At 44.0% G+C, this 59,709-nt stretch overlaps 1 protein-coding gene and 1 pseudogene across 5 annotated transcripts; one reads left to right on the forward strand and one right to left on the reverse strand.

The window, feature by feature from the left end:
- Positions 1–11,643: 11,643 nt before the first annotated feature.
- On the reverse strand, positions 11,644–55,020 carry LOC122544017 (uncharacterized). 5 transcript variants are annotated; one of them, XM_087983665.1, is made up of 3 exons: positions 20,904–21,042; positions 15,238–16,193; positions 11,644–14,069 (listed from the first exon to the last, which is right to left on the reverse strand). In XM_087983665.1, exon 3 carries the CDS (start codon positions 13,963–13,965, stop codon positions 13,348–13,350), a length of 618 nt encoding a protein of 205 aa, XP_087839791.1. In that variant the 5' UTR covers positions 13,966–14,069; positions 15,238–16,193; positions 20,904–21,042; the 3' UTR covers positions 11,644–13,347. The 5 variants fall into 5 exon arrangements, with proteins under 5 accessions (XP_087839791.1, XP_087839792.1, XP_087839793.1 ...); XM_087983666.1 differs by lacking the exons at positions 15,238–16,193; positions 20,904–21,042 and adding an exon at positions 35,074–35,292; XM_087983667.1 differs by lacking the exons at positions 15,238–16,193; positions 20,904–21,042 and adding an exon at positions 20,711–20,873.
- Positions 36,928–40,487, forward strand: LOC122543905 (uncharacterized; annotated as a pseudogene).
- Positions 55,021–59,709: the final 4,689 nt, after the last annotated feature.

Raw genomic sequence — 59,709 nt, forward strand, 5'->3', positions numbered from 1 at the left:
CTAGGAGATTTATCCACCTTCATGCACTCTAATATGTCCAACACGTCCCTCTAGTGTGATATGGACCGTCCCCAAGATGTGACCACTAACTTCCCGTCAAGTTCCCAAATCTTCATGTCTTTCTGCATGGTCAACACAGAAGAGAAATATCTATTGAAGACCTTGCCCATCACCTGCACTTCCACGCATTCATGTCCACTTTAGTCCTTGAAGAATCCTATTCTCCCTCTAGTTATTCTTTTCCCTTTAAAATATTGAAATTTGGATTCACCATTATCTTCTCAGCTTTTTCTGTTTCTTCTGCTTTCGATCATAGCATAAACTGTTTCATTTCATTTTCATATTCAAGCTGTTTTAATTCTTTTGCTCTGTGTTCTGCTGCAATTATCTCTCTCTTTTGCTTTTGCCTCTCTTTCTTTGCCCATTTCCACTGCCTCTCATTCAACCTGCTTCAGTGGCAACTGAATTTTAGCAATTTTCAATGATTCCAATTGCATTCCTGTCAATTGTAATTACTGAAGCATTGCTAGAATTGTCTTCCCTTTCCTCACAGACCAGGTGATTGCAAATACAGCTTGTCTGCCGACTCCAAAAGATTTGCCTTCCTCACCTTCTGTAAATCACTGAAGTGACTTCTTCCACACCCAGGAATCTCTTAGCCATCAAAAGACGCAATATTACACATGGCACATTTATTTAAATCAATTAAATGCAACACCTGAAAAGAGAACATCAATGCTCTCCACTCACTGTCTCTGAGTTCATTGATCCTAAACTCAACCTGGAAATAGAGATTTTGATCCCAGACAATATTGTCCAATTTTGTTATGGACCAGATCAGACACTTGTTCCCCACATCCCCTACCCCACACAAAGTAGATAGACTAGACCCGAACACTTACAGTCACTGAAAGGCAAGTGTAAGGCTCTGCGTTCCTGTTATAAGACCACTAGCCTTTAAGCAAAGCTCATTTTATTCTTACAACATAGTTAAAATACAAATGGAAAGCAGAATTGGCATAACTTCAACTCTATTGAAGTACTTAACAAGATAATATATGCTGATCATCAACTGCTCCAACATAGGCAGCAACCATTGGGGATTGGTTTAGCTTAGTTGGCTGGATTGTTGGTTTATAGAGCAGGGTGAGTTCAATTCCCATCGCTGGTTTGAGGTTACTGTGAAGGACTATTCTTCCCTCACCTGAAGTCTGGTGGCCCTGAGGTTAAATCACCACCAGTTGCTTCTCTCTAATGAAAGAGCAGCCCCTATTGTCTGGTGAGACTATGGTGACACAGCTACCGGCAGCATTCTATTGTGTTTCAGTTTTGATATAATAAGGTGGGATTCGAGGTTCATCCTCATTTTCCCTGTGAACTGGCTGTACGGTGGGGTTTGGGGGTCTGACTTTGCTGCCCCTTTCCCCTGTAAATTGCTGCTTTTTGTAAACTGCTATTCATTGTTAACTGTTCAGTCATAATTTGTACTGGTTAATAAAAAAAGGACAGTTTTATTCTCACACGCTGTTTATCGCCAGTCCAGAAGAAAGAAACAATCTACCCCTTTTGATTTTTTTAAGTGGAAGCCTCACTGTCTAAAACTTAAATGTAGCAGCCAGGAACTCAAGCTTTTAACTCATCGTCCAGATTGTTGACTTGCTCACTGAGCTGGTAGGCTTGCTCACAGACGTTTCATCATCATTCTAGGTAACATCATCGGTGAGCCTCTGCTGAACCATTGGCATGCTGTCCTGCTTGCTATGTATGTGTCTGGGTCTGCTGGGCTGGGTGGCATCCTTTTCAGTTTTGGTGCCATTTCTGTTCATTTGTGGTTGGTGTATGGGGTCCATCTCTACATGTTTGTTGATGGAATTCTGGATTGAATACCAGACTCCTAAGAATTCCTGTGCATGTCTCAAGCTGGCTTGTCCCAGGATGGATACATTGCCCCAGTTGAATTTTGATTGTTCATGTGTATGGATACAAATGAAAACTGGTCATGTTGTTTGGTGGCTAGTTAGTGTTTGTGTACCCCGGTGGCTAATTCCCTTCCTGCTTGCCCTATATAGCGTTTCTGGCAATCTTCACATGGTATTCTGTATATAACATTAGTTCTGCTAGTTGTGGGTATGGGATCATTTGTACTTGTTAGCAGCTATCGTAGTGTGGTAGTTAGTTTGTGGCCTACCATAATACCCGGGGTTGGAATAGCCTGGTGGTCATTTCTGATGTGTCTTTAATGTCTGGCAGTGTGGCCAGTTTGTCTGGACGTGTTGTCGCTTCCCATTGTGGACTGTCAGGTAAGCATCAATGGACTATGCTTTTTGGGCACCCGTTGTTTCTGAGAATGTTGTGTAAGTGTTCTTTTTTGGCTTTGCACAGCTCCGGGGTGCTGCAGTGTGTCCCGGCTCGCTTGAACAATGTTCTGATGCAGCTCCATTTGTGGGTTTTGGGATGGTTGCTGTTGTAGTTGAGTACTTCCTGAAGAAGGGCTTATGCCCGAAACGTCGATTCTCCTGTTCCCTGGATGCTGCCTGACCTGCTGCGCTTTTCCAGCAACACATTTCCAGCTCTGATCTCCAGCATCTGCAGACCTCACTTTCTCCTACTTGGTCTGTATAGGTGGCCTTCCTGTATACGCTGGCCTGGAGCTTCCCATTGGTCTTGCATTCAACCATTACGTCTAGGAATGGAAGCCAGTTGTAATTCTCTTCTTCCTTGGTGAACTTCATGCTGGTAAGGATGTTGCTTATGAGTTGATGGGTTTCCTTTAGCTGCCCGCGTTTGATAATGACAAAGATGTCATCCATATAGCTGATCCACAGTTTAGGCTGGATAATGGGCAGAGGTGTCTGTTCTAGTCTGTGCATGACAGCTTCTGCTATTAGTCCTGATATTGGAGATCCCGTGAGTATGCCGTTGATTTGTTCATATACCTGGACAACGTATCCATCCTAAAACAAGCCAGATAGCGACATGCACTGGAATTCCTGGAAGCCTAGCACTCAACACGGAATGCCATGAACAAACATGTAGAGTTGGACCTCATACACCAACCACAAAGGAACAGAACCAACAACAAAACCAGAAATGATGCCATCCAGCCCAGCAGACCCAGACATCTAAATACCAAACAGGACAGCACACCAACACTTCACTGGAGACTCACTGATGATGTTATCACAATGGTGACTAAACATCTGAGAACAAACCTACCAGCTCAGCGAGCAAGTCAACAATCTCAATCTTTTGTTTCAGTAAAAGTCAAACACCCAGGGAGAACTCAGAAGCTGTTTACCAACTTTCCGTCTGAAGGAGACATTCTGTTACCACTGTGGCAAAACCTCTCTGCAAGAGAAGCAGCACAGGACAGATTGCTCTTAAAGGCACATTACCGTCACACTTTCCCCATCACCCTTGGAGAGCGCTAGCTGGTAAGTTCACTGGTAAAGCATCAGAATTACGATGCAGCCATACGGCTGCAGCAGGGTTAAGGAACAGGTTCGAACAAATCACTGTTTACAATGTAGGCCAAAAGATAGTGCAGACACTCATTCAAAAACTGTTCAAAGTTTTTACTTTCCAGGAGGGTGCTGAAGGAGATGACGGAGAGGTTTTGATGGAGAGTTCCAGAACACGATGCCTCGTGAAATATATTCGCACATCCCTGCTATCCTCCTCTCAATCCTTTTCTGCAACTTAATGAGGTTACTTCTGGGCAACATCCTCATTTCATGGTCCCAGGTATATTCTATAAACTGCAAAGTCCTCAGCCCAAAAAAATGCTGTTTTCCTGTTTTCACTTGAGAGCCCAGCTTCAGTGGGAATTCCCAGGAAATTCCAGCTTCATCTGACCTTTGTCCGACAACTGCTTCCTCACATCACCTGAAACAACTTTGTGCTCATTTCCTTGTTGTTTTGGTCTTCCCAGGGAGGACAGTATGTTGCTGTGCACCATCTAATCCCTTAATCACTCAAATAGGAAGGACCAAGACCATCAAAACTCACACAAATCCAAGACTACAAGAGCATTGGCAATAGACGTGATGGACTGAATGGCCTCATTTCATGCCTTAAGCATTCTTTGACTCTCATCTGTTCTATTACTTCTAGAAGCTTAGGAACAGACCAATATGCCATTCAACCCCTTAAGCATGTTCCACTAGTCAATGAGATCATGGCTGATCTGTAATCTAAATACACCTGCCATTGGCCCATTTCCCTTAATACCATTCTTTAATGAAGAAAATCTAGCTCAGATTTAAAACTAATAACAGACCTAGCACCAGTTGTGGACAAGAATGCCAAACATACACACCCTTTGTCTATAGAAGTGCGTGCTAGCATCTCTTATGAATGGCCCTAATTCTCAGACTATACACCTAATTCTAAAATCCCCAAACAGTGGAAATAGTTTCTTTATCTACCTTGTCTTTTGCTGTTAACATCTTGAAACTTCGATCTGATCACCCTTAACCTTCCAAATTCTCGAGAAATTATGCCTAATTTGTATAATTCCTCCTCATAACTTAGGAGAAAGTGAGGACTGCAGATGCTGGAGACCGGAGTTGAAAAGTGTGGTGCTGGAAAAGCGCAGCAGGCCAGGCAGCATCCGAGGAGCAGAAGAATCGACGTTTCGGGCATAAGCCCTTCTTCAGGAATGAGGGCTTATGGAGAAGGGCTTATGCCTGAAACGTCGATTCTCCTGCTCCTCGGATGCTGCCTGGCCTGCTGCACTTTTCCAGCACCACACTCCTCATAACTTAGCCCATGAAGGTATCATTCTTGTAAATTAACCTTGCACTCCCTTCAACGCCAATATATCCTTCCTATGGTGTGGTCCCCAGAACTGCTCACAGTACCCCAAGTGTGATCGAAGCAGAGTTTTGTATAACTGCAGTACAACTTATGCATTGTTGTATTCCTGTCCCAAGATATAAAGGCCACCATTCAATAGTTTTCTTGATTATTTTCTGACATTTTAAAGATCTACACATCTGAACCCACCAGTCTCTTTGGACATCCACTATATTTAACTTCATAAGATCTAAAAAGTTACCTGATATATCCGTTTTCACTCCAAATGGATAACCTCACACTCACCTACATTAAACTTCATCGGCCATATTTTTGTCCATTCACTTCCCTTTGTAAGTTTATGGTATTATTGACAGTGAATACAATGGCAACTAACTTTGTGTCACCAGCAAATTTGGATACGTGACTTTCAATACAAATATCTCAGTCGTTAATAAATAATGTGCATAACTAAGGAACTTTACACAGATCCTTGTAGGACACCTCTGGTCACATTGCTCCAACTTGAGTACCTACCTATTATTTCTACTTTCTATCGCCTAATGCTCAAACAATTCCCCAGCCATGTCAGCAGTTGGCTTCAGTTCGATAGGCTTCGATCTCAGAGAACAGTCTTGAGCATGGATTCTTTTCAAATGCTACTAGAAATCCATATATAGATATTCCATTGTCCACTGTTTTCGTCACCTCTGCAAAAAATGAGGTTTGTCAGCTATGACCGACCTTTTAGAATTAGATTTTATTGTCACCTGCCTTGAATCCATGCTAGCTCTCCCTGATAAACTGAAAAATTAATGTGTTCAGTTACCCCTTCCTTAATTATAGACTCCGACAATTTCCCCATCACAGATGATGGCTACCTTGTCTGCACTTGACCAGTTTTCCTCTTTCACACTTCTTAAAAAGATGGAGTGGCATGTGCAATTCTCCAATCCAGAAGGACATCTCCTGTATCGAGGGAAGTCTGAAAGATTATAGTTGTGGCCTCTGCAATGTGCTTCCCCTGGATGGAAATTGCCAGGTCCGGTTGATCGGTCACTCTTTGATTCCATTAATGTTCTCATTATCGATGTTTTTATTCAGTCCCTGTTCCCGAGCCACCATTCATTTCTTTGGGTCTTCCTCCTTTTCTACTGGAAATGCTGAAGCAAAGTAACTACTCAACATACCTGCCATTTCCTAATATTCATTCCCCACTTTTAATACTGAGTGGGCCAACAATATTGAGTAGGGCGACACGGTTTTCTTTAATTCATTGTTTGCCCCCCCCCCCCCCCCCCGCTTACGTCACTCATTTCCCTAAGACTGATCCCACAACTTCTGTTTATCCGGCCTTGTCCGTGACAAATGCCTATCTCTGGCCCCATAAGGTCGTTTGACGTCATCCCATCCTTTGCTTACCATTATCTACTCCCTCCATCTGCGCAGCCCCTCACAGCATCTTATCACTAAGCCCTTTTAATTGGGGTTTGTTCCTGTGTCTCTGTACAAGTGGGAAACCTACTGTTTATACAGGCCTCTCTTCACAGCATTTTATCTAGTGCCTGTATTTCTACCATTGTTTTGTAATCACGTCTCATGCTGACATACCATTTTTTTAACGGATTATATACTTCCTCTATGTAGTCCCCATTCTTGTTAACTCAGCTCTTAGCTGAGAAACAATCACAAATTAATGTGAATTCATTTACTCTGTATCAGAACTTATAATTGCAGAATTAACATTAATTCACCTATATCCCACAATGGGCATAACTGCAACCCTACCAAAACTCTCAGGGAGCTCAAAGCTGTTTACCCACTATTTCTGAAGGAGACATTTCTGTGGAAACATCTCTTTGCAAGAGCACATCACAAATATCTCTTGAAGGCACAGTACCATCATAATATATCACTGTAAACTTTTTCTTATTGAATTAGATGTCCCTGGCAAATTTCCGTCCATGATCCCTTTTAACAGCTCTAATGAGCTGCATTGTGGCCCTTTGGCAGTCTGTCTATCTTTCTCATTCAGCAGCACTTGTGCCGGCTTTGCATTGTTGGAAGCCTTTTCTTTTAGTTTTATGCTGCTCCATATCTCTTTAATTGTCCACGGCTTTCTTTTCTGGGATGTGGAGCGTTTTTCTCTGGGGGTGTAAGATGGCTTTGCACTAAATGCTTCTTTAAACGTTGTACACTGTTCTTTGAAACAAAAAAGCAAAAGAACCGCAGATGCCGGAAAACAGAAACAAAAACATAAATTACTGGAATAAAGTAAACAGATTTGGCAATTTCTGTGGAAAGAAATCAGAGTTAACATTCCGGGTCCAGTGACCCTTCTTCAGAACTGATGGTAGTTGGTTTTAATGCAGTCAATAGGGTGGTGAGAGGTAACAAGGTGTAAATGATAGGTGGAGATAGAGCCCAAAGAGAGAGAAGGAGAGTTGGACAGACAAAGGAATGGTTCACTGTCAGCCTGGGAGAATGGATAGCTGCTCAATGGGGACAATTCGTGGCTAATAGTGGGTTGTGGGTAATAGCAGACCATGTGATATCAAGGTCTGGTGTGTGGGGTTGGGGGAAGGACATGGGAGATGGTGCTTCAAGCCCTAAAACTGTTGAACTCAATATTGAGTCCAGAAGGCTTTAGAGTTCCCAAGCAGAAAATGAGGTGTTGTTCTTCCAGCTTGCACTGAGCTTCACTGGAGCAAGGCTGAGACAGAGATGTTGGCCAGGGAACAGGGTGAGGTGTTGAAGTGGCAGGCAACTGGAAGCTCAGGGTTTTTTTTTTGTGGGCAGAACATAGGTATTCTGCAAGGCGGGCACCCGGTCTACGTTTTATTTCCCCAGTGTAGAGGAGACCACATTGTGAGCAGCGAATTTAGTAAATGGTATTGGGAGAAGTACAGGTAAAGCACTGTTTCACCTGGAAGGCGTGTTTGAGGCCTTGGATATTGAGGAAGGAGGGAGGAAATAAATGGACAGGTGTTACACCTTCTGTAGTTGCAGAGGAAGGTGCTGTGTGGCTCTCAGATGGAGTGTTGGGAGTGAAGGAGGAGTGGGCTGGAGGAAATAATCCTTGAGGAAGGCTGACAAGGGATGGGAGGGGAATATGTATCTAGGGGCATCCCACTAGAGGTGACAGAAACAATGACCAATAATCCTCTGGATGTGGATGCTGGTGGGGTGGTAGGTGAGGACAAGGGGGAGAGGAGTTGAGGGCTGAATTGCAGGAGATAGGTCAGACCCAGCTGAGGGCCCTGTCAACTACAACGCTGGGGAATCCTTATTTAAGTATAATGGTGGACATTTTGGAGCCTCCCGTTGTCAAAGTTAAAAATCACACAACACCAGGTTATAGTCCAACAGGTTTAATTTCAGAGCGCCGTTCCTTCATCAGGTGGTTGTGGAGTTCACAATTGTAAGACACAGAATTTATAGCAAAAGTTTACAGTGTGATGTAACTGAAATTATACATTGAAAAATACCTTGATTGTTTGTTAAGTCTCTCATCTGTTAGGATGACCATGATAGTTTCGCTTCTTTCATATGTAAATCACAAAACTCTTCTTAAAAGTTACATTCTCAGGTTAAATGTAACAATTGGTGTCAGCCCAGATAAGATGTTGAAGGTGTTAGCCCCCTGTGTTTTGTTGTCTGTGCCATAATGTTTAGACTGATTCTAATCTAAAAAATGAGTTAACAGAGTCTTACATGGATATATGCAGTTTTGAGCAAAGTACAATGTAATTCTGCAAGTACAAATTCACCCCACAAATGTGTATGTGTGCATGTGGGTTTTTTTTGTGTGTATGTCTGTAGTGGGGAGTTGTGAGTGTCTGTGAGAGAGCATGTATATGTGTGTGTGTGCATGAGTGTAAAGGGGACTAAGTCTGTGAGAGGGTGCATATGTGAGTATGGGGAGTGTGTTGTCTGTAGGAGTGCGTATGCGTGTGTCTGGGGTGGGGGGTTGTGTGTTTGTGAGAGAGTGTATATGTGTGTGAGTGTGAAGTGATTTAAGTTTGTGAGAGGGTGCATGTTTGTGTGTGTATAGTGTAATGGGGGTCACCTATGGTGTGACATGAACCAAAGGTCCCGGTTGAGGCCCTCCCTATTGTTACCGAACTTAGCTATCAGCCTCTGCTCGACCACTTTTTGTTGCTGCCTGTCCCGAAGTCCACCTTGGAGGATGGTCACCCGAAGGTCCGAGGTTGAATGTACTGGACCACTGAAGTGTTCCCCAACTGGGAGGGAACACTCCTGTCTGTTGATAGCTGTGCAGTGCCCATTCATCTGTTGCTGTAGCCTCTGCTTGGTTTCACCAATGTACCATGCCTCAGGGCATCCTTGCCTACAGCATATGAGATAGACATCGTTGGCTGAGTCGCATGGGTACCTGCCACGTATATGGTGGGAAGTGTCCCCATGTGTAATGGTGGTATCCATGTCCACAGTCTGACACATCTTGCAGCGCACGTTAGAGAACAGGAAGAAGGCCAGAGGGAGGGGTCCAGGTTGAGGGACAGTGTTGGAGCTGGGAGAAGGGATCTGTGGGATGAGGGGAGGACTGTTGTTTGAAGAAATGAGGTGAAGGAAAAAAAGTTCAACGTCATGTTGTGCCCGAAATTTGTTAAGGTGCGGTTGCAGAGGGATAACACAGACCTTTGCTGCATACAGAATGTTCAGCATCAGAGACCAGAAGGGCAGAAAGGATATACAATAAGTGGTGGGGTTGGGAGCTAGGTGGGAATCAGAGGGAAGGTTCCAGATTATTCCAGTTCTGGGTATCCTTGTACATGAGATGCAGAAAACTAGTATGCAGGTTTCACAGGTAATAAGAGGGCAAATAGAATCTTGGTTAACGATTTTGGAGAAGATTTGTAGCTCAGGTTGATGTAAAGTATGTAGGTTAGCTTGCTGAGCTTGAAGGTTTGTTTTCAGATGTTTCGTCACCATGACTAGGTAACACCATCAGTGAGAGTCTCCAGAGAAGCACTGGTGGTATGTCCTGCCTCTCTATTTATTGGGCTTGGTTTCTTAAGGATCCATTAGATACTACCAGCAAAACTAACGTCATTTACAAGATACCATGCAAGAACTGTAAAATAAAACACTACATTGGACAAACTAGCAGGAAACCTGCCACCAGGATACATGAACACCAAACGAGAATTCCTAGACGCATGGCATTATAACCAGAATTCCATCAATAGACACATCGACTTAGATCCCATCTACCTTCCCTTGAAAAAATAACCAGAAATGACATCACCTACTTTAAGAAACTAAGCCCCATAAATAGAGAGGCGGGACACACGGCTGATGGTCTGATGTTCTAAATAGTGAAGCAATGTTTCATTTCTCCACTTTCTATGTTCCTGTCTGATCTGTGTTTGCTATAATGGTATAGCAATTGAGCAGCTATTGGGACAATGATAAGATTAGTTAAATATTCATTTTAAATCTGGGTTGCATCAAACAGAGAACAGAACAGCACAGGAACAGACCTTTCGGCTTACCATGTCCACGTCAACCATGACGCCATTCTAAATTAACCCCATTTGCCTGCACTATGTCTGTATCCCTTTATTTCCAGCCTGCGTGTGTGTCTATATGCCTCTTAAACATTGCTATCATATCTACCTCCACCATCTCCTACGGCAGCACGCTCCAGGCACTTACCATTCTCTGTGTAAAAAACCAGCCTCGCAAATCTCCTTCAAACATTACCCCTCTCATCTTAAACCGATACGTCTGGTTATTTAACCCTGGGAAAAAGGACTCCAACTATCCAGCCTAAACATCCTTCTCAAGTCATCATTTTTGCAGTTCTCCCCTCAGCTCTAACAAAATAATCCAAATTTGTTTAACCTTTCCCTGTTAGCCCCTACACTCTAATCCAGGCAATGCACTGGTCAAAATAAAAACCGAAAGAACTGTGGATGCTGTAAGTCAGAGTGAAATTGCTGGAAAAGCTCAGCAGCTCTGACAGCACCTGCGCAGGGAAATCAGAGTTAACGTTTCCGGTCTGGTGACACTTCCTCAGAATGTACTGGTCAATCTTTTTGCTTCCATGCTGTACGATTCTATGAAGCTATAACTCACCCTGTATTGCCAGCGTAAACTGCACTGAACGCTGAGCTCACTGGTGATCTGATAGAAATGCACTGGAAAGTAACAGGGAACGAAGGGAACACTTATTTCAAATAATTTCACCCATCTGAAATCCCAACCAAATATTTACATTCTTGTTAAAAAGTGCTGTAATTTTATAATTCCTGATGGCAAATAAATTTTCAGATTATTTCTGTTCGACCACTCTCTCCCCTGGTGGCAAACAGCAAGTTGCATTGACACCTGATAACCGTTTCACACATGCTACTCATTACAAAAGCTGCTTTTCGTGGATTATTTTCTTCAACTACCAGTAAAACGACAGCATTTGAACTTCCTTGTCATCAATGGATTTGATTTCCCGGCCATCGGAAGAATACACAGGAAGAATACTGCAGACATTGACACCTCTGTTGCAGCTCTGAGGGAGCACTGCATTATCAGAGGGAACATCTTTCAAATGCGAACTTCTACAAACGGGTCAAAAATAGAACATAGGCCAGTACAGCACATTGTGTTGTGCCGAATATGATGCCAAATTAAACTGATCCCTTCTGCTTGCTCTTGGTCCATATCCCTCCATTGCTTGTATATTTATGTGAAAGTCCCTTAAAGACATCTATTGTATCTGCCTCCAACACCATCCCTGGCAGTGTGTTCCAGATACAGGCCATTCAGCACACCAACTACCCAAACAGCATCCCACCCAGATTTACCCTCTCCCCCATCCTACGCCCATACCCCACATTTACTATGGCTGATCCATCTAGCCTGCACATCTCTTTTTACTATGGGGCAATTTAACACAACCAACCACCTAACTGACACATCTTTCAACTGTTGGAGGAAACCCACACAGACACGGGGAGAATGTGCAATCTTCACACAGTCGCCCAAGGCTGGAAATGAATGCAGTGAGACAGTGCTATTCACGGTGCCACCATGCCACCCTATGAGCTGCCATCCTCAGCTCAATGTAACTAACCCACATGGTCTTTCCATGCATGTAGTATAAGAAGTTCTTACTTATTCCTAATTTCCTTCCTGAACGTAATGACCGGATGCCAGTAGAATCCCTCTTTTATGATCTTGGGCTGTCCATATTACAGAAAGATATATTTACAACAGAGATAGTGTAAAAGAGTGATATCTGCAATAAGGAGACTGTTCTTTGAATGAGATTGAGGAGACTCTGTATTCTCTGTTCCTGAAAAGAATGAGGTAATTTCAGAAAAAAAACTTGAATATTCTTTTATGGAATGAGTTGCCAGAAGAAATGGTGGAGACTGGTACAATTACAATCATTTAAAATGCATCCGGACGGGTATATGAATGGGAAGGGTTGAGGGTGATGTGGGCCAAGGGCTGGCAATTGGGACGAGTTTAGGTTGGGATACCTGGTTGGCATTGATGAATTGGACCGAAGGGTCTGTTTGAGTGCTGTACATCGCTACGGTTCTAGGTCACCACAGGCGGCTGCAGAATGGACATTTCCTCTGTGGGCTCCAGAATCGGGGACACAGTCTCAGATTAAAAAGTAATCCAGTTGTGACAGAGATGAAGAGGTACCTATTTGGTCAGAGATTGGTGAACCATGGGAATTCACAACTGCAGAGATCTGTGGAAGCTCAGTCATTAATCAAGTTCGAGAGAGAGATTGACAGATTTCTAGTTACTATATAGCAAGGGATAGGGGTCAGCACTTGATTATGCCATTGAGAGAGACAATCAGCCATGATCTAAAATGGAGGAGCAGGCTGGACGAGCTGAGTGGCCTACTGTTGTGCTCCAACACAGCTTGTGTTCAGTGAGATTTAATCAACCCCCAAATGAGTCTGTACATATGCAACTCATATACTAACAGTTTGTGTATCAGTTCAGTGAGACATCATCACCAAGTGACTCTGTATAAATAAATGCTTTTTCCTGCTCTCACAACTTGACCTGAACCAACACCTACCATTACACTCATTAGGAGTCTGGGTGTAGAAGAGACTTCAACTAGCCACCCATAACATCAGAGACAATAAGAAACCTGTCCAAAGGCAGTTCAGAAACTCAACAACATCATGGTGAGTTTGGCCCTTGAGGGAGGGAAATAGAGAAAAGCAGCAAGAACGGCAGATCGGATTGTCTCAATTCTCAAGACAAAGAAACTCCATGAGCTCCTCGCACTTGTTTTTGGAGGTACGTGGGAGATAGAGAGCATTACAGCCCTTCAAAAGTACTGATGTAGAAATTAAAACTCAACTGTGTGTGTGTGTGAGAGACAGACACACACACAAAGGACATTTAGTTGATTTACAGAGTATCCATTACTGGGTTGTTTACTAAAATCAGCAGAAACAGATGTCATTGAACATGATTCAGGCTTGGATGTAATTAACAGCAAAATCCAATCATGGAGAGACAGCTCTTTATTCAGAGAGATTGTATTTACTGGTGAACGCGTTGGTGTGTCAGCAGGTTGGATGCTTGACTGAATCCTTTCCCGCATACAGTGCAGATGAATGGCCTCTCCCCAGTGTGAACTCGCTGGTGTCTCAACAGGATGTATGATCGAGTAAAATCCTTCCCGCACTCAGAGCAGGCGAACGGCCTCTCCCCAGTGTGAACTCGCTGATGCCTCAGCAGGTGGGATGACTCCGTGAAACCCTTCCCGCATTCAGTGCAGGTGAAAGGTCTCTCCCCAGTATGAACTCGCTGGTGTCTCCGCAGCCGAGATGACTCGGTGAACTCCTTCCCACATTCAGTACAGATGAACGGTTTCTCCCCAGTGTGAACTCGCTGGTGTGTCAGCAGGGTATATGACCGAGTGAATCCCTGCCCACACCTGGGGCAGGTGAATGGCCTTTCTCCCGTATGGCTGCGCCAATGAGTTTCTAGGTCAGACGGGTAATTGAATCCCTTCCCACAGTTTTCACATTTCCAAGGTTTCTCTCTGTTGTGACTGCATCTATGTCTCACCAGGCCAGATGATTGGCTGAAGCCTCGCCCACACACAGAACAGGTGTACAGATTCTCTTGACTGTGAACAGTGCTTTTTCCTTCCATGGTCTAAGACATATTCAACTCCTGATGAACATAGCGTCTCTGGCAGGTCTTGATCTGATGTTTGATTTGAGCTTCCTTTCTGTAAATCCTCCCTTTCCAATTCCCTGGAAAATGAATTTGAAACAAGAAAGCAGCCAATTGACATAAAAACCCAACTGCATTTGTAACGTCCTTAAATAAGGGAACCTGCCACCTAGTCAGGACCATTCAAGACTCTGGTCTCTCGGAGGAGTGTTCTGGGAAGGAGCAGGAAAAGGATATGGACTAGCATTGGCAAATAAGATTAAGAAAACTCCCACGGTGTTTTATAGAGGTTTAAGGAGCAAGACGATAGCTCGGGAAAGAGCAGGTCCACTCAAGGGAAAAACAAAAAGAGGGAATTTATGTACGAAGCCAGAGGAAGTGGGTGAGATCCTTAACGAGTACTTTGCATTGGTATATTCACAAAAGAGAAGAATATACTGGATGGAGGGGGATGGGGGGGGGGGGGGGGGGGGGGGGAGTCTTGGAAGGGGTATGTTCATAATCTAAGGCATGTCAATATGAAAAAAGGAAGTGGCATTGGATGTTTTGGAAAGCAAGTCCCCACGACCTGATGAGACCTATCCCAGTATGTTGAGGGAAGTAGATGAGGAAATTGCTGGGACCTTGTACGAAGTCTTTGCATCCTCTTTAGTCACAGGAGAGGTCCCAAGGGACTGGAGAATAATCAATGCTATTCCTTTGATTATTCAGGGCATTATAGTCAATCCAGGAATTTACAGGCTGGTGAGCCTTATGTCAGTGATATGGAAATTATTGGAAAAGACTCTAAGGGAGAAGATTTTCTCACATATTGGAAAATATAGATTTATTAGAGATCGGCAGCGCAGCTTTATGTGGGGAAGGATGTGTGTCATTGAGATTTTTCAGGAAGTGACAAAGATGAAAACTGAGTGAAAGGTGGTATATAGATTTTAGACAGGCCTTTGACAATGTCCTTCATGGCAGGCTGACACAAAAGATGATCCATGTGAGCAGACAACATGGAGACAAAACTGGGTTAGTCATAGGAGACAGAGTAGCAAAGGAAGAGTATTTTTCTGACTGGAGATCTGTGGCCAGGGATGTTCTGCAGGCATCAGTGCTGCAACCCCTGTTGTTTGTAATATATAAATGACTTGGAGGAGAATTTAGGAGGCCTGATTCATAAGACTGCGAATGACACAAAGCCTGTGGGGGAACTGCAGATTGTGTTTGACTCACTGCCAGATCTCTTCCAGGTATGCTCACCTTAAAGAAGTTCTGCTCCTCCCTACAGCTGCATTTCTGTTCCAAACTTTTTCTTGTTCACGTCATTAAGTTCATGCTTGAATTGTCCCCATTAGCAGCTACTGATTCCTCCAGACTGATCTTTATACAGTCCTTTGTCTGTCCAACTATGTTTTTCTCTTCCTCTCTCTCTCTCTCTCTAGGCTCTATCTCCACGTATTGTTTACTCGCCCCACCCCCCACCTCATCTTCCGCATAAATACCGACCTTTTCCTGGATACCATCAATTCTGAAGAAGGGTCGTCAGACCCACAATGTTAAGTCTGATTTCTTTTCACAGATGCTGCCAGACTTGCTGAGTTTTTCCCAGTAAGTCCTGTTTTTGTTGCACATGATTATATCGAGAATTTTAAAAGGACGTTGTTAAATATTTGAGAATGAGGAACTTTCAAGGTTACAAACAGCAAGTCAGTGTGTAAGACTATACAGAGCTGCTCTTTTAATGAGACAGCAGAAACACAAAGGGTTGATTGGCTTCCTTCTACCCTATAAAATAGGGCTGAGTTAGCACGGCTTTGTCAAGGCAGGTCATGCCGGATAAATGTGTTGGGATTGCTCGAGGAGGGAACAAAGAAGTTAGGCAAAGGAGACAGTGGATGTGATCTATTTGGATTTCAAGAAGGCCTTTGACAAGCTGCTGCACAGAAGGCAGCTATATCAGATAGCAGTCTATGGTATTTGGGGCACTGTACTGTAATGGAGAAAGGATTGGCTGTCTGGCAGAGAATGGGGAAAATGTGTCCTTTTCAGGATGGCAGCTGGTGACTGCTGGAGTTCTGCAGGAGTCAGTGTTGAGACCATAACTGTTCACGTTTTACGTTAATGATCTGGACAAAGGACTTGAGGGCATTGTTGCTAAGTTTGCAGATGACACAAAGATGGCTGGAGGGACAGGTAGTATTGAGGACGCCGGGAGGCTGCAGAAGGAATGGACAGAAAAAATAATAGTGGCAGATGGGATACAATGTGAGAAAGTGTGAGGATATTCAGTTTGATGTGAAGATTATAAGCATAGACTATTTCCAATTAGGAAAAGACTTGAAATCTGAATCACAACGGGACTGAAGAGTTCAGGATCCTCTTAAGGTTACTTACAGGTTCAGTTGGCAGGAAGGCAAATGCAGTGTAAGAATTCATTTTTAGAGGGTTAGTATACAAGAGCAGAGATTTACCGCTGAGGTTGTATAGAGCTCTGGTCAGACAGCTTTTGGAGTATCATGAGCTACTTTGGGTCCTGTATCTAAGGAAGGATATTCTTGCATTGGAGGGGGTCCAGAGAATGTTGACAAAAATGATCCTGGGGATCAAGGGCTTGTCAGATGAGGTGCAGTTGAGGACTCTGTGTCTGAACCCAATATAGGTGGATCTCATTGAAACATACAGAGAGAGTGGAAGTAGAGGAGATGTTTCCACTAGCAGGAGAGACTAGGACCTGAAAGCACAGCCTCAGAGTGAAGGGACAACCCTTTAGAACTGAGATGCGGAAGAATTTCTTCAGCCAGAGAGTGATGAATCTGTGGAAGGCTGTGAAGGGCAAATCATTGTGTGTATTAAACTTATAGATAGGTCCTTGATTAGTAAGGGGATCAAGGGAGATGGCAGGAGAATGGGATTGAGAAACATTCAAGCTATAATTGAATGGCATAGAGACATGATGGGCCAAATGGCCTACATCTTATGGTCTTGCAATACACATTTTAGAGTCTACCAGTGGCCATTTAATTCCTCAAGGCAGTTCAAATGTGCAATGAGATTAGGGCTGATTTGTGACCAAACCCTCTAACAACTACCCTTGCTCCATATCTCTGAATAGGTTTGGTTCACAAAGATCTATCAACGTCAGGTTGATCAAGCGTGGACTGAGGGAAATCGGCTCAAAACTTGACCAACTTTATCTGGAGAATGTTCCCTTATTACACTTTTGAAAGATGCAGCTCAAACCCTTGGATTCCCCACACAGTGGAAATAGTTCCTCTTTATCTTCCTAAGCTGAACATTTTCACCAAACTATTCCACCACTGTCTAAGTTCCAGGGAATCCAACGTTTCTGATGAGACGATGCTTTTGGCAGAAGGTCAGGGAACGTATGACATAGAAACTGAAGTAGACCATTCAGCCTCTGGAGCCTGCTCAGTCATTCAAAAAGGCTATTGCTGATCTGCTTGTGTTTTGAATTTCACATTTCCATCTCCTCCAGAAAATACTTCATTCCCTTGCACAACACAAATCTATTCCTCTCAGTCTTCAAAACAATCAATGGCCCTGCCTCCAATGTCCCTTCTGAGACAGAGAGTTCCATCTTAACATTTAACGTGGGAATGTCTAGTGATGAATGCATTATTTGCAACTCCTCAGATACTGAAGTTGTCCATACCCAATTGCAGCAAGACCAGGACAATTTGCAGGTTTTGCTGACAATTAGCAAGTAACATTTCTGCTGCACATGTGATAAGCAGTGGCAATGTCCAACACGGCAGAATTGAATCATCATATTCCAATGCATTACCTTTGCTGAATCCTCCACTATCATCATCATGGGGGTTACCACTGACCAGAAACTGAACTGGATTATTACCACATAAATATCTTGTCAATGGTTGGATTGCAGAAGCCAGGAATCGTGCAGCGATCAATTAACCTCCTAACTCCCCAAAGCCTGTCCACCATCTACAAGACACAAGTCAGAAGTGTGATGGAATACGCTCCACTTGCCTGGATGAGTGCAACTCCAGCAATAAGAAGCTCGACACCACCTAGGACAAAGCGGCCTGCTAGGATGACACTCTGTCTCCCACCATCAATATTCACATCTTTCACCATCAATGTGCAGTGGCAGCTGTTTGTACCAGCTAAACGATATACTGTAGAAATTCACCAAGGTTCTTTAGGCAGCATACAAGGACAAATGCAGCAGATACATGTGAACACCAGCACTTGCCAATGACACTCCAAGCCACTCACCATCTATATCAGTATATACATTCCTTTACTGTCACTGGGTCAAAATCCGAAGGGCATTGTGGGTTTGCCTGCCTCAAATGGATGCCAACAGTTCCAGAAGGCAGTTCACCACCAGCTAAGGCAATTAGGGTTGGACAATAAATGTTGGTCCAGCCAGTGACAGCCACATCCTCTGAATAAGCAAAATAAAACAAAAAGCCTCAGCTTACACACACGTGGGACTCTACTCATCACCTTGTGCCAAAGACACAAAGACCCATTTATGTCCACTCTCTGTTTTCCGCCAGAGCCCAGTGATCTTCTATTCACACTAATACGTTAATGCCTATACTATGAGTTTTTATTTTCTCCAACAGCCTTTGTGGTGGCAAGTTATCAAATGCCTTCCGGAAATCCAATTCAGTGCATCTACCAGCTTCCCTTTATCCACAGCTCATGTTACTCCTTCAAAGAAGTTTTTGGGAGAGGCAACACATATTTAATGATACAAGTGGAAAGAATATGCAGAAACAGAGCAATTTGAACTTTCTGAGATGACAGGACATATTGCAAGCAGTTAGCAAAACATATTGGAGTTTGGGCTCCACTAAAATTGAGGTAAAAGCAGGGGAACTATGATTAGTGGTAAGTCCGAAAAAATTGGACGGATTCTTGGGGCAATCAAACTGATTAGAAAAAAGAGAAACTAGAGCACGCAAGGAAGGAGAGACATTAGTGTACTAGTGTTGTCATTAGATGACTGAGTCAGAGGTGTAGTCTTATGGGCTCAAATCACAAAAGGTTGAATGGATTTTAAATTAAATTCTGTATAAGCAAACAAAGTGGGTAGTGAAAGCTCATTTACATTTCTGGGCCTCTACTACTTTCAGACATGGAAAGCTGGTTGACACGTGATTCCACACCCTGCACTTTTAGGTACCTTAGCAAATTGCTCTCTTTTGAAAAATTTAGCCTGTCGATTCAGCAAGCAATGGTGTGTTGCGGGACAATGGAATATAAAAGTGGGGGCGTAAGCCTGCACTTGTACAGGGTATTGGTGAGACTGGGATACCATGTATAATATCAGTCTCCTGATGTATAATGGCATTAGTAGTTCATAGAATGGATACACAACTGATTCCTGGGAAGAGGGGATTAGTTAATGAGGAAATTGGGGGCAGCACGGTAGCTCAGTGGTTGGCACAGCTACCTCACAGCGCCAGGGATTCCAGCCTCGGGCAACTGTCTGTGTGGAGTTTGCACATTCTCCCCGTGTCTGTGTGGGTTTCCTCCAGGTGCTCTGGTTTCCTCCCACAATCCAAAACTATGCTGGTCAGGTGAACTGGCCATGCTAAATTGCCAATCGTATTAGGTGTATTAGTTGGAGTAAATTTAGGGTATGGAAATAGGTCTGGGTGGGTTACTCTTCGGAGGGTCGGTGTGGACTTGCAGGGCTGAAGGGCCTATTTCCACACTGTAGATAATCTAATCTAATCTAAGTTTGCACAGGCTAAACCTGCATTTTGTGGGGTAGAAGGTGAAAGGCTGCTTCACCTTGTGGAAGTGCTAGAACTAGGGAAATAAGTTTAAACAGGAGGGTAATTATAAAAGGAGAAAGTGAGGTCTGCAGATGCTGGAGATCAAAGCTGAAACTTTATTGCTGGAACAGCACAGCAGGTCAGGCAGCATCCTGAAGAAGGGCCTGTGCCCGAAACGTCGAATCTCCTGTTCCCTGGATGCTGCCTGACCTGCTGTGCTGTTCCAGCAATAAAGTTTCAGCTCAGGGTAATTATAAAAGCCTTTTAAGAAAATTGGGACATTTTATTCCCATGAGTCTTTGGAATTATTCATCACCCCCTATCCAAAGAACGGTGGACACAGAATCATTGAACATGTTTAAGACAGAGGTAGCAAGATTCCTGATTAACAAGGAAATCAAATTATATCAGAGGTAGCCTTGAAAATGGAGTGAGACCAGTATCAGATAAGCCCAAACTTACTGAAAGGCAAAATAGGTGCTTTAGGTCAAGTGGCCTACTCAGGACCTTGAATCAGAGGAGAATTACCAGAATGTTACCAGGAAATTTTGGCACAAAGTTACCTTGAAGAGGCTAAGTTCTGCGAGCAAAGAGGTTGAAGGGACATTTGGAAAGATTTAGATGAGGTAGGGCAAGAAAAAGGTGATGGTCTGAAGATTGAGGAGAAAGATTTAAGGTTTGGACAAGAGAAGCAGCGGGAGAGAGCTCATTTTAAAATAATGAATGGCAATACTCAGTCCACTCTGGCTGCCTGAGTGGGAACAAGGGGATCAATACTTTAAAAGAAAGGAAATTGGAAAGGCATTTGAGGGAAATAAATCTGTAATGCTTTGGGGAGAGTTGGGAAATGAGACTAACAGCATTGCTCTCCAGAGGGTTGGTATGGATGAAAGAGGTCAATGGCCTGTATCAGTGCCACATTGAGTTCAAGCGCAATGTGTGCAGCCTCTGCTCACCATGTAAACCCTACATCCAGGTGTCAGTGGCACTGCTGTCGGAGGAAGGCCCACACAGGCTCTCCTTCAGGAGTGGTGCCGAGACCTGGGCACATCCTCCAGGGCAGCTCTGGGCAGGATTTCAAATAACTTGGGGATTTTCAAGTGACACTGATCTCGGAAATCTTTTCCCACAGACGACCCTTCTTTTTACCTTGCACGGTGAAAGGCCGATGATATTGAGGTGCTGGTGAAGGGAGTGACCCTGTCAGGTCAACGCTTCCCCTTGGGTTGTGCTACAAAAGGAGTGGACAGAAAGCCCCGCGCTCTCTGTCCGGGACACAATGTTCCGGCTCGAGACTGCCGCAGCCTGGCCGCGCCCCCCATTCACCTCGGTTGGTTGGGAAGCCAGAGGAAATCCCCGCCCCTCCGTTACCATTGGTCTTGAGCCGCCGTCAATCATTCAGACGGAATCGGCATGTGACCAATCGAGGCTTGGAGTCTGCGCAGTACGAGGGATGGCCACCTGGAGGCGGTGATTTGTGACTTCTGCAAACAGTCCGGAAGGGTCGATCTGGCGGGTAGGCTGCACGAAGTGTTCAGCGCAGGTCTCAATCTCCAACCGAGTGACTTTTAAATCAAATGACGGCCTTGTGTAGGAAAGATGTTGTTAAACTTGAGAGGGTGCAGAAAAAATGTACAGAAGTGTTGCTGGGACCTCAGCGAGAGGCTGTAAAGGCTGGAGCTATTTTCCCTGGAGTGTTCAAGGCTGAGGGGTGACCTTACAGAGGTTTATAAATTATGTGGGGTATGGATAGGATGAATAGTCAAGGTTTTTTCTTCCTCGGGTGGGAAGTCCAAACAAGAGGATATAGGTTTAAGGTGAGAGGGGAAGGATTTAGAAAGGACCTGAAGTCTCATGCAAAGGGTGGTGCATGTGGAACAAGCTGCCAGAGGAAGTGGTGGAGGCTGGTACAATTACAACATTCTCTCTCACTTTTTTGTTTTCAATCAATTTCACAGAATATTAGAAGGGGAAGATTTGCATTGAGGAGACTTAAATCAAATATCACATCAGGATGGGAGTTATCCAATTTATTGTACCCTGAATACCATTGGATATTAAACATAGAGGAAAAAGCACCATTCACAGGATGAGAAACCATGCACATATTATATATGTAGACAAAACTTCAGAACATAAATGCAGTCACACTGTAGAGATGCCATTCATCTGTTCTAAGTGTGGGAAAGGATTCACTTGATCATCCAGACTGCTGTAACAAATGGTTCACACTGAGGAGAGACCTTTTAAATGCCCAGACTGTGGGAACAGCTATAAAAATTCTGGGGCCCTGATGTCCCACCAACATGGTGGCTCAGTGGTTAGCACTGCTGTCTCACAGTGCCAGGGACCCAGGTTCGATCATAATCCTCTTGTGATTGTCTGTGTGGAGTTTTCAAATTCTCCCTGTGTCTGCATGGGTTTCCTCTGGGTGCTGCAGTTTCCTTCCACAGTCCAAAAATGTGCAGTTTGGTGGGTTGGTCATGCTAAATTGCCCACAGTGTCCAGAGATGTGCAGGCTAGATGGATTAGCCATGGGAAATGCAGGTGTGAGAAACAAAGCTCACTCACTTCAATAATTTCAGTCCGAGACAAGATCTGAATCAATAGTGTCATTTATTTCACTCATGCAAGAGGGTGCGATGTCCACTGTCTACAAGACAGGGACACACACACACTGAATTCAACGAATCCTATTTTTTTATCCCATTGCCCCTTCCCATTTACATCTTCCACTTCTCTAAGACCGGCACCCATTACTCCTGTTTATCTCTTGCCTTATCTGGCCTTGTCTGTGACAAAATGCTTATGCCTGGCCTCACAAGGCCGTTTTACCACATCCCGCTGTGGCCCATTGTTAGGTATATCCTTCCTTCACCATTATCTACTCCCTCCATCTGTGCTTTCCCCAACCATACTGATCCTTATGACCTTACAATTGGGATTTGTTCCTGTGTTTCTGTAAAAGTGGGAAACAGATTCTTGTTGACTCAGCTCTTAGTTGAAACAATTACACACTGGTGTGAGTTCACTTACCTTGCATAAGTAATTATAATTGCAGAAGTAACACTACTTTACCTATATCCCACACAGGCTTCTAGGGATAATGTAGGCTGGGAGTGATCCTGTGTAGGATGCTGTTTGGAAGGTTGGTATAGACTCAGTTGAATGGCCTGCTTCCACACTGTAGGGATTTTATGATTTTCTATGATTCTCACATTGTTGAGAGAATGTTCAAATGCTTTCACTGCAGGACTGGGTCAGGCAATCATTCTGAACTCATTGATCATCAGAGGATTCACACCAGGGAGAGACCATTCACCAGCTCAGAATGCAGTATGTGATTCATTCAATTATCCATCCTAATGAAACACCAACAAGTTCACACTGAGGAGAGATCTTTTAAATGTCCAAATTGTGGGAAGTTCTGTAAAAGATCTGGGCCCCTGATATACCATCAACGTGTTCACACTGATGAGAGACCTTTCACGGTGGGGCTGGATGTAAGTGTTCATCGCAACTCACTGCACACTGGGAAAGATTATTCACCTGCACTTAGTGTGTTAAGGGATTCACTCATAGATCCAACATGCTGAAACACCAGTGAGTTCATACAGAGATGAGGTCTTTTAAATGCCCAGACTGTCAAACATAGAACACAGGAACGGGTACTTCGGCCCATGATATTGTGCCGAACATGACACCAAGTTAAAGAAATCCCTTCAGTCTGCAACTGGTCCATATCACTCCATTTCTTGCATATTCATGTGCTTATCTAAAAGACCCTTAAATGCCCGTAATGTATCTGTTTCCATCACCACCCCTTCCAGACACCACCTTTTTCTGTGTAAACATTCCTGCCCCCCACAACTCCTTTGAACTCTTCCCCCTTACCTTGATATTAATCATTTCAAGTCTGGGAAAAAGATTCTGACCATCAACCTGTATCTATGTATCTCTCCTCCAGAGAAAATAACCTTAGCTTTTCTAGCCTTTCCTTATAGTTCATTTCCTCTAATCCAGGCAGCATCCCAGTAAACCTCTTTTTCACCCTCTTCAAAGCCTCCGTATCCTTCTTGTAATATGGTAACCAGAATTGAATGCAATAAGTGTTGCCCAGCCTTACAAAGTTACAACATAACATCCTGATTCCTGTATTCAATTTCACGACCAGTAAAGGCAAGCAAGTCATACGCTGCATTTACCACCCCATCCACTTGCATGGCTACTTTCAAGGAGCTATGGACTTGAACCCCAAGATCCCTCTGTGTCAATGCTGTTTAGGATCCTGCCATTAACTCTATACATTTCCTTAAATTCAATCTCCCAAAGTGCTCCACCTCATACTTATCCGGATTAAACGCCATCTGCTATTTCTCTGCCCATATCTTCAACTAATCTATATACTGCTGTGTCCTTTCACAACCTTCTGCGCTATCCACAATTTCACTGAGCTTGTCTGCAAACCTATTAACCCACCTATCAAGATTTTCACCCAAGTCATATATATGTATCACAAACAACAGGGGTCCCAGTATGGATCCTGCGGAACACCATTAGTCATGGACCTCAGCCAGAAAACCACCACTACACCCTGCCTTATATGGGCAAGCCAATTCGGAATCCACATGTCCAAGTCAGATTAGATTAGATTAGATTCAATTCCCTACAGTGTGGAAACAGGCCTCTTTGGCCCAGCAAGTCCACACCAACCCTGTGAAGAGTAACCCACCCAGACCCATTTCCCTCTGACTAATGCACCTAACACTATGGGCAATTTAGCTTGGCCAATCCACCTAAGCTGCACATCTTTGGACTGTGGGAGGAAACCGGAGCACCCGGAGGAAACCCACGCAGACACAGGGAGAATATACCAACTCCACACAGACGGTCACCCGAAGCAGGAATCGAACCTGAGTCCCTGGTGCTGTGAGGCTGCAGTGCTAACCACTGAGCCACCGTGCTGCCCCAAGGCAGCGGTGGGAGTCGAACCCACACCTCCGTGGAGGCTGAAACCTTAATCCAGCATTTTAGACCGCTCAGCCAAGGCACCAAGTCACCGTGGATCCCATGCATCTTAATTGTCTGGACAAGCCTACAATGTGGGACCTTGTTGAAAGCCTTACTAAAATCCATGTAGACAACATCCAGTGTTCTACCCTCGTCAATCACCTTCGTCACCTCCTATATCAAAATTCAATCAAATCAGTAAGTCATGACCTGGCCTGTAAAAAGCTATGCTAACTGTTTCTAATTAGGCCATGCTTTTCCAAGTGTGCATAAATCCTATCCCGAAGAATTCTCTCCAATAGCTTCCCAACTATTGATGAGACTCACTGGTCTATACTTTTCTGAGTAATTCCTTTTCTCTTCTTGAACAGAGGAACAACTTTAGTTATTCACCAGTCCTCCGGGACCTCTCCAGTGGGTAGCAACGATACAAAGATCTTGGTCAAGGCCCAGCAATCTCCTCTCTTGCCTCGCTCAACAACCTGGGGCACGTACCATCGGGTCCTGGGGAATTATCTACTTCAATGCTACTCAAGAGACCCAACACCACTTCTTTCTTGATCTCAACATGCCCTAGCACATTCAGGTCACTGGACGCAAACCATCAACTCTGATTTCTCTTCACAAATGGCTTTAGGCCTGCTCAGCTTTTCCAGCAATTTCTGGTTTTGATCCCAGCATTTTGACATGCTCACTAATCTCACTGTCCTCCATATCCTTCTCCTGGGTGAATACCGATGCAAAATACTCATTTCGGATCTCGCCACATCCTGTGCTTCCAAGCACAAGTTCCCTCTTTTATCCTTGATTGGTCCTACCTTCTCCTTAGTTATCCTTTTGTTTTTAATGTATGTATAGAATGCCTTGAGATTCTCTCTAACACTACTTGGCAAGGTCATTTCATGGCCCCTCCTTGCTCTCCTAATTCCCTGCTTTCTTTATATTCCTCATGGGCCCTGGTGGATTTTAGCTTCCTAAACCTTACATATGGTTTTTTTTTCCCTTTTGACTAAATTCACTAGCTCCGTCATTATCCAAGAGTCCCTTACCTTACCATCCATGTCCTTCCTCCCTTATTGAAACATGCTGGTCTTCAACTTTGACCGGAAGGTCTTCAAACCATGCCTACATATTAAATGTGAACTTGCCTGATAACAGCTCTTCCAATTAACACTCCCTAGCTTCTGCCTAATTCTGATGTAATGTGCCTTTCCCCAAGTTAGCTTCCTACAAGGCTCTGACTTATTCATAGCTCTCTAAAAGCTTAAGGAATTGTAATCACTGTTTCCAAAATGCTCTCCCACTGAAAAGTCAGTCATCTGACCAGGCTCATTAGTTTCAGTATAACCCCTCCTCAAAGTGGACTACTCACGCACCTTTTCAAGAAACCCTTTTGGATGCCCAGTCTACGGTCTGAAGAAAACCCAATCAATATTGGGGAAGTTAAAGTCCCCCCACTATGACAATCCTGTTGTAATTGCATCTTTCCATGATCTGCTGTCATATCTTTTCTTCGATGTCTCAGTGGTTGTTGAGGGGCCTATAGTATGATCCTATCTAAGTGATTGTACCCACCTTATTTTTGAGCTCGACTCATATTGCTTCAGTGGATGGACCCTCCAGTATGTCCCCGCTGAGTGCAGATGTGACATTGTCCCTAATTAGTAATGCATATCTTCCACCTCTTTTACCTCCCTCTCTATCTTGTTGGAAGAAATGAAACCTGGGAACATTCAGCATCCAGTCCTGTCCCTCTCTCAACCATGTCTCTGTAATGGCCACAATATCTTAGGCCCATGTACTGGTCCAGGCTCTAAGCTTCTCTGCCTTACCTATAATATTGCTTGCATTGAAATAAACCCACTTCAGTCCATTTGCACCATCATGTTCATTTACCTGTCTGCCTCTCCTTCCTTTCTGATTTACTGATCCTAACATCTACCTTCCCCTCAATCCCTCCACCTGCTGACCTACTGCTCTGGTTTCCAGCTCCCTGCCACTCTTGTTTAAACTCTCCTGTGAAATTGCAACAAAAACTCTGTGGACTTGATTTCCAGTTAAAATGTTCACATGAATGAGAATGTTCAGTGTGATCAAATCCCTGCTTGATAGTGTCCCTATCTCTTGGCCAGAAGATCTGGTTTCACTCCCATCTGCCATCCAAACAGTTTGACTTTTTTATTGATGTGTCATGTCCATTGGGATCTGTTTCTACTGAAGTTAATGAACTCCAGCTCAGTTAAAGGGACTCCCATTCTAGATGACAGTGAAATAAACACACTTTGTGTTAAACACTCAAGATTGAATATTTTTAATCTCATCAGCACAAGTTAATGGAACATATGTTCCAAGGCATTGATTACATCTCAGATACTATCAGAAAAGCAAACATAGAGCTGTGGATACTAGAAACCTGAAACCGTCTGATGTTGGTGGTGGGCAAGAAGTTGGAGGGAGTCCTGAGGGACAGGATGTTCATGTATTTGGAAAGGCAAGGACTGATCAGGGATAGTCAACATGGCTTTGTGCGTGGAAAATCATGTCTCACAAACTTGATTGAGTTTTTTTAAGAAGTAACAAAGAGGATTGATGAGGGCAGAGCGGTAGATGTGATCTATATGGACTTCAGTGTGGGCGGCACAGTGGTTAGCACTGTGCCTCACAGTGCCAGAGACCCAGGTTCAATTCCCACCTTAGGCGACTGACTGTGTGGAGTTTGCACATTCTTCCCATGTCGGCATGGGTTTCCTCCGGGTGCTCCGGTTTCCTCCCACTGTCCAAAAATGTGCAGGTTAGGTGAATTGGCCATGCTAAATTGCCCATAGTGTTAGGTGAAGAGGTAAGCGTAGGGGAATGGGTCTAGGTGGGTTGCGCTTCGGTGGGTCGGTGTGGACTTGTTGGGCCGAAGGGCCTGTTTACCCACTGTAAGTAATCTAATCTAATCTAATCTAATCTAATCTAATCTAATCAGTAAGGCATTCAACAAGGGTCCCCATGGGAGACTGATTAGCAAGGTTAGATCTCACGGAATACAAGGAGAACTAGCCATTTGGATACAGAACTGGCTCAAAGGTAAAAAACAGAAGGTGGTGGTGAAGGGTTGTTTTTCAGACTGGAGGCCTGTGACCAGTGGAGTGCCACAAGGATCGGTGCTGGGTCCTCTACTTTTTGTTATTCACATAAATTATTTGGATGCAAGCATAAGAGGTACAGTTAGTAAGTTTGCAGGTGACACCAAAATTGGAGGTGGAGTGGACAGTGAAGAAGGTTACCTCAGATTACACAACAGGATCTTGACCAAATGGGCCAATGGGCTGAGAAGTGGCAGATGGAGTTTAATTCAGATAAATGTGAGGTGCTGCATTTTGGGAAGGCAAATCTTAGTAGGACTCATATACTTAATGGTAAGGTCCTAGGGAGTGTTGCTGAACAAAGAGACCTTGGAGTGCAGGTTCATAGCTCCTTGAAAGTGGAGTCGCAGGTAGATAGGATAGTGAAGAAGGCGTTTGGTATGCTTTCCTTTATTGGTCAGAGTATTGAGTACAGGAGTTGGGAGGTCATGTTGCAACTGTACAGGACATTGGTTGGGCCACTTTTGGAATATTGCGTGCAATTCTGGTCTCCTTCCTATCGGAAAGATGTTGTGAAACTCGAAAGGGTTCAGAAAAGATTTACAAGGATGTTGCCAGGGTTGGAGGATCTAAGCTACAGGGAGAGGCTGAACAAGCTGGGGCTATTTTCTCTGGAGCGTCAGAGGCTGAGGGGTGACCTTACAGAGGTTTACAAAATTATGAGGGACATGGATAGGATAAATAGGCAAAGTCTTTTCCCTGGGGTGGGGGAATCCAGAACTAGAGGGCATAGGTTTAGGGTGAGAGGGGAAAGATATAAAAGAGACCTACGGGGCAACTTTCTAACACAGAGGGTGGTAAGTGTCTGGAATGAGCTGCCAGAGGAAGTGGTGGAGGCTGGTACAATTGCAACATTTAAAAGGCATTTGGATGGGTATATGATTAGGAAAGGTTTGGAGGGATATGGGCCAGGTGCTGGCAGGTGGGACTAGATTAGGTTGGGATATCTGGTCAACATGGACATATTGGACCGAAGGGGGGGTCTGTTTCCATGCTGTACATCTCTATGACTCTATACAAATAGAAATTTCTGGAGAAACTCAGCAGGTTTGGCACACCTGTGGAGTTAATTTTAATAATTCAGAATATTGTGCAATTATCAGAGGACACGTCCAATTCTGACCATTACAGTTGTTATGGACCAGTCCTGACCCCCTCCGGACATTTCAAGAAAGTGACCCTAACTTTGCTAATTGTTTTAAGCAGGTGTATAGTGGATATTCCAAGAGAGATGCAGATGGTCAAACTACTTAGTTTTAAACATAACTAACGAGATTACCGAATGAAACACAAACAAAAGAGTACAGAATACCAAATAACTTAACCTATCCGAAAACCCAACAGACTATCCGCGCTTAATAATGCTGTTCCAAATACTTGCAATAATCCCCATAAACACCCCTTGGCACAAAAGGAAAAATCAAACACAGGTTCTTACAAGAGAGATGTCAGAGATAGAGGACCAGCATGAACCTGTTTCTTTGGGACCAGCAGTTTCACAAATGACTGCTCGCTAACCAAACCAAACCAGAGAAAAGCTGAGCTGGGAGAACTGGCCACTCCCCTTTCATTGTACAAGTTTTGCTTTTTAACTTTTTGCCTGAGGCAGTACCTGTTAGCTATTAAGAAATTGTCCCTAAAACCCTTCAAACTAGACTTTTTGGAATTGCTGCTTTTATGACCTCACTGTAAAAAAGGCCAAGGACAGCATAACCTTATTAAAGGAGCAGCACCATCACACAGTGAGGATGGTTGGGCCAAGAACACTATTATGAGGAACTCCTGCAACGATGAGCTAGGCTTGAGATGATTGACTACCGCGAACCACAAGCATTTTGGCTGAATATGATTCAAACCAATGGAGAGTGTTACCTTTGATTCTTGGTGATGTCTTAGTCAAATGTCAAGGGCAGTCACTCTCCCCTCATGTCTGGAATGCAAACATTTTGCCCACGGTTGGGCCAATGCTATAAAGAGTTCAGGAGCTGAATGGCCCTGGCAGAAGCTAAACTGAGCATTAATGATCTGGTCCCTTTCATAGTTTTGCTGACAATGAATTGATAGGCTGATAATTGGCATGGATTTGTTCTGTATTTTGTGGACTCAACATAAGTGGGCAATTATTTTTAGATTGCCAGTTTTGTAGGTGCACTGGAATAACGTGGCTGGGATCCACCAGTTTTGGAACACAAATCTCTCGTACTGTTGTCGGACTATTGTGCAATTTCCAATTCTTAATTTATTACCAAGAAATTGATTAATAAAAACATCAACTTTACTGAACACTGACAAATCTGTGAGGGTTATTAAGGCACTTAGCACGCTTGCCTTCATTGCTCAGACCATTGAGTATAAGACTTGGGACGTTGGTAAAGCCATGTTTGGAGTACTGCATATCGTTCTGGTCACCGTGCTATAGGAAGGATATTATTGATTTGTAAAGGATTTCCCATTTCAGAGAAGATTTAACAGGATTTTGCTCAAACTGGAGGGTTTGATTTAAAATAAGGGTTGGATAGGCTGGGAATTACCTTACTGGAGCGCAGGAGGGTGAGGGGTGACCCTCTAGAGGTTTATAAAATCATGAGGGGCATAGATAGGTCTTTTCCCTAGGTTGGGGGAGTTCAAAACTAGGGCTTACATTTTTAAGGTGAGAGGAGAAAGATGTAAAAGGGACCTGAGAGGTAACATTTTCACAAAGAATGGTTCTTATGTAGAATGAACTGCCAGAGAAAATGGAATACAGGTATAGTTACATTTTAAAAAACCATTTAGACAGGTACATGAACAATGAAAGTTTTAGAGGGATATGGGTAAAACGCAGGCAAGTAGGACTAGTTTACTTTGGGAAATATGGTTGGTTAGATGAGTTGGACAGAAGGGTCTGTTCCCTTGCAGGGATTCTTAAAGCAAGCTGAGATCAATCATATTCTCATAATTTTGGCAAAACATTATTGTAAATGCTTCAACCCTTTACTTTGCAATGATGTGCTGAGCATCCCCACTATGCATGCTACAAGAGATTAATTGCTCCTTTCAGTCTGTTTTTTTTTACTGAATGAAGTCAAAAATCACATGACACCAGGTTGTAGTGCAATAGGTTTACGTGAAACCGCAAGGATTCGGAGCCCCAGCTCCCTCTTCAGGCAGCTCATGAGATAGAATACATCAGACACAGAATTTATAGTAAAAGATCAAAGGGTCATACAATTTATACAAATGTATTGAACAATCCTAGATGGCTATTAAGTCTCTAATCAATTAGAATGGAGGTACAGGTTTCGATATATTCGGCATGGACAGGTTGGACCAATAGGTCTGTTTCCATGCTGTACATCTCTATGACTCTATAAATCCCTGCCGCAAAATAATTTCAGGTTTTATCAGAATAAAGGTGACACCTTAGGTTAAACAATGCATTTTAGGTGTGAGGCCATGTTTCAAGTCTGTTTGTATCTCATCCGGGAGCCGTACTGGTTCTATTTCCGAAACAGGAATTTATAAAATGTCACTCTGACTGACTGTCTACGGATTGTGTGCCTTTTGAACAAAATAAAATGTGTCTGCAAATATGTGCAAGGGGAGTGGAGACAGTGCATTTGTGTGTGAGGGTGTGTATGTGAGGGAGACAGTGTGGGTGTGTAAGTGCGCATGCTGTTGAGAGAGAGTGTGTGAGAGTCATAGAAATGTACAACACAGAAACAGACCCTTCGGTCCAATTCGTCCATGCTCGACCAGATATCCCAACCCAATCTAGTCCCACCTGCCAGCACCCGGCCCATATCCCTCCAAACCCTTCCTGTTCATATACCCATCCCGATGCCTTTTAAATGTTGCAATCGTACTAGCCTCCACCACTTCCTCTGGCAACTGATTCCATACACGTACCATTCTCTGCGTGAAAAGGTTGCCCTTTAGGTCTCTTTTATATCTTTCCCCTCACACCCTAAACCTATGCCCTCTAGTTCTGGACTCCCCCACCCCAGGGAAGAGACTTTGTCTATTTATCCTATCCATGTCCATCATGATTTTATAAACCTCTATAAGGTCACCCCTCAGCCTCTGACGCTCCAGGGAAAACAGCCCCAGCCTGTTCAACCTCTCCCTGTAGCTCAGATCCTCCAACCCTGGCAACATCCTTGTAAATCTTTTCTGAACCCTTTCAAGTTTCATAACATCCTTCCGATAGGAAGGAAACCAAAATTGCACGCAATATTCCAAATGTAGCCTAACCAATGTCCTGTATAGCTGCAACATGACCTCCCAACTCCTGTACTCAATACTCTGACCAATAAAGGAAAGCATATCAAATCAAACGCCTTCTTCACTATCCTATCTACCTGCGACTCCACTTTCAAGGAGCTATGAACCTGCACTCCAAGGTGTCTTTGTTCAGCAACACTCCCTAGGACCTTACTATTAAGTGTATAAGTCCTGCTCTGATTTGCTTTTCCAAAATGCAGCACCTTGCTTACATCTAAATTAAACTCCATCTGCCATTCCTCAGCCCACTGGCCCATCTGATCAAGATCCCGTTGTAATCTGAGGTAACCTTCTTCACTGTCCACTACACCTCCAATATTGGTCTCTTCTGCAAACTTACTAACCATACCTCCTATGTTCACATCAAAATCATTTATATAAATGATGAAAAGTAGAGGACGCAGTACCGATCCTTGTGGTACTCCACTGGTCACAGGCCTCCAGTCTGAAAAACAACCCTTCACCACCACCCTCAGTCTTCTACCTTTGAGCCAGTTCTGTGTCCAAATGGCTAGTTCTCCCTGTATTCCATGAAATCTAACCTTGCTAACCAGTTTCCCATGGGGAACCTTGTTGAACGCCTTACTGAAGTCCATATAGGTCACGTCCATCGCTTTGCCCACATCAATCCTATTTGTTACTTCTTCAAAAAACACAATCAAGTTTGTGTTACATGATTTCCCATGCACAAACTAATGCTGACCATCCCTAATCAGTCCTTGCCTTTCCAAATACATGTACATCCTGTCCCTCAGGATTCCCTCCAACAAGTTGCCCACCACCAACGTCAGATTTACTGGTCGCTAGTTCTCTGGCTTGTCCTTACCACCTTTCTTAAACAGTGGCACCACATTAGGCAATCTCCAGTCTTCCGGCACCTCACCTGTGACTATTGATGATATAAATATCTCAGCAAGAGGCCCAGCAATCACTTCTCTAGCTTCCCACAGAGTTTGAGGGTACACCTGATCAGGTCCTGGGGATTTATCCACCTTTAACCGTTTCAAGACATCCAGCACTTCCTCCTCTGTAATCTGGACATTTTGCAAGGTGTCACCATCTATTTCCCCACATTCTATATCTTCAATGTCCTTTTCCACTGTAAACACTGATGCAAACTACTCAGTATCTCCCCATCTCCTGTGGCTCCACACAAAGGCCACTTGCTGATCTTTGAGGAGCCCTATTCTCTCCCTAGTTACCCTTTTGTCCTTAATGTATTTGTAAAAACCCATTGGATTCTCCTTAAGTCTATTTGCCAAAGCTATCTCATGTCCCCTTTTTGCCCTCCTGATTTCGCTTAAGTATACTTCTACTGTCTTTATACTCTTCTAGGGATTCATTCAGTCTATCATGTCTATACCTGACATATGCTCCCTTCTTTTTCTTAACCAAACCCTCAATTTCTTTAGTCACCCAGCATTCCCTATATCTACCAGCATTTCCTTTCACCCTAACAGGAATATATGGTCTCTGGACTCTGGTTATCTCATTTCTGAAGGCTTCCCATTTTCCAGCCGTCCCTTTACCTGCGAACAACTGACCCAATCAACTTTTGAAAATCCTTGCCTCATATCATCAAAATTAGCCTCCTTCTAATTTAGAACTCCAACTTTTAGATCCTGTCTATCCTTTTCCATCACTATTTAAAAACTAATAGAATGATGGTCGTTGGCCCCAAAGTGCTCTCCCACTGACACCTCAGTCACCTGCCCTGCCTTATTTCCCAAGAGGAGGTCAGGTTTTGCACCTTCTCCAGTAGGCACATCAAGGAATTGAATCAGAAAATTTTCTTGTACACACTTAACAAATTCCTCTCCATCTAAACCCTTAACACCAGTCTATGTTTAGAAAGTTAAAATCCCCTACCATTACCACCCTATTATTCTTACAGATAACTGAAATCTCCTTACAAATTTGTTTCTCAATTTCCTGCTCACTATTATGGGGGCTATAATATAATCCCAATAAGGTGATCATCCCTTTATTTCTCAGTTCAACCCAAATAACTTTCCTGGATGTATTTCCGGGAATATCTCCCTCAGTACAGCTGTAATGCTCTCCATTATCAAAAACACCACTCCCCCTCCTCTCTTGCCTCCCTTTCTATCCTTCCTGTAGCATTTGTATTCTGAAACATTAAGCTGCCAATCCTATCCACCCCTGAGCCACATTTCTGTAATTGCTATGAGATCCAAGTCCCATGTTCCTAACCATGCCCTGAGTTCCCCTGCCTTCCCTGTTAGCCCTCTTGCATTGAAATAAATGCAGTTTAATTTACCAGTCCTACCTTGCTCTCTGCTTTGTCCCTGCCTGCCCTGTTTGACTTGCTTCTTTTCTCAACTGTACCAGTCTCAGATTGATCTTTTTCCTCACTATCTCCCTGGCTCTCACCCCACCCCCCTTAAGTTTATTGTGAGGGAGTGTGTGTGTGTGACTGTGCTTGAAAGGGAGTATAAGGGAATATATGCCTGAGAGAATGTGAGTGCAAATGTGTGTGTATGAGAGAGGGTCTGCTTGTGCATGTGTTGTGAGAGAGTGAAAGTGTCAAGTAGTATGTGCATGTGTGAGTGTGTATGAGAGAGGGTCTGTGCGTGTGTGATTGTGTGACAGTGATTATGTCAAGGAGTAGCTGCCTGTGCGAGAATGTGAAAGTATGTGTGCATGAGAGAGTCTGTGCGAGTGTGTGTCAGGGAGTACATGTATATGCATGCGTGTCTGTTAGAGTGTATAGTGTGGTGGGGTCACCTGTAATGTAACATGAAACCAAGATCCCGGTTGAGGCTGTTCTGAATGAACAATGAACCTTCTCCAGAACAGTCCGCATCATAATCGTAGCTCGGCCCCGCCCCTCTTTCATTCCGATTGGCTGGAGGACCAGTGATCTGGCTCAGACCTCCAGCCGCGCCACCCACCTTCTCTTGGCTGGGAGCTGAGCATGCGTTATCCGAGGCTTAGGGCTGAAACATCGCAGTGCCGGCGAACTGGTCTGCCGGGTGAGTGGAGCGGACAGGCGCCGGTGATTCTGTTGGACGGCAACGCTCAAAGTTCGCATAAGAAACTCCAGATTCGGCGTTTGTCAGTTGCAGGTTTGCCTCAGACAACAGGCCCCGAGTTAAGGGCTTTTGCCCGAAACGTCGATTTTACTGCTCCTCGGATGCTGCCTGAACTGCTGTGCTCTTCCAGCACCACTGATCCAGAACCCGAGTTAACGGCCGCCGGGGTTGAGAGCGCGCACATAGCCGCCATCTTTAATGAGAGCACGGCTCTGCAGAACGCATGCGCAGCACCGAGCGTCATGGAAGCTGGCAAACCCGGATGAAGAGCCCAGTGAAACAATGAGAGATTTTTCCCACACTCTGTTGTAAAGCTTGAGGCGACAACAACAACAACTTATATTTTAATACCGCCTTAGACATAATAAGCCATCCCAGTGCATTTCACAGAAAAGAGGTAAAACAAGTTGTCCCCTAAAGCCACATGAAGCGATATCGTGGCAGATGAACACACACTTGGGCAAAAAAAACTTCAGTTTTAAGGAGAAAATTGGGGGAGGGAATACCAGAACTTGGCACCGAGGCAATTGAAGCTGTAGCCACCAATGATGGATCAATAAAAGTTGGGGATGCTAAAGGCCGGAATTAGAGTAGCCCAGATATTTCGGACGGTTTTTGTGGGGTCGGGGGGTTCGCAGAAATGAGGGGTGGGCCGCGGGGGAATTTGATAAAAACGAGAATTTTAAAGTCAGGATGTTAGTTGAATGGGAGCTGGTGTACGTCAGCAAACGCAGGACTCAAGACTTTAAATTTCCAGATGTGGAAGATCGTTGAGCACAGCATTGAAGTAGTTAAGCGTTGAGGTAACAAAGGTATGAATAAGGGTTTCAGTAGCAACTACATTGAGGTAGGAACAGGCGCGAATGAGATAACTGGTGGAAACAGGCAGTCTTAATACAGATATAAGATCAGAAGCTCCTCTCAGAATCAAATGTAACACCATGTTGTGCACAGCCTGGCTGAATATCAGTGTTGCCAGAGTGAGGAATTGAGGCAGTAGCTCAGGAATGAAAATTGGAGCAGGAACTGGAAACGGTGGCTTCATTCTTCCCAATATTTAATTGGAGTTAATTAATCTGCATGAAGAGAGTCAGAAACCAGAATAGACCAAGAGGGTGATTCCAGGTTTAATTTAGTTTGAGTTGAAAAGTGTGGTGCTGGAAAAACACTGCAGGCCAGGCAGCATCCAAAGAGCAGGAGAATCGACATTTCTGGCATAAGCCCTTCTTCAGGCCACACTTGGGCTTATGCCCGAAACGTCGATTCTCCTGCTCTTTGGATGCTGCCTGGCCTGCTGTGTTTTTCCAGCACCACACCTTTCAACTCTGGTCTCCAGCATCTGCAGTCCTCACTTTCTCCTAGTTCATTTAGTTTGAATCAGAGAGAAGGAGCAGTTGGGGATATGGATATAGAAATTTCAGCCCTGAAGATAGATTGGAGATGGCTAATAGATTTTGTGCAAGTTTTCAAAATAATGAGGGATCTGGACAGAGCAGATAGTGAGAAACTGTTTGCTCTGGTAAATGCATTGAGTGCAGATTTCAAATAATTTACAAAAGTCAAAAATATGATAGGAGAAAAGATCTTTATCATGCAGCTAGTAATTAGAATCTGGAATGTAACACATGGAACTGTTTAGGCAGGTTCAGTCAAAGTCATTATATTATTATTTGGCTAGAAACAATGTATGAGATGACAGAATCATCAGCAGAATGGCATAAGTGTCAGAGTGCTAATTCAGAGAATCCCACAACCAAAATGGGCTGAATGGCCTCCTTCTGTGCCATAGCAGTTTCGTGTTTCATGATTACTCGTTGCTGACAGTTGGTTATGAACATAAGACTGTTTTTCTCCTACTGTGTATGGTCAGTCAACGACGATCAGACTAATGTTTTGCAGTGAGTAATGATTGAAGTGAATCATCAGAGATATTGCTCTCTTTAGACGTACTTTTTTTTAAAAATCTGTTCAGAAAGAATTATCCAAAACTTTATTTGGATTTCAACAGACATCTTTGAGAGAACAAGAAAGGAAAGATATTCCTCAAAAGCTGGAATTGTTTGTTTTAGATTTCTATCAGGTGCTCCCAGTGCTGACTTTTATCAATTTCTATTCCAGGATGTTAGAAAGAGAGAATTTGTTGATTGGAAACCTGAACTGTACATCACACCAAGATCCGAGAAGTCACTCAATTCATCAGCACCTGAATGTTACATGCACAGATACTGGGCACTGATACCTGAATGGAAAGAGTTTACTGGTTTCACAACCTGAGAGTGTGTGTGAAAGAACTTACTGTGGAAAGAGATTTATAAAGTTAAAGTCAGAGAGAGAGAGAGAGAGAGAGAGAGAAAGAGAGAGAGAGAGAGACAAGAGGGGGTGGAATTAACCTGAGGGTCACTGTGCCTCAAGTGAGAAGCAAGATTAAGAAAATGGGATTTTCATGATAACATCAATTAGTACAGGAATTGAACCTGTGCTGTTGGCATCTCTCTGCATCAAAAATCACATGGTACAGGACACCCAGAAAGAGTTTTAGCCAGTTTAACACAACACCGTGAAAACATCACACCACAGTGGGGTGAAACCTGTCCTGTACCTGACCAAAGCTCGAGCTTATATTTCAACTAGGAAATCCACAAGGATTTCCTGCATCATGGAGAAACCTTGGAAATGTGAGAACTGTGGGAAGGGCTTCAGATACCCATCCAGGCTGGAATATCATCGACGCAGTCACAGTGGGGCTAATACTGTGGAAAAACGATGGAAATGTGAGGATTGCGGAAAAGGCTTTGATTATCCTTGTCTGCTAGAAACCCATCAACGCATTCACAGTGGGGTCAGGCCATTTATCTGCTGTGTGTGTGGAAAAGGATTTACAAACTCATCCAGCCTCATGTTACACCAGCAAACTCACAGTGATGAGAGGCCGTTCATTTGTTCAGTGTGTGGGAAGGGGTTTGCTAAGTCAGCGAACCTCATGTTACATCAGCGAATTCACACTGGGGAGAGGCCATTCAACTGCATGTACTGTGGAAAGAGGTTCAGGCAGTCATCCGCCCTCTCTGCACACCAGCGAATTCACACTGGGGAGAAGCCATTCACCTGCTCAGTATGTGGGAAGGCATTTGCTCAGTCATCCAGTCTCCAGTCACACCAGCAAATGCACAACAGGAAGAGACTAATCAGTGACACTTGCTGCAGAAAAAAGTTGTTGAAGTCTTCAGCTAACCCTATGTCATACCAGCAAGAAAAAACTGGACAGAGACCATTCACCTGCTCCATATGTGGGAAGGGATTTACTCAGTCAGCCAGCCTCATGTCACACCAGAGAATTCACACCAAACAGATGCCATTCAGTTGTACTCACTGTGGGAAGAGATTCAGATCTTCATCCAACCTCAGTGCACACCAGCGAATTCACACTGGGGAGAAGCCATTCATCTGCTGTGTGTGTCGTAAGAGATTCACTCAGTCATCCAACCTGGTGGTACACCAGCGAATTCACACTGGAGAGAGACCATTCATCTGCACTGAGTGTGGAATGGGATTCACTCGGTCAGCAAGCCTCATATTGCACCAGCGAATTCACACTGAGGAGAAGCCATTCAGCTGCACTCACTGTGGAAAAAGTTTCAGGCAGTCATCCACCCTCACTGAACACCAACACACACACACTGGAGAGAGACCATTCATATGCTCTGAATGTGGGAAGGGATTCACTCGTTCAGCCCGCCTCATGTCACACCAGCGAATTCACAATGGAGAGAAGCCATTCAGCTGCACTCACTGTGGAAAGGGATTCAGCCAGACTTCCGACCTGACTGCACATCAGCGGATTCACACTGGGGAAAAGCCATTTATCTGTTCTGTGTGCAGCAAAGGATTCACTCATTCATCTGGCCTTTGGTCACACAAGTGAGTTCACACTGGGGAGAAGCCATTCATTTGCACTGTGTGTGGCAAAGGATTTACTCATTCATCTGGCCTTTCATCACACAAGCGAGTTCACACTGGAGAAAAGACATTCATCTGCTCTGTGTGTGGCAAAGGATACATTCATGCATCTGGCCTTTGGTCACACAAGCAAGTTCACACTGGAGAGAAGCCATTTGTCTGCCCCATTTGTGGGAAGGGATTCACTCTTTATTCCAGCCTTTGGTCGCACAAACAAATTCATGCTGAGGAGAAGCAATTTAGCTGTGTTGCTTGTGGAAAGAAGTTTGGGTCTGCATCCTATCTCAATGTACACAAGCGTGTTCACACTGGGGAAAGGCCATTCACCTGCTCCACATGTGGAAAAGGATTCACTCGGTCATCCAATTTGCTGAGACATCAGCGAGTTTATAAGCATCTGCAGCGTTTGGATTCAACTGATATTGCTGTTGCAAATCACAGCAGTGATAATTTTTGAGACGAAGTGCTTGACAACGGGAGATTTGGAAGTTATTTCTAAACCGATTGCAAGTACTTCAGCCTCTGCTCTACAGACAATACATTACATCAAGATTAGATTGAACAGTAAAGTTCCGCTGGTGCTCCTGAATGAGAATGAATTAGATCTTCCACTCAGTCAATAACAAACCATAACTCTGAGTAAGAGATGGAGAGCATCACAACAGTGAGTGGCAATTGAATAAGTGAATAAAGGATGGAGAACATTGCATCAGCGAGTAGGAATAACTCACAAAGTAAAAGATTGATGGAATATTGGATGGCATATGCCATGTGACATGTGTGGTGTAATTAACGTGGGAAAAGCATGGTGAACCTGCCTGAAAGAATTGGTCCCAGACATTCTCAGTAATATAACAACAGAACACCACTGAGTAATTATTGTGGATTGTGGCTGAGATAACATTTTAAATTCTGGATATTGACACATCTGTGAGAAAATTGACTGTAATCCAATTGGGAGAGAAATAAACCAAACTAGATTGTGAAAATAACCTCAAAGTGGATGCAGATCAACAGAGAGGTGGCAAATCTTTAAAATCCACATTGGAACTTTATTTAAACCATTTGGATTTATGACATGCAAATGATATAGAATTGTACGAATCAAGCTCCAGTTAGGGAGAATTAATCAAAGTTGACAGTTATCACATTTTACTGGAAATGTTTTGACATCTGTTTATGGAGGCAGCTCAAGGGTTTTTCTGATTCGATCATTGTTGCAGCTATAGTCTGTTAGTTACAGTACATAACAAATAAAAATAACCAGCTCCAAGTTTCAAACTAATTGGGTTACTCAGAAATCTGTTGTAAAAGGTCAATAAGGAGTTTCCCTTCTCAAGACCTGTAATAAATTGTCAGATGAAATTGTAACATTTGAATAAACATATTGAATATTAGAGGAAGCTCCCTATGTCTCACACAGATGTTGTTCATCTGAAGACAGTTCTGTATCCAAATGGCTAGTTCTCCCTGTATTCTGTGAGATCTAACCTTGTTAACTAGTCTACCATGAGGAACCTTGTTGAACACCTTACTTATCCATATAGATCACGGTCACCGCTCTGCCCTTAATCCTCTTTGTTAGTTCTTCAATCAAGTTCGTGAGATATGATTTACCATGCACAAAGCCATGCTGACAATCCCTAATCAGTCCTTGACTTTCCAAATACATGTAAATCCTGTACCTTAGGATTCCCTCCAAAAACTTGCCCACCGCTGATGTCAGGCTCACCAGTCTATTGTACCTTGGCTTTTCCTTACCACCTTTCTTAAATAGTGGCACTACATTAGCCAACCTCCAGTCTTCTGGCACCTCACCTGTGACTATCGATGATACAAATATCTCAGCAAGGGGCCCAGCAATCATTTCCCTAGCTTCCCATAGAGTTCTAGTGTATACCTGATCAGGTCCTGGAGATTTATCCACTTTTATGCATTTCAAGGAATCCAGCACCACCACCTCTGTAATATGTACATTTTTCAAGATGTCACCATCTATTTCCCCACATTCTATCTCTTCTGTTTCCTTCTGCACAACAAACACTGATGCAAAATATACATTTGGTACCTCCTCCCTCTCCTGCGGCTCCACACAAAGGCCACCTTGCTGATCTTTGAGAGGCCCTATTCTCCCTAGTTACTCCTTTGTCCTTATAAAATCCCTTTGGATTCTCCTTAACCCTGTTTGCCAAAGCTATCTCATGTCCCCTTTTTGTCCTCCTGATTTCCCTCTTAAGTATACTCCTACTGCCTTTATACTGTTGTAAGGATTCACTCGATCTCTCCTGACATATGCTTCCTTTTTCTTAAGCAAAACCTCAATTTCTCCAATCATCATTCCCTACACTTACCTTTCCTTTCACTCTAACAGGAATATACTGTATCTGGACTCTCGTTATCTCATTTTTGAAGGCATCCCATTTTCCAGCCATCCCTTTACCTGCAAACATCTGCCCCCCTATCAGCTTTTGAAAGTTCTTGCCTAATACTGTCAAAATTGACCTCCTTCCAATTTCGAACTCCAACTTTTAGATCCTGATTATCCTTTTCCATCACTACTTTAAAACTAATAGAATTATGGTCGCTAGCCCCAAAGTGCTCCCTCACTGACACCTCAGTCACCTCCCCTGCCTTTTTCCCAAGAGTAGGTCAGGTTTTGTACCTTCTCTAGTAGGTACATCCACATACCCAAAATCAGACAATTTTCTTGTACACACTTAACAAATTCCTCTCCATCTAAACCCTTAACACTATGGCTTTCCCAGTCTATGTTTGAAAAGTTACAATCCCCCACCATAACCACCCTATTATTCTTATAGATAACTGTAGTCTCCTTACAAATTTGTTTCTCAGTTTCCTGCTGTCTATTAGGGGGACTATAATACAATCCCTTTCTTATTTCTGTCATTCCACCCTCAAGGTATTCCTAGGATTATCCTCCCTAAGTACGGCTTTAATTCTATCCCTTATCAACCTGCCACTCCCCCTCCTCTCTTGCCCCCCTTTCTATTCTTCCTATGGCATTTGTATCCTGGAACATTAAGCTAGAACATTACAGAACAGAAAAAGGCCCTTGGACCACCATGACTTTGCTGTCCATGGTGCCATTCTAAATTAATCCCAGCACATGGTCCATATCCCTCTATCCCCTGCCTGTTGGTGTGTCTGTCTAAATGCTTCTTAAACTTTGTCATTGTATCACCTTCCTTTCAGGCACCTACCACACTCTGTAAAAAAAACTTGTCTCACACACCTCTTTTAAACTTTTCCCCTCTCACTTTAAACCAATCCTCCCTAGTATTTGACACTTCCACCCACATTTCCAATCCTCTCATTCGTTGTAATTGTCTCAGGTTGGTACTCAGCCTCTGCAGCTTGAGCCAAAACAATCCAAGTTTGTCTTTTTATTATAGCTAATATACTCCAATCCAGGCAACATTCTGGTCAATCTTTGCACCCTCCCCAAAATCCTTGAATGTGGTACCACATCAGCACACAATTCTCCAAATGTGAGCTAACTAAACGTCTATACAGCTGCAACATGATTGCCAACTTTTATAATCTGACTAATGAAAGCAGCATTGCGGCACATGTCTGCTGACAAGAATCCTTTTTAACTCTGAGGGTCTGAACTTCTTTTTAGTTCTGACAACTTGAAAACTTTGATACAAACGTTTCCAGATTAGAGGCTTCATCAAAAGAAACTCTTGCCCTGAACAGAAAACTTCACTCACCTGCTCCACAGTCAAAACTAAGCTCATGGCTTTGGATCTGTTTTTCTCAGTGCTTTGAACTCAGCACTTTATACACTTTACCCATTTACAACACATGTCCTGCAAGACACTTGATCAAGTCACATTTGTTATGGAAGTTATGTCTTTAGGTCACTGTTCCAAATGACTGAAGGCTTGAAAAAGTGAAGGGCTCCTGCCTGAAATGTCGATTTTCCTGCTTCGTGGATGCTGCCTGACCTGCTGTGCATTTCCAGCACCACTCTAATCTTGACTCTAATCTCCAGCATTTACAGTCCTCAAGTTCGCCTTCAAAAAAATGACGACCATTATAGAACTGAAACTAAAACCCACCTATCTCCACCCTAAAAATCCAGATGAAAACAACTCTTAGTTAGACATTCATGCGATACCAGTGTCATGGGCATTACCTACAGTTGATTGCCATGTCAATCAGTCCTTGAATTACTTGCTAGGCACTTTCAGAGGACATTTAAGAGTCAACTACATATCTGTATAGGCCAAAACATGTGGGACAGATCAGGTAAGGATAGCAGATTTCTTTCCCTAACATTTTACTGAGTCAGCTATTCGGTTGTCCATCTTGCTGAAACATAAGAAAGATTACAATGGGCAATGACCATTCACCAACTACACATGTTGAAATTAATTCACTTACCTATTCCATCTGTTGAGACATAAGCGACATCACAAGTAACTACAGTTGCAAATGTAATATCTCAGATATTTTTTATTTCTTTTTGAAACGTTCTCACTCTTCCCCCACCCCATCCTCACCTCTGACAATAAATGAGAGGGGCTTCTGCAGCTTCTCTGTCACTAATATTAAAACAGTCCAATCAGCTCCTCTGGTGTTCCCCACAGCTCCACTAGGTACAAGGCCTTCTTAACCAAAACCAGAATTCAGATCTTTCTGCAATTATTGCCTGCCCAGTCAGGGATCACCTTGTCCATGAGGTCCACATTTTCAGCTTCATTGGCCTTATTCGCATTAAACTACCAATCATCCAATTTCCCAATGCTTACTGATACTATTATTGATCCTCTCTCTTTTCTAGCTCTATCTCCGTATTTTTAGATTAGATTACTTACAGTGTGGAAACAGGCCCTTCGGCCCAACAAGTCCACACAGACCCGCCGAAGCGCAACCCACCCATTCCCCTACATTTACTCCTTTTACCTAACACTACGGGCAATTTAGCAGGGCCAATTCACCTAACCTGCACATCTTTGGACTGTGGGAGGAAACCGGAGCACCCGAAGGAAACCCACGCAGACACGGGGAGAATGTGCAAACTCCACACAGTCAGTCGCCTGAGGCGGGAATTGAACCCGGGTCTCTGGCGCTGTGAGGCAGCAGTGCTAACCACTGTGCCACCGTGCCGCCCACCGTATCCTTGTGATTCATCATCATCAGCCACTCTCAAAAATATAATCCTTGATCCCATCTTCTACACATATTATTGTCTAATCTCAGACCTCATTCCTTCCGTGGTGTCCTCCTTGCCCCCTCTTATTCCTCATCTACACGCTGCCATGAGGTGACATCATCCAAAAGCACATAGGACAGCACAGCAAGAGAATGGGCCCTTTGGCCCACAATATTGTGCCAAACATGATGCCAAATTAAACTGATCCCTTCTGCGTAGCTGGTCCCTACACCTCCATTGCTTGCATATTCAAGTGCTTGTCTGCAAGACCCCTTAAACACCCCTATCTTATCTGCCTCCACCTTCAGCCCTGGCAGTGTGTTCCACATTCCTACCACTTTGTGTAAAAAAAGTGCCCCTCACATCTATTTTGAATTTTCCTCCTCCCACCTTAAATGGATGCCTCTTGCTATTAGACATTTCAACTCCGGGGAACATATTCTGACTGTCAACCCTATCTATGCATCTCATAATTTTATAGACTTCTATCAAGTCTTTCCTCAGTCTCCACCCAAGTTTTACTAGCCTCTACTGATTGCTCATAATCTCTAAGCAAGGCAGCATCCTGGTAAACCTCTCCAAAGCATCCACATCCTTTAGGGTGTAGGTTTACTCACTGAGCTGTAGGTCTGATATCCAGATGTTTCATTACCTGGCTGGGTATCATCATCAGTGGCGACCTCCAAGTGAAGCGAAGCTGTTGTCTCCTACTTTCTGTTTGTCCTGGATGGGGTTCCTGGGGTTTGTGGTGATGTCATTTCCTGTTCGTTTTTTGAGGGGTTGATAGGTGGTATCTAGATCTGTGTGTTCATTTATGGTGCCATGGCATGTCTTTGCTTAGCCTGACCCAGGATAGATATGTTATCCCAGTCGAAATGGTGTTTTTTTTCCTCCATGTGTAGGGCTACGAGGGAGAGAGGGTCGTGTCTTTTTGTGACTAGCTGGTGTTCGTGGCCAACTTTCTTCCTGTTTGTCCTACATAGTGTTTGTGGCAGTCCTTGCATGGAATTTTGTAGACGACATTGGTTTTGTCCATGGGTTGTACTGGGTCTTTTAAGTTTGTTAGTTTTTGTTTGAGAGTGTTGGTGGTTTGTGTGCTACTAGGATTCCGAGGGGTCTTAGTAGTCCGGCTGACATTTCTGAAACTTCTTTGATGTATGGTAAGGTGGTTAGGGTTTCTGGCTGTGTTTGGTCTGCTTGTCGTGGTTTGTTCTTGAGGAATCGTCTACAAAATTCCATGCAAGGACTGCTACAAACACTATGTAGGACAAACAGGAAGGAAGTTAGCCACCAGGATACACAAACACTAGCTAGCCACAAAAAGACACGACCCTCTCTCCCTCGTAGCCCTACACACGGAGGAAAAAAAACCCACCATTTCGACTGGGACAACATATCTATCCTGGGACAGGTTAAGCAAAGACATGCCAGAGAATTCCTAGAAGCCTGGCACTCCAACCACAATGCCATAAACAAACACATAGATCTAGACGTCATCTATCAACCCCTCAGAAAACTAACAGGAAATGACATCACCACAAACCCCAGGAACCCCATCCAGGACAAACATATAAATAGAAAGCAGGAGACAACAGCTTCGCTTCACTTGGAGGTCGCCACTGATGATGTTACCTCGCCAGGTAATGAAACGTCTGGATAGCAAACCTACAGCTCACCAAGCAAACCTACACCCTAAACCTCAAACTGAGCTACAAACCTTCACAAACCTTGCATCCACCTCCTGCCTATAATGTGACAACCAGAATTGGGCACAATACTCCAAGTGTGACCCAACCAAAGTCTTATAAAGCTGCAACATGGCATCCTGACTTTTGTTCTCAATTCCCCAAGCAATAATGGCAGAAATACCATATGCTAATTTTATCATACTATCTACTTGCGAGCCACTTTCAGGGAGCTATGGACTTGAACTCTGTTCATCAGTACTGTGCAAGGTCCTGCCATTAATAGAACATACAACAGTACAGCACAGTATAGGCCCTTCGGCCCTTGATGTTGTGCCAACCTTCTATCCTACTCTAAGATCAAACTAACCTACATACCCTTCATTTGACTATCATCCATATGCCTATCCAAGAGTCACTTAAATGTCCCTAAATCTGACTCTACTACCACTGCTGGCAGTGCATTCCACACACCCACCACTCCATGTAAACAATCTACCTCTGACATCTCCCCCAAACCTTCCTCCAATAAGCTTAAAATTACGCCCCCTTGTGATTTCCATTTCCCCCTGGGAAAAAGTCTCAGGCTGTCTACTCTATCTATGTCTCTCATCATCTTGTACACCTCTATCAAGTCACCTCTCATCCTTCTTCATTCTAATAGAGAAGCCCTAGCTCCCTCAACCTTTCTATGCCCTTCAATCCTGGCAGCATCCTGGTAAATCCTGTGCATCCATTCTAAAGCTTCCACATTACTGTATACTTTTCCTTAAAATTTGATTGCTCAAAGTGCCGCACCTCACACTTCCCCAGATTAATATTCATCTGCTATTTTCTGCCCATATTTATAACTCATCTGTATCCCTCTGTGTCCTTTGACAACCTTCTACACTATCCACAACTCCACTGATCTTTGTATGGTCTGCAAATTTACTAACCCATCTATCGACATTTTCATCCAAGTCATATATACCACAAACAGCACAGGTCCCAGTACAGTACAGATCCTTGCAGAACACTAGTCACAGGCCTCCAGCCAGAAAAAAACATCCTTCCACGACTACCCTCTGCCTTTTAAGGGCAAGCCAATTTTGAATCCACGCAGCCAAATCACCATGCATCTTAATTTTCTGAATAAACCTGCCTTATGGGACTTTGTCGAAAGCCTTATTGAAATCCATGTAAGACAACTTCCACTGCTCTACCTTTACTTCCTCAAAAAAATTTAATCAAGTTCGTAAGACATGACCTGCCCTGCACAAAGCTATGCTGACCATGCCTAATTAGATTAGATTAGATTGGATTCCCTATAGTATGGAAACAGGCCCTTCAGCCTAACAAGTCCGCACCGACCCTCCGAGTTAGGCTTTTTTATGCATTTAGATCCTATCCGTAAGAATTCTCTCCAATAGGTTCCCAACCACCGATGTGAGTCTCACAGCTCTGTAGTTGCCTCGATTATGTCTATTTCTTTTCTTGAACAGAGGAACATTCGCTACTCATCAGTCTTCTCTCCAGTGGCTAATGAGAATACAAAGATCTTGGAGAAAGTGAGGCCTGCAGATGCTGGATTTCAGAGCCTGATGAAGGACTTACGCTCGAAACGCCCATTCTCCTGCTCCTTGAATGCTGCCTGACCAGCTGTGCTTTTCCAGCAGCACACTCTTTGATACAAAGATCTTGGTCAAGGCCCCAACAATCTCTTGTCTTATCTACTCAAGTTGTTGAAAGAGACCATCGGACCCTGGCAGACATATCCGCCTCAATGTTCTGCAAGAGACTGAACACCACTTCTTTCTTGATCTCAAAATGCCCTCGCATATTAACATGCTCTGCACTAATCACACTATCCTCCATATCCTTCTGGGTGAATACCAACACAAAGTGCTCATTTAGGTTCTCATCTATATCTTCTGCCTCCAAACATAAATTCCCTCCTTTATCCTCGAGTGGTCCTACCTTCTCCCTAGTTATCCTTTTTTTTAAATATATGTATAGAATGCCTTGGGATTCTCTTTAACTCTACTTCCCAAGATGTCCCCTCTTTGCTCTCCAAATTTCCTGCTTGAGTCCTTTCCTGCTTTCTTTATATTCCTCACAGGCCTTACCTATTTTAACTTCCTAAACCTGACATATGTGCCTTTTTTTCCCTTTTGACTAAATCCACAATGTCCCTTATGACCTTGCCATCCTTGTCCTTCCTTCTTGCTGGAACATGCCGGTCCTGAACTCTGATCAGCAGGCCTTTAAACAAATCCCAGACATCAACTGTGAACTTGCCCAATAATAGCTCCTCCCAATTAACACTCGCTAGCTCCTGCCCAATATTGGCATAATTTGCCCTCCCCCAGTTTAGTACCTTCCCTCAATGTACTGACTTATCCTTATTCATAGCTATCTTAAAACTGAAGGATTGTGATTGCTGTTTCCAAAGTGCTGTCTCACTGAAATGTCAGCCACCTGGCCTGGCTCATTAGCCAATACAAAGTACAGTATGGCCCCTTTTCTGCTTGAACTGTCCATGCACTGTTTCAAGAAACCCTCTTAGATGCACTAGCAAATTCTGCCACATCTAAGCCTCTTGCTCTAAGGGAGCACTATGTCAAGCTCCACCTACCACCATCCCTCTCTTCCTCTACACTTGTCATATTATATTTCAGTACTGGATGAGCAGAAAACTCCACCAATTAAAAATTGGAATGATCTGAGCTATTCCATTCACTCACCACTTCAAATCTGGTCTCCTGAGCTAGAGCTTTTCCCCTTGTAGAAACTTTTAAGCTAAATCATACTGTCCACAATACTAATGCCGCTTTTGACCCCAAGCTGATTTTGTAATCACATCATAACTCCACGGTGGCAACAGAGTAGGGCTCCTGAGTTGGAGCTCAACCGCTTTTTTTTTTCTTCTTTGCTGGCTTTCTTTTTCCCTCTACTTACCTTCTGGAGGGAGCTTGGGCATGGAGGCAGCGGCTGGGGGCCCAGAACCGAGACTTTGGCATTTGGTCTTGAGGTGTTTGGTGTACCCGGGCAGAACTCTGTGGTCAGTGGCAATGTGGAAGGGGCTTGCGGTCTGGAGGAGCGCCAGAGGGGCACTCTGGCAGTCTGCATGAGGTAGTTCATGAGCACGGATAGTGCTCGGCGACAAGATGGCAGTGCCAGAGATCAAGTCTAGTACAGGTTGGAGGATCGAGCTCTTGTGAGGAACGCCCAGTGTGGAGCAACTGCAGGCTCATGGCTAAAGAAGGACTGCAAATTAGAATTTTTAACTTAATCACACCTGTACACTGAGAACAGTGTAGTCTTGAATTTTTACCTTATTTCTTTATGTTTCCAACTTTTTACTTAAACTCTTGTACATAAGTACCTTGTACCTATAAAACCTAAGTCTAATTCTAACTGATACCAGGTACTTAAATTTCCATAAAGTCACCCTTCTCCAGCTTAGTTGCTGCTGAAAGCCTCATCCAAGTCTTTGGACTTGATGGTAACCAATACATTCCTGACCAGCCTCTCAACATACACTGCACCTTCACCTGAGATCATCCAAAACGATGCTGCCTGTGCACTTTCCAGGTTGCATTCTCCCAAACTCCTGTGCTCACTGATCTACATTGTCTCCTGGTCAATAAGTTATTTAGACTATTAGGCAGGTATAGCTGGCAATTAGGAAATCTATGTTAGCCTTTATCGGAAGAGAATTTAATTGCAAGAATAATGAATTTGTGCATGAGTTCTGAAAACCTTGGGGTGACTGCACCTGAGTTAGTGTGTGCATTTTTGGCCCCATTAGCTCATGAAGGCTTTCATTGCCAGAGAGGGAGTGCAACTGAGACTCACCAGACTTACCTGGGGTGGCAGCACTCTGCTATGAAGGAACATTATGGGAAATGGGCTGATATTAAGAATCTTGGAATTTTACAGTAGAGGATGCCATTCAACCCATCATGTCTGCACCAATTCCTGAAAGAACTACCCAGTTAATCCCACTTTCCAGCCCCACCTCCATAGCCTAACTTCATTCCTTCAAATATATATCTAGCTTTCTTTTGAAACTGTCAATGGAATCCACCTCCAATCTCCCAGCCAATGCATTACAAATCCTAATAACTGAGTAAAAAAGTTTCTCCTGATCTCACTCATAGCAGTCTTGCTGACAATCTTGAAGTTGCAACCTACTTACTCTCATGGTTCAAAGAATTAGAGATGATCACTTTGAAACTGATAAATACTTAAGGAATAGATGAGGGATATGCAAGTAATTTTCTAAAATAGGAATCTGGAATTAGAGGACACAATTGAAACATAAGTGGGCAACCACCTTGGGATGGTGGTGAGGAAAAATTATTTTATTCAAATGGTTGTGAATCTTTGGAATTCTCTATCCCAGAGCTATGGAAGCTCAGTCATCTCATATGTTTAAAATTGAGATTGACAAACTTGTTTTAAAAAAGAGGATGGAAAAGGATAGTGCTGGAAAAAGGCATTGAAGTGAACGATCAATGATTGAACAGGCTTAATAGAGCAGGCTTAATGGGCTAAATGGTTACCACCTGCTCGGAGTATGGTTGAGATTTGATCAGGTTATTAGACAGTGAATAGAGGTCTCCCAACTCTGAGAACAGAACCTCCTTAATGACGACTGATAGCTAACAACGAGCTGGGTGAGACAGCAATCAGTTTGTTTTCCTCATTTCCTGATTACACACGGTAGAAAATTTCTGATCAGAATCAGAAAGACAAACTTTTAAGCTGCCTCCAAGAATATACATCAAAACCTTTCTGGTAAATATGATTCATTCTCCTGACTGCAGATCATCTCACACAATTCTAAATTATTGGCATATCGCCAATACAGATCTTTGGATAGATTTTAACTTCCTTGTCTCTCTGTTCACTGCATCCTTCCTGGGAAAGTTGTCCCATTGATTCTGGACTTGGAATTCAATTTAATTTTGCTTCCAAAACTCTTTGTGAAGCCTACTGTGGATATATTTGTAATCCCTGTCACACTCTTCTACAATCCCCAGGCTCTCTTAAGCCCCTGCCTGTTTTCTCTCTTAGCAATCAAACATTTCCTGTAATATGTCAAGGTCACTGTATATTCCTGGCCTGATTTAATTAAGCACAGGTAAAAAGGTTCTTAAGACTGATAGTCCTCAAGACTATGATCTCCATCACTGCAATCCCACTCCCTGAAAAAAGGGGCTCAAGCTCATTCATTATTTAAGAGTGGTTTATTAGGAAGCAACAGTTTAATGTGAGAAGCTAAACACAACCCTTGACATGTGAGAATGGTTTTCTGGTCCTTGAGGACAAACAGATGGATGATGCAGAATGAGTGCTGGTCTCTCTGGTGAGTGGCAGTGTCTCCTCTGAATAATTTACAGGTGTGCGTCTGAATGTAAGTTTTGTGTTAAAGCCAGGTTGAATCGCTTTGAAACACTTTCCAACAGCCTGTCTTTAAACTTTTACGTATTTGGTTAGTCATTAAGTCCAATTATATCACAGTCAGAAATATCTTGTTTCAGGATCTGTGCTGGAGTCACATCTTGGACAAAGAGATCAAGCCTGTCCTGCATCTGACATAGTAATGTATGGATTTTGTTTCTTCACAACAGTGAGTGAGAGAGAGAGCGAGCGAGAGAGCGTGCGAGAGAGAGAGAATTTTCTACAACAATCAATACAGGTCAGAAGATTTTACGACTTCCAGGGAATTTGAAGTAACGAGGGAAGAGGGGGAGGGAGGAAGAAAGAGTGCGGGTGCGCTGGGGGAGGGAGGGTGAAAGAGAGTGCGGCATGCCAGACCGGGTTCTTGAGACAGAGAAAGAGAGAAAAAACTAGAAAGAGAGAATGAGACAGAGAGCGAATTTTCTACAACAATCAATACAGGTCAGAAGATTTTACCAACTTATTGGATGCTAATTTCTCAAAGTCCATTACTGGGATCAGACTTGTCTTCATGCCTGTGCTGATAGGATTTCTGTACCAGATGAGGAGAACATTTTGAGACTCTTGAATCTCCACCAAATTCCATTCCTCTTCTTCTTGGTGGATACTGGAAGGACTACTGCGTGGAATGTGCAAGCCGGTCAGAATTACCAGTAAGGATTCATCAGCACATTCTCATTGGAAATGTTATCAGTGGAAGAGACACTGAATTGTAAAATATGCAAAGGTCAATTTAGGACTAAAGCAAAAAGTTCAGAATTTTGTTATCAACTAATTTCTGGTGAACGTCCCTGAATGATGGTGAACAATCACAGGTAGTACTTTTGAAAGAGACCCTGCAGCCCTGAAAATTCAATCATACAGATCCAGAATATTAATCTCTAGTTCCAGTTACAGGGATTATTAACATTGGCAGTAACAAACAGCAAGTGTCAGAATGAATGTGATTCAGTCCTGAATGTGAGTAATAACAGAACCATATCCTTGCAGTCGCTCATGAACTCGTTGGTGTCTCCGCAGTCGGGATGAATCGATGAATCTCTTTCCGCACTGAGAGCAGGTGAATGGTTTCTCCCCAGTATGAATTCGCTGGTGGACAATGAGGTAGTCAGACTGCTTGAACCTCTTGCCACAGTCAGCACAACTGAAAGGCCTCTCCTCGGTGTGACCTTGCTGGTGTCGCAGCAACGTAGCTGAACTAATGAATCCCTTCCCACACACAGAGCAAGTGAATGGCCTCTCCCCAGTGTGAACTCGCTGGTGTGTCACTAGCTGGGATGGCAGAGTAAATCCCTTCCCACACACTGAGCAGATGGATTGGCTCTCCCCAGTGTGAACCCGCTGGTGTGTTAGCAAGTGGGATTGCTGAGCGAATCCCTTCCCACACACAGAGCAGGGAAATGGTTTCTCCCCAGTGTGAAGTCGCTGGTGTGTCAGCAGGTGGCTTGACTGAGTGAATCCCTTCCCACATACAGAGCACGTGAATGGTCTCTCTCCGGTGTGAACTCGCTGGTGCATAACAAGGGTGCCTGAACGAGTGAACCTCTTTCCACAGTCCGTGCAGCTGAATGGCTTCTCCTCAGTGTGGATTTGCTGGTGTCTCAGTAAGGTGGTTGACTGACTAAATGCCTTCCCACACACAGAGCAGGCAAATGGTCTCTCCCCAGTGTGAACTCGCTGGTGTACAGTGAGTGCGCCTGAGTGCCTGAACCTCTTTCCACAGTAAGTGCAGCTGAAAGGCCTCTCCTCAGCATGCACTCGCTGGTGTGTCAGCAGGTTGGATGAATCAGTGAATCCCTTCCCACACACGGAGCAGGTGAACGGCCTCTCCCCAGTATGACTGCGGCGATGTGTTTCCAGCTTTGATGGGGAAATGAATCCCTTTCCACAGTCGGCACATTTCCAAGGTTTCTCCATGCTATGGGTGTCCTGGTGTCTCTCCAGGTTGGATGATCAGTTGAAAGCTTGTCCACACACCAGTTTCTCAGCTACAAATCCAGTGATTTCGCTTTCAGGCTGCGTAACTGGTAAATGCTTTTCCTGCAATAAGTTCACTGGAACATTCTCACTCTGATCTGTGTTTTTCCAGTCACAATGATGTTAGAAATCTTTTCCCGCTGACAGATCAGATGTTGAACGGTAACGAGTATGTCCTGCTGACTCACTCAGACCTCAGATTCAAGTCTCCCATCATCTAATCCTCTTTCTTTAATACACTGGAAAAGGAGTCAGCATAAAGTCAGCAGTGAGTATAGGTTAGAAATTTAGAACAGAAATTTCAGTTTCTGTGGATTATTTTTTCTTTCTTGTTTCCCAAAGCTGTAAGTCCCTATCCCAATCGCTTCTCTCCTTCTGCTGAAATCCAAATAGTTTTGGGTTATTCTTTCTGAACTTTTTAACAAAATAATGTGCATCTACAGACAGCAATATGTTTGGAAATTAATTTCAGTCAGTTATCATCACAAAACATTAATCTAATTCTCCTGAACTGACCATACAGAATAGCAGATGTTAGCCTCATAGTCGTATCTGACTGTGTGGAGATTAAATAAGCAATTATAAATCACAGAATTGTTTAAGGCACAAAAATAGGTCATTTAACCCATTTTGTCACTCTCTGAATGAGCATTCTGACATTGTGCTATTCTCCTGATTTTTCTCTATAATCTTACATGTTGTTCCTATTCAAAAAAATGATCTAATGTCCTCGATTGAACCTGCCTAAATCTCAGTTCCATGCAATGTATTCCAGATCTAATCATAAGCTGTGCGAAGTTTCTAACACACAATTCGCTCGTTTGTACATTTGAAATCTGTGCTCTTGTTTGCGATGCTTTTATTAATGGGAACAGTTTCTCACTACCTAGCCATATCCTGCATGATTTTGAAAATTCCATTTAACCTCCTCTTAACTTTCTCTAACCTAACTTCATGACTGAAGTTGCTCACCACTTAAATTAGATTAGATTACTTAGTGTGGAAACAGGGCCTTCGGCCCAACAAGTCCTCACCGCCCCGCCGAAGCGCAACCCACCCATACCCCTAACCTAACACGACGGGCAATTTAGCATGGCCAATTCACCTGACCCGCACATCTTTGTGACTGTGGGAGGAAACCAGAGCACCCGAAGGAAACCCACGCAGACACGGAGAGAATGTGCAAACTCCACACAGTCAGTCGCGTGAGGCGGGAATTGAACCCGGGTCTCTGGCGCTGTGAGGCAGCAGTGCTAACCACTGTGCCACCATGCCGCCCACAAATGAATGTGGTTTCATCAAACCTTTGTTCCCCCCTCCCACATAAACTAAGTTAAACCTGGAATCAGTCTCAAGGTCCATTCTGGTTCCTGATTCTCTTCCTGAAGCTCGACTATTTCAATGCAGTCCCCAAAGATCTTCCACATTCTTTCCCTCTGTAAACTTAAAGGTATCACAAACCTTGCTGTGGGTGAATTGCAGCAAGTCTCATTTAAGCCTGTCAGGCCCGTGCTCACTGACCCACACTAGATCTCAATCAAGCACGTGATGTTGAAATGCTCAACCTTACCATAAAATTCGCCCCAACGGCCGCGCCCTGATACCTCCCCTTCTCTCGGTTTCTGAAATACCTAGACTCCTCTAAATTCTGGCCTCTGACGCATTCTGAACTTGCATTGCTCCATCATTGGTGATTTCACCTTCGGTTGCCTTGGTCCTCGGGGTCTGGAATTTCCTCCCTGTACCAAACTCTCCTCTTTAAAACCTACCTCTTTGTTCAAGCGTTTGATCATTTGCCCTAATATCGCCTCATGTGGCTTTGCCACAATTTGTTTTACCTCAAAAGGCGGTGTAGAAGTAGAAGCCGTTGTTGCAGACTGCACCCCTGGCCTTCTGACTTACAACAACCCGTAGATCTCTGGTGGGGGGAATCAATCTCTTGTTTATTGTTCCTGCGGGTTCTTCATTCAGGAAGACCAGCGCAAGGAAGATGTGGACCGCGCATGCGTTCTGCAGGAAAACCTAATCAACATGGCCGCGCACGCGCCGTGCGACCTGACCCTCCGGTGGCCGTTAATTCGGGGCCTCTTTTCCAAACAAAAGCTGCAGCTGGCTCCTGCATGGGCTAAACATCCGAACTGGGAGATTCTTACACAGGATTTCAGACCTACGCCATATATTTCTAAAACTTCTCATTTAACTGAGCCTCTGGCTCCACTCACCAGACGGTTTTTTTATGCCCTCCCTCCGCCAATTTCCTTCTCAGCACCAGTCCGCTTCGGTCCCGCACTGCGCATGCTCGCCTCCAAACTACTGATTGATACCAGCTTCTACCCAATAGAGACTAGAAGCGTGGCCATACCCCCGCGCTACATTGGCTAGCCCCTTAACCAATCGATGCAAACTAGGGGCGGGACTACGCTATTATCGAAATGCATCAAAAATAACACTTTGATGCAGAGATGCTGGTGTTGGACAAAAATCACACCACACCGGGTTGTACTGCAACAAGCTTATTTGAAACTGTAAGCTTTTGGAGCCCCGCTCCTTCCTAAGGCAGCTAGTCTTCCCACCCATCCCCAGCTCGCTTTCCAGTCCCGTGTCCTCCCTTCTATTCCACCTGCCGACCCTTCCTTCCAGCTAGGATTGCAGATGCTGGAGATTAGAGTGGTGCTGGAAAAGCACAGCAGGTCAGGTAGCATTCGAAGAACAGGAAAATCGTCTTTTCGGACAAAAGCCCTTCATTAGGAATGAGGGCAGGGAGCCTCCGGGGTGGAGAGATAAATGGGAGGTGGGTGGGGCTGGGGAGAAGTAGCCAAGAGTACAATAGGTGGATGGAGGTGATAGGTCAAAGAGGTGGGTGGAATAGAGGAGTGAGAAGGAAGATTGGCAGGTAGGCCAGGTCATGAGGATGGTGCTGAACTGGAAGGTTGGAACTGGGGTAAGGGGGAATGTGGAAACTGGTGAAGTCCACATTGATGCCCTGGGGTTGAAGTGTTCCGAGGCGGAAGATGAGGCGTTCTTCCTCCAGGCATCAGGTGGTGAGGGAGTGGTAGTGGAGGCGGCCCTGGACCTGCATGTCCTCTGCAGAGGGGAGGTGAAATGTTGGGCCACGGGGTGGTGGGGTTGATTAGTTCGGGTGTCCTGGAGATGGTCCTTAAAGCGCTCTGCGAGAAGGCGTCCAGTCTCCCCCCTGTAGAGGAGACAAGTTACAAATCACACACCAGCAGGTTATAGTCCAACAGGTTTAACTGGAAGCACTAGCTTTCGGAGCGCCGCTCCTTCATCAAATGATTGTGGAGGATACAATTGTAAGACACAGAATTTATAGCAAAAGTTTAGTGTGATGTAACTGAAATTATAAACTAAAAAATACCTTGATTGTTTAAGTCTCTCATCTGTGAGATGACAGACTTAATTCTAACAGATGAGAGATTGAAAAATACCTTGATTGTTTGTTAAATGTATAATTTCCAATTAAATCTGTTGGACTATAACCTGGTGTTGTGTGATTTTTAACTTTAAAGATATGAGATTAACGTCTGTCTGTATCCCAATCTTGACTCAGACTGGTTCTATTTCTGAAGTAGAATTTACAAGATATTACATGGATTGACTGCCTGTCGATATGTATTTTTTAAGCAAAATACAAATGTGTATGCGAATATAATTCTGCAAATATAAATTCATCCCCTAAACGTATATGTGCTTGTGCATGTGAGACAGAGTGTGTTTGTGTGTGTACAAGCTTGGCAAAGTATGTGTGAGTGTGTTATGGGAGAATAAGCCTGTGAGAGGGTGCATGCATTAGTGCGAGTGTGGAGAGTGTAAATGTGTGCATGTGGGAGGGGGTCTGCACGAATGTGAGAGTATGAAAGTGTGTGTGTGTGTTTCTGTCTGTGGGAGAGAGTGTATAATGAACTGGGGTCACATATAATGTGAGCGGTTGAGACCATCCTAATGGGTACCAAACCTGGCTATCAGCCTCTGCTCGACTACTTTGCGTTGTTGCCTGTCCCGATGTCTGCCTTGGAGGATGGTCACCTGAAGGTCCGAGGCTAAACGTCCCTGATCACTTAAGTGTCCCCCAACTGAGAGGGAACACCAGTGTTTGGGAACTATTGTGCAATGTCCACTCAACTGATGTCGTAGTATCTTCTTGGTCTCATCCATATACCATACCTCGGGGCATCCTTGCCTGCAACGTACGAGATAGACAACATTGGCCAAGTCACATGAATACCTGCCGTGTAATGGTGGCATCCGTGTCCACACTGACACATCTTGCAGTGGTTGCCATGATAGTGTTGTGGTTGAAGGCTGGGCAGTTTGCTGTGAACAATGATTTGTTTAAGGTTTGGTGATTTTTTTTAAAAGGTGAGAAGTGGAGTCGTAGGGAAGGTCTTGGTGAGGTGTTCATTCTCACGTGTTGCAGGCTGTGAATGAGACTTCAGGAATTCTTTCAAGATGTCAACAGTAATCCCAATGAGGCAACTGACAAACTAGAACAGTCATCACAGAGATCTGCACAGGTGTGACCAAAGGAGGAGTCAATTTGGACCCCACCGCAGGGCCGCTGCCCTGGGCTTGACATGTATGCTCAAACATAGTCAGCAAATGTGTAAATGCCAGGTTCATCAGCTGCACCCACAAGCAGAGCAATACTTCAGCCAATCACATCGCGATGCCATCCATGCTGTTAAAACCAAATTACAACATTGTCATCAAATCAGCAGATAAAGGAGAAGCCATTGTCATTCAGAATAGAACAGCCTACTGCAAGGAAATGTACCGACAACTGAACAACCAGGAACAGTACAGCAACTACTGGCCAATCCGACCAATGAACACACCCATGAACTAAACACACTGATGAAGACTTCTGATCCAGTCCGACAGGATTCCCTGCGTGCTTTCATCCCATGTACTTCTCATGTAGGGGACTTCTACTGCCTTCCGAAGATGCACAAAGCCAACACACCAGGACATCCCATAACAGGAAACGGGACCATGTGTGAGGACTTCTCTGGCTATGTCGAAGGCATCTTGAAAACCCATTGTACAGGGGACCCCCAGCTTCTGTCGCGACACTACAGATTTCTTATAGAAACTCAGTACCCACGGACCAGTCGAACCCAGAACATTCCTCATCACAATGGATGTTTCAGCACTCTACACCAGCATCAGGACAACATCCTCAGTACTCAATACCAACAACTGCCAATCTCTAAGCACTGTCCTACAACTCATCCGCTTCATCCTTGGCCACAATGTTTTCACCTTTGACAACCAATAGAACATAGAACAGTACAGCACAGAACAGGCCTTCAGCCCACGATGTACTTCATCCAGACACAAGGAACAGCCATGGGATCAAATTTGCACCCCAATGTCAACATTTTCATGCACAGGTTCGAACAAGACTTCTTTTCTGCACAGGACTTCCAATCAACACTATACATCAGCTAATTGACAACATTTTCTTCCTCTGAACCCATGGCAAGGAGTCACTGAAACAACTACACAGTGATATCGAGTTTCATCCCACTATCAGACTTACCACGGACAACTCTTTAGTATCTGTCTCATTCTTGGACACATGCATCTCCATCAAGGATGGGCACCTGACTTAACCACAAACCCATGAATAATGTCACGATGCTACACTTCTCCAGCTTCCACATATCAAAACAGCCATCCCCTACAGACAAGCCTTATGCATACAGAGGATCTGTTCAAATGAGGAGAAACGTGACGGACGCCTGAAAGTGTTCAAGATGCCCTCATAAGAACAATGTACGATTCTCAAGGCAGACATCGGGACAGGCAACAACGCAAAGTGACCGAGCAGAGGCTGATAGCCAGGTTCAGTACCCATTGGGATGGCCTCAACCGGTCACATTACAAGTGACCCCAGTTCATTATACACTCACAGACAGAAACACACACACACACTTTCATACTCTCACACTCATGCAGACCCCCTCTCACATGCACATATTTACACTCCCCATACTCACACTAATGAATGCACCCTCATCAATCACCAGTTCGAACATGCCAGAGTGAGAAACCATAATGAACTCCTCAGGAGCTGGGCACAGGTTGCAACCGATAGGGTATCCTTTGTTGTCCAGTACATCCCGGGAGCCGAAAAACTGTACCATCTTCGCAGCCTGCAACACATTATCAATAAGGACGAACAACTTGCTAAGATCTTCCCTACACCTCCACTTCGCGCCT

The sequence above is a fragment of the Chiloscyllium plagiosum genome, unplaced genomic scaffold, assembly GCF_037043375.1.
Source record: "Chiloscyllium plagiosum isolate Xiang-an unplaced genomic scaffold, Cpla_swu_hap1 HiC_scaffold_46, whole genome shotgun sequence".
Taxonomy (NCBI): domain Eukaryota; kingdom Metazoa; phylum Chordata; class Chondrichthyes; order Orectolobiformes; family Hemiscylliidae; genus Chiloscyllium; species Chiloscyllium plagiosum.

Coding starts and splice junctions, on each gene's coding strand:
- LOC122544017 (XM_087983668.1), bottom strand. CDS start 53,406: ATGGAGAAACCTTGGAAATGTGCCGACTGTGGAAAGGGATTCATTTCC. Junction 13,940..52,483: donor AGACACCAACGAGTTCATGA/GCGACTGCAAGG, acceptor CACTGTTCACAG/TCAAGAGAATCTGTACACCT.